The sequence below is a fragment of the Cariama cristata genome, unplaced genomic scaffold (assembly GCF_000690535.1).
Source record: "Cariama cristata isolate BGI_N322 unplaced genomic scaffold, ASM69053v1 scaffold17959, whole genome shotgun sequence".
NCBI lineage: Eukaryota > Metazoa > Chordata > Aves > Cariamiformes > Cariamidae > Cariama > Cariama cristata.
Genome location: NW_009635454.1, coordinates 7,402 through 64,515, shown reverse-complemented (window position 1 = coordinate 64,515; position 57,114 = coordinate 7,402). Strand labels below are relative to the sequence as shown.

General features: G+C 46.4%; 1 protein-coding gene across 1 annotated transcript; it reads right to left on the bottom strand.

Annotated features, from left to right (window-relative positions):
* Positions 1-6,752: 6,752 nt before the first annotated feature.
* NSD1 (nuclear receptor binding SET domain protein 1) lies at positions 6,753-48,418 on the bottom strand (the record flags this gene model as incomplete). Its single annotated transcript, XM_009707566.1, is given in 24 exon segments — positions 6,753-7,415; positions 7,418-9,102; positions 12,996-13,200; positions 16,422-16,528; positions 16,986-17,127; positions 18,565-18,628; positions 18,630-18,676; positions 20,004-20,273; positions 22,873-22,985; positions 23,538-23,743; positions 24,041-24,197; positions 24,503-24,682; positions 26,123-26,323; positions 26,889-27,012; positions 27,433-27,576; positions 32,337-32,455; positions 33,224-33,293; positions 34,381-34,490; positions 36,338-36,629; positions 36,777-36,898; positions 41,177-42,066; positions 42,068-43,098; positions 45,130-45,302; positions 48,283-48,418. Coding segments are annotated over 24 exon segments (7,251 nt in total), but the record flags the coding sequence as incomplete, so codon positions are not given.
* Positions 48,419-57,114: the final 8,696 nt, after the last annotated feature.

Below are 57,114 nucleotides of genomic sequence, written 5' to 3'. Positions count from 1 at the left end.
CGTTAACTTATTCTCTCGGAGATGCTGCCTGATTCTTTGCAGATTTATTTAAGCGTCTTCTCTCAAGGTGTACAATGTAAATAAAATGCATTGTGGTCTGAGCTGTCCCCCTGCCTGCGCCACTGCTACGCGAGGCTGTTGGGGCTCTCCCATCCCTGCCCCCAGTGTCTGGGCACAGCCGGGTTCCCCCCACGCCCCCACCCTGCTCAGCAAGACAAACCACAAGAGGACATCGAGAGTAAAGTTAAACTTTACTTTACAGTAATTTTTCTTCTATATACAAAGAATTACAGTACATGTTCTGGGAGCACCTGGGCAGGGCAACCCTCTTTTCATTGTAAGTTTCACATACACAGCCAACAGTCTAAGGGGAGCAAAATGAAAGTAATCAATGGTCCAAGACTCTCCCCTCTCCCTCTTCTAAAAATAATATACATGCTGGAAATATGTAGGTTTCTCTCACCCGCTTAGAACCGACAGATGAATCCCAGCCAGGGCCAAGCACCTACGTGTCTCCCCCCATATGCAGCGCTTGTCCCGGCCACTGCCCCGGCACCCGGCTCCAGCTGTGACTTCAGCTGGGCACCTCAACTCTGGTCGAGCCTGCAGGATGGGACCCTGCGGGGGACTCCCCCTCCACCGCCACCCCGATGGGCAGCACACCTCAGTGGGGGAGGAACACAGCATGGGGGGCTGCTCACACCAAGGCTTTCCCCCCCCATCTCCAAACAAGCCTCCTGCTGCCATGGGTGGCCCCCCATGTCCTTCCTCCCCATCCCTGGGCAGCAAGGAAGGGGAAGCGGGCAGCCAGGACCCCAGCCGAAAGCACATGGCACTGGAGGGTGGCAGGGGTCATTCAAAGCCAGGTGCTGTATCTGACACGTTTGGTGTCTCGGAGGTGAGCAGGCTGGCGGGGCAGTGAACTCGGCACCGTGGTTAAGCAGGGCCGGGAGCGCTGCTGCTGAAAAACTTCTCCTGCCTGTCGCAGGGAGAGCTGCTCCCTGCCTGTGCCAGCCGCTGCCGACACATCTGACCTCCTCCCACCCGTGTCGGCCGGGACCGCTCTCAGCTCCAGCCACTGCTCCACCTTGAGCCTCCCGGTGCTGCTGCTTTTCCTTTTAACAAGTTCCCAGTGTCTAAAAAAATACACAAAACCCAGTTCCTTGAAGTCAACAACTCAGAAACATCAGAAAAAAACAAAAACTGAAACCAGCTCAGTACCAAACGGACACAAAGAACATGCAGTTAGCGGACGCCTGCCTTGCTTCACGTGGCTCCACTCCCTCTCTACACCCACGGGGCCCACTGGCACACTGGTTTGAGTCTCAAAACCATCATAAATCAAAGGAACCAAGTCACGCCTCGTCCTGTTTCCATCACATGCGCCGAAGCCCAGCCCCAGCTATCAGGGGACGGGATTCAGCCGGCGAAGAAACCTCCAGCCCACGGGCTAGGAGCCGTGAGTTCAGCCCTACTGTGCTAAGCTGCCAAACGGTTTACAATAGCACCACAATAGCCCAAGTGCTTTGCCATGGGCAAACTGATTAAAACTTTACCTTGAAATAGGACGTAGCAACACCCATTTCTCAGATTTCCCTAGGAGGTAGATTCAGTGCTGTAGGGACTGTCCATCACCGCCACTTCTCCAGCCCAAGCTCACGCACGCTGTCCCCCTGCACTGGACTTTGTTTAATCACTTTTAGGGGACCCAGAGCAGAAATCCTGCCTTTTCCCACCTCCTGCTAAGCAAGGGCACTGCCACCCTGCAGGCAAGACTCCCACTGAAGCCAGGCAAGCGGCAGAGCTCCAGCATCCCATCTCCCAGGCCCTGGGAGCCCCAGGCACCCATTAGCTCGGCTGTGCTGCTGCAAGAGGCACAGCCTTGGCTGCAAACGCTGTCATCGGCATTATCACTATCACAGGGGAGTAATTAGCGCAGACAGAGCCTGGGCGATCAAACAACGGCACGAGCCCTCGCCGGACCCCTCTGTACTTTCAGAATAGCTGCACGGTTTGCCACTTTGCTTTAACACTCACTGGCTAGCAAAGGCTGAAAGCCTCATCAGTAATTCAGGGCAAAGCACATTACAAGCAGGTTACAATTATGGTTACTCCAAACATCAAGCAAAATCAGAAGTTAAGGCTGAAATTAAAAATAAACAGAAGGTGTTGAAGGTCTGAGGTTTCTCAAACAACCCCCCCTGCTCTGTCACAATACTAGCTGCAGCAATCAGGCAGGAGCACTGCACGTTCACAGCGTGCTCAGGTTAAACCACCGCCGAGATGCATCAGGGTTAGGGCTGCCTTTTCTTCCTTTTTTTTTTTTCCTGTGAAACTGAGCTGAAGCTCCTCTAGCACCCTCAATCTTCATCATCTCACTTTAGTATGTTAATGTCCTTTAGATTCAACCATAGCTCTCATCTCCTGAATTTCAACAACAGCCACACCTCCAAGCGAAGCCTCTGCCTGTAGGGGATTTAACCCTGAATTGTAACGTGTGCTCCCACAGTACCACCTGGATACTTTGTGCACTGAAGTGAATCCGGTTCTTGTGGGGTTTTTTGTTAAATAGGAAAAGTTTTAACTCGAGAACAGCAATAAAGCAAGCTACCATGAGCTAGTTAGTGACTGAAGATGTACAGCAGGGGACTATCCCTTGCAGTGGTCACTTTTCTGCTAGATTCACCGGAGCCCTGGCTGACAGCGGGCACCAGCCCAGCGAGCTGGTGCAGATAGGATGAGCCTGTGCCCACTCCCCTCCTGCCCACACATGCCACAGGCCCTGTGGTGGCTCCTCCTCTGCAACCCTCCTCCCCTGGCTGGGCAGGCAGGCTGTGCCCACCCGAGTCCCTGACCATGCCATTATCCCTCACCAGAGCTCCTCCATCACCAAAGGTCAACTAGGACTCTCCTGCCCACCACGGAAATCCACCACTGAAGTGGGTCTTGCCATGGGACAGAGGCCACAGCCCACTGGTCTGAGCAGTGACAGCCAGGCTATCCTGACAGCAAGGACATTGACCAGTGAAGCATTTGTATGGGAACAAATCCTTCACCTCCTTCAGAACTGGGAAGGAGGAGCCGTTCCTACAAGTGGGAATGGGCTCATGAGCCTGTGAGCCTCCCTGGGACAGCAGGGAAAGGGACACAACTTGAGCAGAAATAATTACACCCTTGATTCTGCTTCTACAACTCTCTGCAACAGTGAATCAACACAAGAGTCAGCTCTCATCCACCCTGGGTGCAATTACAGCCGATCCGAGACTGTCAGTGACCAGGTGATCGGATCCCTCCCACGTAGCAAAAAATTGCAAGAGCTCAGGCAGGCTGGAGCAGAGCTGCAGCAGCCTCTCTCCCACAGGAGCAGTCTGCCAGGGGTGTTATCTGCCACTTTCCTCTACCTTAAAAAACCCCAGCGATTCAAACTGGCTGAACTCTGAAGGCAGCAATCAACTGCAGAAAATGAACCCAACTACTTCGGCACAGACATCTTCCTTTTCTCCCCCAAGGCAGCACTACCAGCTGCTACCAACAGTGAGAGTCACCTCAAGTCCTGAAGAATCCTCCATTTCCTTCACGGGGGTTTTGTTGCCCAGTGCTCTTTCTCAGCTCATGCCTATGTTCCTTGCAGATGAAGGCAGGCTGGGCAGAGCTGCCCAGACCTATCTCCAACGCCTGTCAGGCCTTGCCCATCTTGTTGAGGTGACCCAGCACAGCCAGAAAACTCCTAAAAGCACCACTGCTCCCTCTGCAAGCCCCGCATATGTCTGAAGAGCCCTCCTGATCTGAAAGAGCATGGGCCAGGGGCTCAATGAGGATGAGGAGGGAAGAGCAGCTTACTGGCTTCCTCCTTCAATTGTTTCCAAACACCAGTTTTACTGAGCAGCCCCCCAGCTACGCTGAAGTCAACTTTCTGACAGTAGCTGCAAGGCAGCAAGCCAGAAACCTGGATCCTCATGGAAAAGGCGTGAAGGGAGACAAGAAGAGAGGTGGGGTACGGTCAGATGCAAGGAATAAGGCTGTGGGTTTGAAATGCCATGCAACGCTTCAATCCACATTCACTGTTCAAAACAAGCTTTTGAGTAAGAGCCTGCTGCGTGAAAGGCTGCTGTTGCCATGAACCTCACCCTACTACGTGAGCACATGATCCACAGAAGTGGTTTTTTCAAACCTGCGCTTATGAGAATTCATTGAGAACTTCTCCATTTTACAGATTTAAAAAAGCCTGCACCAAAAATATTCACAGTTTATTTTTCATGAAACAAGTAACTAGTTAACACGTGACAATGCGAAGCGGAGGTGGACAGAGCAGTGCAGATACCTTTCTGGTTACAGCTGTAGCTGGCTGGGCGGCTGGCACGGAGGTAACCCTACTTACACAATCTACATGACTAAGTCCAGCTCATGGGAAGGCCTATAAATGTAAATTCAAGATTTATTTTCCTTCTCACACATGATAAATACTTAATATACTGAACGTCATTACCATCTTTTTTTTAATTTTGTTTAAAAAAGTTAAATGAATGCCCTTAGATTATCTTCTCTCTCAATGGCTCTGAGGAGTTGTCCTGATTCCCTTTGTGCAGGAGTCATGCAGAAACACAAGCTGCTTGCATCTCCCCAGTTTCAGCAGCAAGCAGGAACTGACCTGCCAGTCTTCCCGGAAAAAAACAACATTAAACAGTAAGTTTCCACAAGCCATAAAGCTTTTTGAAGTCGCTAGCTATTCTACAAAGGATCTGAAATGATTTGGACTAGAGAAGAGATGCACCATAGCACTGGTAACGTCCCCTCGTGCCCAGCACACCCGGCCTTTAAAGCTGGACATTGCCTTGGGGGGCATACATCAGGAAAGGAGAATGGATTGGGATTTGTCTCAGTACAAGTGTCTGCCTCCCTTCATAGAAAACCACAAAGCTCATGACCATCTGCTCTGGGAGCAGCAGGCACTTGCAAGCCAGGAGGGAACAAGGACCTGCTCCCAACATCAGAGGGAGAGGACCAGCCTGGATGCTCCCTTTCCGGGGAGGAATCTGCAGATCTGCCTGGAAGAAGGATACACTGGAGCTGCACAAGGGTCTGGTGGCGGGCATGGAGATCCGAGGCTGCAGCACCCGGATCGGCGGAGCTCAGGCAAACCACAGAGGTAATGTGTTGTGAGTGGGAGAATGTGCTGGTCAGCAGCGCTTCCTTGGCAGGATATAGACCCCATCCAGCCCGAGCAGTGCTGCCCAGGGCGGCCCGTCCTCCTCCTGCGGGTGAGGGTGCCGGTGGTCACAAGATGCCACTCCGCAGGTCCCTGGGAGTCTACTGCTTGCCCCATGAGTACCACGGCCAAGCGAACTTCTGCCTCAACGCTTGAGTAAACGGCTTTCGGCACGCCTAGTCTGGACATCAACTTGATGACCACCAGGTACTAAACATCTCCTTAACTGGAAATGGAAGAGGAAAAAAGAAAGCCAGCCAGCTGCTGGAGCCCACCGCGTTCCAGTGTGAGAACTACTATTCAGTTGGAAGGACACACACACACGTGCGCACACACACACACACACCACCACAGTCCAGTTAATTCAAGTCTCCTTTGGTTGTAGAAGAGTTAAGCCAGAAGCTACCCAAGGGGAAGGTGTTGAGATGGGTCCTGATACAGCTATGGCACCCTTGCCTCCATGCTGCGTAGCAAACGGTACAGGCTTCACTTGCAGCTCGGCAGTGCGTCCTGCTGCTGGGAAGACCGGGTATGATGTGAACACGTCCTGAACATGTCTGAGGCAAGGGGAAGCTCACGGTGACGACAGAAGTCAAGAAAAGACTGGATGGAAATTTGAAAGGGAGCACCATCACCCTGCCAGCGCGGTGCTCAGCACCTTGGGGAAACCCATTCTGCCCTACTTTGTTATTGCTGCTTTATAGGTCATAATGTTTTCAAGTGCAGAAAACACTCCATGTGTCTTGTGCTGAAGGATTACGACACAAGAATGAAAAAACAGCCAGATGGCTTCTTCCAAGATCTCTCTTTTGCCTGACTTCCTTCAGATTCCCCGTTTCTCGGGCCTGGTCAGTCGCAGCTTTGTACAAAGGCGCCTGAATGGATATTGTCTATTGCTGGAGAAAACTGCGCTGAGTGAGTGCAGCGAGCTCCTCTCCCAGCTCAGCTGGAGACGATACCTGTCCTTCAGTGAACCACACACACACCACGTCCCAGTGAACGTACGGACAAACCTCGCAAAGCAACACCCTGCAGGGCCAGAGACCTGGGCAGACGACAGATAAACCCCTTCCCTGCTTCTACAGAGTCCGGCAAGGGCATACACCTGACTGCTCACCGCCTGATCCCTGAAACACCTCCAGTCCCAGGGCAGCCTGACTGATCTGCTTCCTCTAAATACAGTAACAAGAGCAAGGCCCCTAGCTGTACCTGGGAACCTGCCTGCAAATCAGACCTGGAGCTCAAACATGCTGGATCAGTAACGTGACCATTTCAATGGAATTGGAGATTTTTTTACCCAGAGTGGACTCTTTATTACAGCTTTACCATTTGTAAAAGGAAGAGGTAAAGGTCATGGATGCTCTCTCCCTTTGGCTGGGCCACACTCAGACTTAAGAGAATGTCCTTGCTCATGTCACGAGAGAATATGGATGGGATGTGCATGGGTTAGGGGCTGGGCTCAGGGAAGTGAATAAAAAAAACAAAACAAAGATTCCCCCTCCCTAAACATTAAAAGACTGAAACCTGCCTCCCATATTCACCAACCTCACTTTGGCTCTGAGTCAGCCAACTCACGACAGACAGAATCCTGGTTACGGGCTAGCGCTGTGTTTTGTTCAGGCAAAGGGTCCTGCCCCCGAGGAGTCTGTGCTTTTCCACTCAGCCAAGAAATCTGGTCAATTGTCTGAATGTTCGTGACAAGCCACTGCATCTGCTCCGGGGGCATCGGCGCTTCCCTGGCTGGCCGAGGGGTCTGCTCAAATGCACACAATCTCTCTGATGTCCAAGGGGTTTGCTCTGAGGGGGCTGAGGCCACTTCCCAGCTGGGTTGAAGGGTTGGCTCTGGTAGTTTCTCTGCTGACCGGGGAGGCTGCTCCGCAGGCGTCAGGGCTTTTGCAGTGGGCCAGTGGGTTTGCTCATGCGTCTGTAGTTTCTCCGTAGGCCAAGGTACCTGTCCAACATGCATCACTGCCTTCCCCGCAGACCAAGAGATTTGCTCGCCAGCTAACATGGTCCTCTCTTTCTGCTGGGGATTCAGCTCCATGGCTGGGGCTCCTCTCTCTTTCGGCTGAGCATTCTGGTCAACAGGCCGCAGCGCCTTCTCCGACAGCAACAGCCTCGGAGCAGATGCAGCCAGAGGCTTGTCCAAGGCTTGAGGCCGAGGAGCCACAGCAGCAGCCAGCTTGTCCGATGCCCCAGCTTGTCCGATGCCTGAGGCCACGGGGCTGTAAGAGTGAGAGGCCTCTCCAAGAGCTGAGGCCGAGCCACTCCAGAGCCAAGAGCCTTCTCCGGAGGCAGGACCCGCAGGGCCCCAGAGTCGGCAGCCTTCTCCGGAGGCAGGGGCCGCAGCACCCCAGGGGCGAGCGCCTTCTGCATGAGTGGGATCCGCAGGGCCCCCGAGCCCAGAGCTTTCTCCATGGGCAGGACATGCAGTGACCGGGAGCCAGGGGCCTTCTCCGGAGGCAGGGGCCACTGCATCCCTAAGCTGGGAGCCTTCTCTGTGGGTAGGATCCGTGGCATACTTGAGGCAGGAACCTTCTCTTGAGGCAGGGGACGAGGTGCCCCAGAGCTGGGAGCCTTCTCCGTGGCTGGAACCCGCACTGCCCCAGAAAAAGAAGCCTTCTCCGGAGGCAAAGGCCGTGGCACAGCTGATCCAGAAGCCTTCTCCATGGGCAGCATCCGTGAGACTGGGGAGCCGGGGACTTTTTCAATGGGCAGAGGCCACAGCACCCCAGGACCAGGAACCATCTCCAACGCTGGGACCTGTGACACCATGGAGCTGGAAGTCTTTTCCACAGACTGAGGCTGTGGACTCTGTGCAGAAGCTCTGACCAATGGTTGAAGCTGATCAGCCGCAGGAGGCTCATCCACCAGCTGAGACTGCAGGGTCCCCGCCGTGGCGAGAAGTCTGTCCGACAGTTGAGGATGCAGGCATTTTGTTGGGAACTCATCCAGCAGCTCAGGCTGCTGGGTCCTGGTGTCAATGAGAGACTTGTCCGACAACCCCAAAACCCCAGGGGCAGCAGGAAGCTCGTCCGACAGCTGGAGCTGCAGGGCACCAGCAGTAACAAGCGACTCATCCGATGACTGTGGAGTTCCCGGAGGAGATTTGCTCGGCAGATGAGGCTGCAAGGCATCACTGGAGGACTCATCCAGTGGCCACAGCACTGCATTGGTGGGAGGTTTGTCAGGCTGCTGAGGCCTCAGCGCTACGATGATGGGTTGCTTCTCTGACTGCAGCCTTAGGGATAGGGCAGCCTGGGGCCTGTCTGACGGCTGCAGGCGGAGTGACAGGGTAGTGGGAGGTTTGTCCGAAGGCTGCAGCCGGAGTGAGAGGGTGGTGGGGGGTTTGTTGGATGGCTTCAGCCTCAGTGACAAGGTGGTGGGGGGTTTATTTGATGGTGGCAGTCTCAGCGCCAGGGTGGCGGGTGGTTTGTCTGGTGAAGGCAGCCTGAGGGCCAGGGTGGTGGGGGGCTTGTTTGATGGCTGCAACCTCAGGGCTAGGGTGGTAGGAGGCTTGTCTGATGGCGGCAGCCTCAATGCTAGGGTAGCAGGGGGCTTTTCTGGTGACTGCACTCTGAGGGCCACAGACTGAGGTAGGCTGTCCAGAGGCTGAACGCTCAGGTCTGTGTCTGCAGGTGGCTGCTCTGGTGGCTGGGTGTCCTCGCCGTTAGCCAGGGCTCCTATGGGAGGCACATACTCACGAATTTCTCCCGGCTCTAGAGGGTTTGGTCCACAGGGATCATGCTCTGTGCAGCATAAACGTCCATCCAGCTTGGAGATGAAGAGCATGCCTTCACGGTGCTGCTTGCAGAAGGACCTGGGGCACATTTCGCAGAAGGAAGCTGCTTCCTTACCACACATATCACACTGATGCCACGGGCACTCCCATTTTCCTGCAGCACAGACACAGGAGAAAAGACATACCTTAAGAGCAGTACAAGGGCAAGAGACAAGGCCTGCTGCAAAGGGAGTTCAAGGGAGAGTGGGAACACCCCTGTAATACTCCTGTACAATTCTACATGTCCTCCTCAGTTTCTGCCATAGCTCCCAGGTTCAACGGGCAGTTAACAGGAACCCGCATGCTCGGAAGCAACAAGGGCAATGATAATCATGACAAACACAAGTCAGGCCAGGTCAGACCAAAAGCCCATCTGGCTCCAGCACAATACTAACCAGTATGGGCACTTAGAGAAGAGCAGACAACCCCAGCTTGCATATCTCTCTGGCTCTGACTTCCAGACAACAGTGGTATCTGTGTATAAAACACCCAGTGGATTTTTTAAGTAGATGTGTCAGGTTCATCTAAGTCTTTGTTAATTCTGGGCCAACTACCTCCCTTCTTGTTTATCAGAAAGAAGAAGTGAGAGGGCAGTGATCACAAGGGAGTCAGTTTCTATTGTCCCTGTACCCAAAGGCATCTTCCTTAACCTGTGTGTATGGCCATGATAAAAATACTGCTTAACGCAAAGCCAAGCTGCTCCCTGAGGAGCTCCATGTCCACACTGAATCTATTCACCATCAATACCAACACCACCACAGAGGAAAAAAAACAACGTTACACTTCAGAGATTGCTGCTTTTGTCACTTGTACATGACTTCACTGGTTCAGCTCCCTACTCCCCCAGCCAAGGCTGCCGCCCTCTCTACCAAATGCTTCTCACCAGTTCATAGACACAAGGAACAACGAGAACATTTGCACCCAGGGTACATGATGCTGAATTCCTGACCTCTCACTATAGGACCTGCACGGTTGCCTTTCCAAATATGCCTCCTGCTTCCATGCTGCCCCAACACCCCATACCCCCACAGCCTCCCTGGCTCCCTGCAGAGCAGCCCTCGCACAGGCCGGCCTGTGCTCAGGACATGATCAGTGACAGAGGGCAGCCGTGGATGGCAGCTGGGCCACAGCACTTCCCAGCCTCTCTGAACCAAGCCCACACATCTGTGGCTTTGGCTACCAGCTCTTTTCCAGGGAGGGTGGAAGAGAGCATGACTGCAGCACAGCACTCGGCAGCTGTGGGCATTTCTCGATGCACTTGTGCAACATCAGCTTTCCACTCCCTTCTCTCACACCACTTTTCCCCTGGGGTTGATGACAACACGTAGCATGTTTTTCCCCTCCTTTGAAGCCAGTCCAAGGTTTCTGTTCCAGTCTCAAAATATGCAGACCACTTTTCTGTGTCTCTTCCAATTTTTCAGCATCCTTTTCAGAGCAGGGCTCTTTAACACTACATGTGGTTTTCCCCCCTTCCAGGCTCATGGTGCTGCAGCACAGGCTGTCGCTGCTCCCCCTACACCATCAGCAACCCAGAGAGCCACGCTCAGCACTCACTTCGGTCACTGGAAAGACTCTGGGACTATTACTACAGAGGTCATTTGTACGAGTGGAAAATAAAGTAAGTCAAAACCTGCCAGTATGTTGCAGGAAGGATAAATCCTATCAAACCATTCTAATGGTCTTTGACAGGACAGAATGCCTAATGAATAAGCAGCCTTTCCAGAGACAGCCCAGAGCTCTCAGAAGTAAGATCACAGAATTAGTAACTTGCAAACAAGCAGGAAATTCCAATTACTCGACAGCAATGCCCATGGCAGATGAAACACTTGAAGTAAAAGGTGTTGAACCTTTCATATCCTGCATGATACTCTAAGGAGCAGGGTATGAAAGTACCAGCCTACATGTAAAAAGAGTAAAATGGCTACAACTGACTGAAAATCATTCTCAAAAAACAGCTGTTAATGGTCTTCCAGCAAACTGAGGAGATGTTTCCAACAACATCCTTCAGGAGTCTGTTTTAGTCTGTATTTTAATTTAAATTTCTGGAAGCAAAACAGCAAATATTCTTACAGAAAGAGGTAAATAACAACAAGGCTGTGACTGACTGCAAAAATCTGGTTAAACAGGTTCAGAATTTAAACTGGACAGATGTGCTTGCACCAACAAGGTGCAATTAAATAAAGACCACTGCAAAGCAGGACTGCAGGAGGAAGAAATACAGTAAGTATGTGAAAAGGATCAAGACGAGGACTCAAGGACGATAGGGCAAATCACAAACATCACATAAATAGAAAAGTTGTTTTTGCAAAACAAGTCAAATCTCATTTCCCAAGAAATTTTATGTAAAACACAAAACACAATTATTCTCTTCCGTTGGTGTCAGCAAGGCCTCAGCTGCAATACTGTTAAAATACTCGTTACCACATTTTTAAAAATATGTAGGCAAGTGGGATAGAGTCTGGAGCAGATCAAGAATAGTAATTTTAGAAAATAAGAGCTGCAAGGAGAGGCTGTGTTTAAGTGGTAAAGGACTAAGGTGACAACAGTCTCCCAATATGTAAAAAAAGGCGTATCGGAGAGAGGACAATCCTTTTGTTTTTTCAAGTCAGGCTGTTAGGACAAACTCTTCAAACGGAAAGCAGGGGAACAGGCGAAGGGCTGGATTCTCCTTTATTGGAGACTTTAAAGCATGGGAAAACCTGCCAGGATGTTACAGACAAAAATGGATAGAAAAGCAATATTCAGGAGTCTCTCACCCTAAATGATGTTCCATAAGAACGACCTGTACTCCCACTGGCTTTCACACTGCTCTGTTACAAACTTCGTTCAATGAGCAATCCAAGCTCTTCTGTATAAATGCCCTATTCTCCCCAAAATGTAACACACGCACACACATAATTTCTGTCATCTACAAAATATGCTACTAGCCCTTCTATACCTTCTGCCAAATTACAGCTAGAGGTGCTGAGTGCCCAGTCCTGGCTCCCTGTGGCATGCCGACAGAAACACTCTGTCGCAATGACTCTCTTGGCAGTTACTTTCAGAGACTGCTTGGTTCCATCTTTCTCAGCCTGCCTCTGATGTGTTCAGAAAATACTGTACTGAGTACAGTACTGCATAGAGAATTTCTATTGATGACAATGCTTTCAGTATTAAATCAAAAGATTTACAGTCCTCTGAACAAATTACTTCAATGCAGTTGCTTTTATCAACCAAATTTATTATCTTAGCAAAACCCCCTACATTAGGTTTGATGAATTATTCTACCTACAAACTTGTCATCTAGTATTGTTTATATTCTTACCATTTAATCCTTTAGGCACTTGATCCTGTATCAGCTTTTCCATCCTCCTGGCCTGGCAGACATGGGGCTAACCGGCCTACCAAGGCTGAGGTCAGACTTTACACCTCCTGAGCTACTAACAAACTCAAAGCTGGTTTATTGCTCATACAGGGAGCCTATTTCTTTCTCTGCATCCCAACTAGAAATACTTTTTGAATACTTTTTCTTTTTATTGCAAATTTCTGCCCTCATTTCACCACAAACTAGGATATGCTTTGATACCATTCTCTTTCTTAACTATGAACTCATGGCTATTCAGACATGTAACACATTCTTCCCTAACTTCTATGTTCCATTAGTGCTTTTCCTCATCATTCAGCTCACTCAATTGTCTTCAACTTTGGCAAAACAGCCAATCTGAGGAGCCAATACCTCAACTATTGTTGGGACTGTCCTCTGCCAGGACCCAAGGATGGGGTCAGCTCACAAGCACCATTTCTTAGGCAAGGACCAGCTCCCCCTTCAGAAATTAATCCATCTTTTTGCAGTCACAGTGGGGTGCAAAACCAGGGTTGTGTCACATGGGCCTCAAGGTCTGTTAAAGTGAGAAAGATTTCTCTCAGTTTTAAGATGCTGTGAAGTGAGTGCAAGGTGATGAGCAGCACCTGGCTCACCTCATGCCAAGGCCATGGCCCAAGCCCAGCCCAGCCATGCAGAGCACTGACCTGCAGGTCTCTTGGTCAGGTTGAGGCAGTCCGCGTGGTACACTTTGGGGCAGCCTGGCTTCTTACAAGAAACTAGTTGCCCTCCATCCCCACAGCTGAAACACTCGTCCTCTCGCTCCTTCATCACCTCTGCCTGCGACCTGCGTTTCATCTGCGGCCGTCTCTTCAGCTTCTTGGACTTTTCCTCGGTGAGGTTGGGTTGGCTCTGCGGGTGAGACAATCTCAGTCAATGCAAGTCTCTGCCCCTTCCATCTGTTCCCTTCCTGTTACACTGGAGACAACTGCAAAACCTGCAAATAAAAATCCCACCACTGCCAGCCATACCTGAAATGTATGCAATATCTCTACAGTGCTTAATATTTGGCAATCCATTTACTACAGCAAATAGTTCTTTTTTTTTTTTTTTTTGGAAGAGCCTGGAAGCTCTGCACCAAAGCCTGGTTAAACATGGCATATATACAATTAGCAACAGCAGAATGAGGAGCTGGGGCTGGCTGGTGTCGCTGAGTTCATGCCACCTCTCACAGACTCTTCAGGTCCTCAGTCAGAGCAGTCAGGTCTCCTCGTACCCATGACTCATGCAGAGTCTGTCCCAGGTCATCCTGCACTTTTGGATATTCCTCACTCCTTTCTGCATTTTCAGTCTGAATTTGGCTGTGATCAGTTTAGATCTATTTGTTCTCGTGTCAACGCTGCTCTCTTCCGGCAGAAGTTTTTCTCTCTCCCTGAAGTAACTACCAGGACACACTCTCCTTCTCACAAGCCAAACACTTTCACAGTCTGCACTCTCAGTCTTCCTAATGGCTTTTCTCTGCTCCTATTGAGTTTATTTCTCCCAAACACAAGTTACAGAACTATACACACTACTTCATATGACGCCTCAGACGACTTCAGATGACAGAGGCCGTGTACGATGACAACGCTTCTCAAAAAGAATAGGAAATCCCTCCCAAAGCACCATCTGCATTTGCCTTTTTCACATCTGCATCACAACAGCAGCTCAGTCCTGCAGCAGCTGAACTGCACAATGGCTCCTTCTCCACCATGACTGCTCATCGATGACCTTCTCATGGCATAGTTGCTTCTGCTATTAACCTCCAGGTGTGTACTCTGGTGTACTGAATTTCTGAACTCCAGCCCATACCCAGTCCTCAGTTACTCCTTTGCAACTGCCCCATCCTTTCCCTCTCCCACACCTGACATCTTTGTGTCATCAGTACAGTTAAACTACTACCCTTCCAAAAGCTGTGCTACAGGCAGTAATGAAATAACCACAACTTGTCTCAAGATTAGCATCTAAATGATTTACATGCTCTCTTCTCTAGCCTAAGGCTTCCTCCAACGCTGTCCCCCCCGGCCCCTTCAAGCTAACTCCTCCGATCACTCCTATCTCCCTCTCCAGGTTAAGTCTCCCCTTGTACCAAACACTGAATTCCACAAAGACCATGCTACCTGTCCCCAGTCAGCGACCTTATCAAAGTACTATCAGTTTAGTTTATCTAAACAGACATAAGCTAAATTTTATGCCATTTTCCACATATCTTCATGTCCAAATATGCGTGCTTCATGCAGAACATCTCCATGTGTCGAGACAACGCCTACAAGGCGATTTTTGCATCCTTTATTCTGCAGGAGTATTGGGTACTATTTTCATTGCTCTCCTATCAAGATTAGAAACAGAAACACCAAAACATTTAAAAACCTTTGTCTCCAGACCTGCAATTTCAGAATTTGGCAGCAGTGGTCATCCAGCTGTCCTGCCACCAGGGAGTTACATCTCTTGATTGTTTCCTTCCCCTTCACATGTGGATATTTCTGTTTTCATACTGTCATTCCCATTGACAATGGGGACAAGTCAGGCCTTTCTTATCATTGAAAATGCAGGCAGTGAATACACTCCACCTAAACTATTGCACCTATTCTCAGCGCCTAGTACCGTGGCCATCTAATTACAAAGAGAACAAGAAAAACCTTTCACAGCTAATTTGAATGTCTAAGCAAGGCCTAACAGCTGGACTAAGCGATTCCCACTTGCTCACAGCAGTACAATGGACTCCCAAGCATTCTTCCACACTTCCAGCTAGAAAGGACACTTTTAAGACTGAACTTGAGTATAAATCAGTTTTGTCTTGCTGTATCTTCAGGAAGCTTAAAATGCATCTATTGTGGGATGAATTTGAAAAAAACCCCAACAAACCCCAAGGTACTGTTTTCTTGGGTATTATTTCTTAGCCCATCTCATCAAGATGGAATGAGTCGCCTCAGGCATCACAATGGAACATTAATGCCAACTAAAGGGCACCTTTCTCTGATTTCCATTATGCAACCTGCAATTTCAGGGCAAAAATGACAGTCAAGCCATGTATAACACAGGAGCAGCACAAAATCAATTGAACTTTAAATCGCAACGCAAAAAAGAACTAAATACATCAGATGTGTAATTCACCTCATCTGTCAACTTCTGAAGACATCAATTTTTTATCATAGGTTAATTTTTCTGCAGAACAAAGCTCTCTGGAGAATTCACAAAACCTTCCCTATATATTGACGAGGCTTAACAACTGTGCTGCCAGAGCTTTTAACCCTTAACTGTAGGTAAGTAAGCCACCCATATCCACATGCCAGAGCAGAGGGATTACAGACTGATTTGGTGAAGCTCTTGAAACAAACCAACAGTTGACACACAGATTTAGCTGGTGACAGTTAGGAACTCAGTCAACTGCTCCTGTTATTTCCTTTTCCCAGTGAGAAGCAGCTCACACAAGGAGGTAATTGATTGTTACTGCAACATTACAGTTACAAAACAAAGCTCTGAAAAGTCAGTGAGTTCCAAAAGCTAGTGATTTTTCTATTACAGATATGGCAAATTTCTTATTCCTGTCTAATGCATAAACTTCAGTCGCTTAACTAAAAGAAGGAAAAAAACAGGAACTTTCTTATTGCAGCAAAGATGTTGATGTAGAAGTGTAGAAGCCTTCTGGCTCTAAAGCAACTCCAGTCTGAAGGAATGCAAGTTTGCTGGCCTTCCATGCATGCTCACAATTTAGTCAGGCCTTTACTTTGGGAAATGGGCTGAGCTGTGGTTTCTTGGTTATCCAATGGAAGTCTTTCCCATGCCTGTCCTTTGTTCCTCTAGTGCAATGGAAATTGCAATGATAATGAGCAGAAAATTCTGAAAAAAAATATTTCATTTACTCTTTTGGTGTAAAATACAATTTCCTGTCATTATTTATAGCAACTCTAATAATTGAGGTCTAAAATCTGCTCTCTCAGAATGAAAACTTGAATATTCAACTCATTTCAAGCAGTGTTCTCATGGCCATACATTGAAACCGGATTACCCTTCCTGAGATCTCTACAACAAATGATACACATCTATGTAAAGAGGTGATTTGGAGGAACAAAAGCTTAAAGGAGGCATCGTACCTTTGGCCGTACTCCTAGGAAGCCACTGCAATTTGGGGCACCACATTTACAAACTGTCTTTCCATTTCCCAAGCACTCCAGATTGTAGTTGAAAGTCAGCTCAGTCCCTGGCACAAAAGCAGATCAAAACCAAGCAAGTTGTAATGAAATATGGGGCAGAACATCTTACTGCTGAAGTAAAAGCACACTTGAAATTTAATGCCACAAATGACTGTCACAACTACAAAAGGATACCAAGTATTAATCTCCCCATAGATCTGTGTGGATTGAAAACTGAGTGCAACCCCACACTCCTATCACATACTACAGCTAAAAAGGGCATTCAACCCCATCTTGTAGCATGCTTAGTTCCATTTCTTGGCCCTGTAAATCAGAACTACGAACCTCCATTGATACCATGGATGTATGCGTTTCATTATGTCAGTGCTGGTGTTAAGTCTCATGAAACCCTATGTGAAAACAAAAATTTAAGTATCTCTCCAGGGAGCTACAAATCCTCCCCTTTCCTTAGAGAAATACTCCCACACTTTTAATTGCAGGTCCTGACAAGAGTGAGTTCCTTACCAGCTTTGATATTTACAATTGCGAAGAGCCCGACCCGAGTATCACCATTCACACACCACTTCTGAGTCTCACAGTTTGGCTGGCAGCAATGGTTCATGAACCGAGCATAATTGCCCTTTGGCCCAGCATCAATGATTCGATCCTGGAATTGAACAAAAGCAAAAAAAAAACCCAAAACAAAACAACGAAACCAAAACAAAACAGAAAAATACATTTAATAAACTGTCATTTCCTGCTCAAGCCATTGCAGCTCAGGTACCAGTATATCAAGAAAGCTTTAATCAATAATGAAGAGTGTGACAGCAGAGGCATCTCATGATGTTTGCAAAGCACCTGAGTTCATACTTGTGTTTTACCAGAGTGTGACAGGTGTTGCTGTGTTGCCTGGACAATCAACAGACACCCAACCAGTTTCCACACACTGATGTCTCTGGTCAGAGCTTGCAGATCATATGGCAATACAGTCTCCTGCACAACATCATCTTCCTCTTCAAAGACACATGGGTTCCTGAATAGCCAAGAAAGTGCTACTGCTGCTTTCTGGGAAGTTAGCTCTCCCTGCGGTGTCGGTACTGCATAAAAACTACACCCAGCACACTTCCAAGGCAACACTTGTGGTTCCAGACCCCAACTTCTGCTTAAAAGCAAAATACCAGTTCCTATTTCTTGTACATCGGTTTATAGAAGGAAAACAGGAACAGTATGTAACGTGTGTGAGGTACACTTCTGTACATTCTACACTTCTGCCACTTATTGGAGAGGAGAGGGCAGCTGCAACTGAGGTTTGGGTTTGTAATAATGAGGGAGATATTAACACTTGGTTTTGCCCCTGCTCCCACTCACCAGCCAGACAAGGAGAACAAGATACAGTCAGTGTGAATTTCCAGCAAAAAGAGGGGAGAGCCAGAAAGCAGTCACATCATTACCCTGTCCCACACTCAACAGCTTCTTCCCATGCCTGCTTTCATGGTTTCCTTCTAATCTTTCCAAGGTTGAGCAACAAAGTGCAGAAAGCAGCTCACAAAACTACTTACCTGTGAAAGCCAGGAGCTCATACCAACAACGTGGCCTCCAGGACCCACTGAGGAGCCTGTGGGTGTAACAAACTCCATCTCTCTACTTAGATCAGCAAGACCTGAGATCTGAACTTAAATGAAGGTCTCATTGTGCCTGATACTTGTACATCTGAGGGCTGATGCCTTCTCTAGCACACACCATCCCAGTTCTGGACTCTACAGGGTTCAGCTGCTGGGAAGGATCCTGAGGTTAACAAATTCACCCTGTTATGGTGAAGCAGCATCTACAATCCTTAGACAACTGCCCTCAGACAACTGCCTCACCTCTTCTGAATAACTCCAGAGAATTCAGTTCAAACTTTCCTCCTAATCCCAATATCCAACCTGAAGCTTCTCTACTCCATGTTAAGTACATTCTTTTAGTCTTCTCTTCAGTGGAAATGCAGACCAGCTCATCAGCAACTCTTAGCATCTTTTTACTTGCTGGAGATCACTATCATGCCTTCCTTGCGATCATTTCATTTCTGTCTAGGATCCTGGCAAAAGAAATTCGTTCCACATACCTTATCCAGTGTCAACATGTAGAAATTGGTAATGTCATGCTCCTGAGCATAGCGGATTTTTTCATTCCTCTTCATCAATTAGCTCCCCAACATACTCATTAACAAATTCGCCCTGCCAGAGAGAAAACAAGCTGATAAGACAAGACAAATTCCCTCCAGGATGAAGGGACATCCACCTTTGTGCTAAAACTTAGTTCCCATTTCCTTTGTGGAAACCTTTTTTTATGAAAATCTTCCTCTGTGCTTTGCAGCCAGTTTGACCTATACTCTTGACTAAGAGCCCTGAATCATACATCTGTTTCACACGCTCAACAAGTAACTCGAAATAAATTAAATGAAGCAACAACGACCATCAAATTATTCTTTGTGCTATGGAAAGAATTAACATTCAGGGACAGCATAAAAGTAAATCACAAGAACAGCTCTTTGCTGCAAAGCTCAAAGCACTGCACAACTGTGTTCCGGCTGGAAACAATATCCCTTTGGGGACCAACTACACTGAGCAGCATGATGCACCTAGGGCACCTGCTCCTGCAGTGAAGTACTGCATAGACCATACTTCAACTGTCAAAGGGAACCCCAGCTCTGCTCCAGTGGAGTTAATAGGTGCCTCCATTAAATAACTGAGTTTTGCTGTTTCCAGACTGTCTGCTGAAAGTGAAACATAACAGGCAGGAATGGCAGAGAGATCCTTTAACCTATAACACAGCAGGCAGCAAAGCCTAACAGGATAGACTCACATTTTTCCTTCTGCTATCAAGCCCTACCCCATAGCATGTTGTCCCTACTCCTTTTTCAGATGTTCTTTTGCTACTATGCTAATTGTCCTCTGTCTCACTTCACCCTTTTTTAGCTTTGGGCTTCTCTTTGCTTTAACATTCTTCCTTCTTCATTCAGCACAGATGTGTGTCCACAGAACTACTGTTCTCTGCATTTAAAAAAAAAATACACAAGTGTTTCAGCTAGAGGTGTTAGTTTCAGCAATAATAATAGCCATCTCCAAGACATTACCCTTTTGTAAGAGCCAAGCTCTGGTTTCAGTTTCTGATACAAGATTCTCATGCTGGAAAAGCATGGCTATTCAAGAATTGGGGGGAGGTATAATCACTGTTCCCCATCTGGAAATCCTGAGCACCGTCTTCAAGCCACTGTTCTGGTGTACTCAAAGCCCATTGTCCATACAAGCAGACAGATCGAGTAATCATCTTTCCTACCCTATGGGACATCAACATGCAAATCATTTTCTCGGTTAGCTGAGCCAAAACATTCTTGACAGGACTGGAAAATTTAAATTAATCCATTTCTTTCCTAAATCGCATTCTATGGCAATAAGTCTTCTTCAAATTATGGAAGTTAGCAATTTTTCCAATCTATTGAAACTAACACTGAGCAAAAGAGAAGTGGCAAGAAAAAATTACACACAGAAACAGAGTACATACCTTTCTGATGTCTGTTTTGGCTTGCAAACCCCAGCCTCGTGCCAGCGTGCGGAAAATCTGTACCTCAGGATACTGCCGCTTGGAGAAGCACTGGTTCTGGCAGCGCTCCCCAGCAGGGCAGACCATGGGATGGCATTCATAGAGTAACATGCGATTGATGCATTCGGAGTCCAGGCCGCATGGGTTTTCATCTGTTGGTTTGCAGTTGCAACGTGGTATCTCGGACAGGTCTGCAGTGAAGATCTGCACCTTACCCACTGGCCGGTTCACCTTGAACACATGTGAAGGACGTCAGCTCTCAAGAACAACAGGTTATCCTGATAGTCACTTCTACATTCAATCCTTGCCTACAAGCTGAAAGGCTGCAGTGTGAGTTAGTTACAGTGAGGGGCAGAAGGACACAAGCACAGGCTCTTCTGTACTTAGGCACACACTATTTCAAGAGGTATACTGTTAGAGGGAAGAGCTAAGGAGGATGCAGGTCCACCATTAGCATTCATCTGGTACAATGTGTATTCTGTGACCCCAGAGTGGGGAGAGGCTGCCAAGTGTCCCCCTCCGATCACCACTGTGTCTGCATCCAGCCCAGGTGGCCCCAGGCTCTTGCTGGGCGCACACCGTAACTGTGTCCAACACCAAACTATTTTCTGTGTGAAACAGTGCCTTCTCCAGTATCTCAGTGTCAGGTCCTTTTCCTTAGCTTTTCCTTATAACCCTGGTTTTTGAATCTGTTACCTTCCAAGTGGTTTGTGCTCTCAGCTGTCACTATGAGAACCAGGCTGGCATGCCCACTGCAGATTACAGAGGGCCTACCTACACACCAGGCCACAAGCAGCTCCCTACCCAACTGTCCTGCAGATGTAAATGACACAAACCAGACAAGGCTGGGGTTGGAAGGCCCAAAGAGGAGCTCAGTTAAGCCATGGAGCTCTCTAAAAACCACTCCAGAAGGAAGCGGAGCGCAGCACCAGGTGGAAAAGCCACTGGCATGTCTGTGGCATTAGCAGGGTCCTTTGGTTTTGGTAAAAGGCAGCAAACGTTGAAAGGTAGGCAACAGAGTCAGGACTCTGGAGAGAGACACTGAAGAAAAGCTCCTTGCTGTTCTTTGCCTGGGTGAGCAATACCATCGTATCCCTTTCCTCTCCCAGAATACAAAAGCAGGGGATCATTCAGCAAAACTACTTCAGCTTCCACATAATTTATTTAGTCCTACCCACAGAGCAAAGTTTCTGTGCTGGCAGCCTGTCTGAGGCTGGCCCTAGCCTCGATCCTCCTCCTCTGTTTAAAAGAAAACCCTGCAGAAACCCCTGATAAATCTTTTCAACATAGTCTCCCCTTCCTCCTAGTACTACCTCCCACCTCCGACCTTCCTTGTCACTCCTGTGTTCTCCTCTGCTGCTTCCCATCTCTTACTCAAGCTGTTAGCTCATCACCTCGTTAAGAGTGATGAGACTGGATTAGGTCCATCCACCACCAGGCAGACAGAGGTGCCCTTGCCGGCTCTGGCACTACCACTCCAAGCAGCTGTGGTGTCCGAGCACGCAGATGTACCCAGCAGGCCTGCCCCACTTTCTGAGGCACTGCCAGTACAAAACCAGCTCCAAAACCGGGTGACGCTTGGGCCAGCCACAACCCTGATGTGATGAAGGATCCCAAGTGTATTTTGCATCGGATGGACCCCAATGTGCTGATCTCCTTAGGCCAGGACAGGAGCGGACACAGCCAGCTTCACCCATTCCATCCTGAAAGCCTTCTACAGTTCACAGTATGCCCCTGCAAGCTGCTGTGCTTTCACAGAGACAAACAGCCTTGTACCCAGACCTCAGAAGATCTGCCATGGCTAATGACCGTGACCATTATTATTTGTATTAAAAGGGTATTTCAAAGGCTCCAAACTGCTTCCAAAGTTCCTTCATGTTGCAGAGACAGGCTTAAAAATACCTATCATGAGAAACTGTATTTCCTCCACTGAAGGTGCCTGGCTCATACTGCTGCCACAGCATTTAGTTGTGTTCTTTACAATGTACAGTAACTCATGCAGGATATATCTGTCTGCCTAGAAATCCTAGCTAGAAACAAAAAGTGCCAGCCATCAGTTAAGCTTTCATAGCTTGCCACATAAAAAAGGGAAGGAGCAGACAGAGGCAATGAAAAAAGAACAGAGTCCCTGGGTTTCTGATGAGTCTGCACCCACATCTCAAGCACGTGCATGCACTTTGACTCAGCTTTCCTCTCAAGTCACCTCCATCCTGCAGGACTTCTATTGCTGCTCCAATTCTACCTCAAAATACAGCCTTAAAAACATGAAGAGTTCACCAAAACCCAGCAAAAGGGCTGGTATTCCAGCATATACATCTCCTTCATTATTTCTGTTCAGTCACCAACTGATACAGAAAGAGATATAAAACAGCAGAGATGAAACAAGATCCTGTGGGTTACCATCCTCCACGCAGCTCCGTTCCACTGCACCCTGACCATCTCCTACCTTGCACAACCTGGGATGCCCACCTTGCCATCAGTAGCACACAGTACTTGAGCATATTGTGCATTACTAGCACTCTCCCTTAAGTTCTCAAGGTAGAGGCACACTTTCTTCAGATCACACAACTGACATGGGACAGCACAGAGACATCCAGATTTGTTCCAGTAAATCAGAGTACCTCTATGACTGGTGTCCAGCTTCCATACAGCTCTGCACATACATGAATCCTTTCTGTGGAGGATGACTGAAGACGCCATGAGGACCAAAGTAACCTTCAAAGGCAGCCAGATGCCCAAACAGTAGAAATGTTTCTGTATACCTGTAAATCACCTGCACCGACAGCTCAAGACTTCTCTTCCGCACCCCTGTCCCCCTGCCCGCTCTCACCTTGATGTGTTTGTAGGGAGGAGGTTTCTTGTCATTCTTTTTGTCTTCCTGAAGCTGTCTCAGTTCTTTCTGTGCCTTCAACTCTTCAAATCTTACTGCAGCTTCCTGAAGAGCTAAGTGAGAGAACAGGCTGTGTTATGAGGAACTCCCTTTGTTCACATGGAGCTGGGCTGCCAGTGTCCACCCAGCGCTCACAGTTCCACAAGCAAACCTCCCTGGCCACGTACTTCAGAGGCAGAGGTTCACCAGAAGGGAGTGAACAAAAGGCCAATGCAGTAGGGCAGTTGCAGGAGTTACAGTAAGGGACCTGCCCATGGGTGACGAAGCGTCCAAACGGTCAGCTAGCTTTGCCTGCTTTTTTTATATACAGATAATGACTGTACTGGACACAGGGAAGCTGACAAAGCAGCAGCTCACTCGGCTTTAGAGCGTCTATGTCAGAGCTGGAGAAGCGTTCAAGATCTGCACACCCTTCTCCCTCTCCGGGAGTCAGATTACCGAACTTTCTGAGTGTGCTGGATTACAGATAAGCAGCAGTTCATTCTACAAATTTAATTTCACTTTAGCTCTAAAAAGACATTTTTCTCTGTTACAAGAATGCCACTTCCCCAAATGGGAATGAAGAGAAAAATGAACATGTACCTCCCTGGATGAAGACCAGTTACCTTTCTTGTATATGCCATCCACGCCCTTCCCCATCTTGTCTTTGCTGCTGACATCACCTTCCATGTAAGGGAACACACGGGCCTGGTGGGTCCACAGGTAATCCTTGGAGCCGAAGAACAGCACAGGAAACTCACCGATGTCATGTTTCATTTTCTGAATGTTAACAGGAATTGTCCTAGGATGGCAAATCTCAGCTGGCCACCACCTGCAACACAGGGAAGGGCAGATGAAACACCTCTGGCTTCTCCACTTCCAACCACCTCAGAAGTATCCTACTGCATGGAGATATTGGGTAAATGTGTGTGAGGGCTACCAGCAAGGCTGGTGGAGAGACAAGACGCTACTGGAGGAGGAAAGCATGAATTTTACCAGCGCTACATGCATGCAAAAAAGCCAGAGGCTGCTGCACTGTACCCTGCAAAGACGAGCAGCTTCTCACCTCAATCACCATGAGCATTGCATGAAAAAGGGATGGGGACAAGTCTGTTCTACCTTCACCTACCTGTAGCGCCCAACTTTCACCCAGACCACTTCCTTGTAGTGTGGCTTTTTGCCTGCCTTGCAATCATTACAATACCAGCTTCCCTCTGGCATCTCAATGTTTAGACACTCACGGTGAAACGCAGCTGGGCACGACTCACAGCATAAAAGGCTGCCCCCTGCAAAGAAAAGGAGTAGGAATTTATCAGAATCACTCTCCAGAAGCCCTGGATACTTCCAGATAGACACAGCTGAGAGAAGGGCACGATGCTCTTCTGCAAATGCTTTTCAAAAGTTATGCCCTACTCATACTGCGAAAAGAACTCTTCTAAGGATCCAGAAAAGGTCCTAGCCTGAAGTTGGACTTAAATAGGTATGGATAGGAAGGTAATTTGCACACTCTGGAGAGGCAAAGCTTCTGCCTGCTCTAATGACTTGTCAGGGCATTCCTTGGTGACAGGGGACCCAACACAGACCATCTCACCTTCCGAGCAGACAAAGCACCAGCTGACATTGACGTGCTCATGGTTGCGGCAGCCCCTCCGTGCAGTGAAGTGATTGGGGCAGATGATGCTGTTGGAGGCGAGGACCACAGACCCAGCAGCAAGGCAGAAGTCGTTGGAGTGGTACGCAACCGGACACCGCACACAGCGCATCAAGCGACCTAGCACCAGAACACATCGGAAACACAGTGAACCTCTAAAGGAGGACAATTTTTTGTTTCCTGCCAAAACTAGCCATTATTAATACCTAAGCTCAAAACAAGGAACTATAGGTGATCTTCGGAAAAGGAAACTGACCTTTAATTTTTATAGACCGACCATGACATGCTCAGTAGATTCCCATTAAATTATCTAATATAACAAAATATATATAAAATCATAAATACCTTTAATACATATTTATGTAACATATATAAAATTGTATTATTTAGAAGTGAAAAACCTGCTGCATGCTGTGCAGAAACAGTTCAAGAGTTCACAGACTGGGACTGCTTCCTATCATACACAAATAATTAGTAAATCAGCTCAGACAGTAATTACAGAGGGGGTGTTCCAAGTGCTTAGCTGCACATAATGAAACCAATCCGTGCAGCTTCTGAAAACATCAGCACTTGCCTCTCCACTTTATCAGATTTTACCCTGAAATTCCAGAACAGAGAATTCAGAATTGCCGGCAGGCTTAATTTATCCAAGGTTTTTGAAAGCCTGTTTTCAGTTCCTCACAGGAGACTATAGACAGGGAGAAGAGGTGGGAGGAAAGTGGTAAATCTGACCACCGAGAAGCAGCAGTCAGAGGAACACAACACAAATGTTCAGTGGGGAAGTGGTTAGCTGTGGGCTTTAGGCCTTACTGTTGTCTTCTACAGCAAATACTGATATCTGGGGGAAAAAAATACAACTTTAACACAGACCCTGAGGATAAAAATAGAGCTGGTCTTATTGTCACTCATCTTAAGATACCAAGGATTTAAAGGAACACAGCTTGAGAAACAAATATACAAGGCAATCACATGAAAGTTTTATGGTTAACTATGTGAGATAAAGGCCAAGGTATTGCTGCAAACAGCTCAAACAAATGTTTGCCTGAGAAGTTCAGCCCAAGGGTGTCACTACTACAAGATGAGAGGTCGCATTATAAAAGAAGAACTAGAACAACATCATAGTTTGTACCACGCTGCTCTCTATACTGTTGTCTCACCAGCTAGTGCTGCTAAACAGGCACCGTCTGCAGCACTGGCAGAGTGAAAAGCAGGTAGGAGAAACATGGGAGTGTCTGTACAGCCCCAGAGACTTATTCAAAAACTCCAAGAGGCATGTGGCATCGCTGGACGTGCAGGCATTCAAGCTTCTGCACAGACAAGAACATTTTAATTGCATGTCTGACCATCAGGAGTGCTGACGAGCAGCAACCTCGCATACTGACACCACCCCTCCCGCTCCCCCGAGAGAAGCTATTCCACAGCAAACACTACAGCAAGCACCGTGCCAAGGACAGAAAATCAACATAAAGAACTACTGGACCAGGTAACAGCACAGCAGACGTGAAACAAAGAAAAAGCTTCTAACTGCATCCTCTAGACCACCCTAGAAGATTTCGGTACCTTTAGATGCAGAGATGTTTGCTGGGTTAGCAGCATGACAAGTCATGCATATGTGCAGGGAGCATCGGAAGCCCTTGTTCTGCATGACCGTGGGCGGATACTTTTGTATGCACGCTTCATGGTAATACTTCCCACAGAGAGGCAGCAAGCACCGTTTCACATCTTCCCCACAGCTCTTGCACACAAAGCAGGTATGGACCCCTGGAGAAAGAGCAACAGACAAAACACGAGTCACATAGATAGGCTAAACGAAACGAAGATCTGACACTTCCACCAGGCAATGTGTTAGCACAGCGCAACTTCCCAAGCTGTTGTACCTACCCCAAAGCACAGGTCTCTGCAACAGGCTGGTTTTGCCTGCAGCTGCAATAAAACCCCAGATCAAAAAAAAATACTATTATAGCTGTGATTTCAGGCCAGGGAAAAATAAGAAGAAAAAATAAAAGTTGACAACCCTACTTAGACATTCCCCCTTTTTCAGCCTGCTTCAGGCTCATCCTCCCTACCAGCCCTCTATCCCTAGTCTCCGGTAAGAATTTCCCCTTCTCTTTCCCACCAGATCCTGGACATTCGCTTCTTCACACTCCAAACGCCTGAATAAACAGTAAGACCAGTTAATTAGAAAGGAATTATCAAACATCAACCCAATAATCAGAGGACTGAGAACTAGTTAGCGGCCCTACTGCAGGCACATCGCTCCAGCAAAGGAAGCACCAGGTAAGCACACAGCAAGCACCCTGTCCTGTGCTCACAAAAGCTGCCGTACCTGTGGAACACTCATTGCAGATGAATTTGCCCTTTGGCATCTCGGAGAGCCCAAGGCACTGCAGGTGGAAAGCACCACAGCACTGCGCCTCACACAGCAACAATTCCCCTGGCTTCTCGCAGATCTAAGGGGAACGAAGCACAATGTCAGCTCTGAGCAACCTCTTTCCCCAACTCTTCCCAGTCCCAGACAGCAACAATCCGCATGCTGGCCAGGACTGTCAGCAGAGACCCCTGCAGAAAAATGCTGTTTTCCTGTGTCAGTTAATTCAGGTAGTTTGTGCATCACCGCTGCCATTTGCCATCCAGTCCCTGCTACCGTGCATTAGCTAAAAGGAATCCTACGGTGGTCATGTCTCCCTAACATCTGTGACCTTTAGCAGGAGGAGAGGCAATCACAGAGGAAAGGCTAAATTCAGAGCACAAAAAGCTGGTTAATTCTACAATAAGCACCTTGAGGCTACCTGGGCTAGTTAGCGCAGGCTAGTGCCCCAGAACTTACACAAAAAGACTTTACAGTGGTAAAGTTTCAAAGAGATATCTACCTGACACACATTCTCCTTGAGAGCTGCTCCTCCTCCACGCTCCCCTTGCATCTTTTTGGACGAAGGCACTCCATGGTCGTTCTCTAACCCCTCTTCATTACCCTCTTTTGGGCTTGCAGCAGTCCCATGAACCGCTGTCTCCCCCTTTAAAAAGAAATCCAGAATCAGGGCTGCCAGTAGTTCGTCTCATGACTTGGAATCTACAAATTCAGCCATTGAGCATATAACAGGTTTCGCAGTTGGTCTGTGTGTGTTACCCACTCAGGAGAGAACATCCCCCATACAGTTCCACAAAAACACTTACAAGAAAGGAAAGAGCTCTTAGTTTTCTAGATCATTAAAAAAAAATAATACACCCTCAACACAATTATATTCCTGTGCGTAACACCTCTCTGAGGAACCAGTCACGGCTGAAGAAGAAAAGTACTGCCCTGCATAGAAACAAATCAGGTAGGTTGGAATAGTCTGAAGAATCCTGCATGCTGATGTCTGCTTGCACTGGAAACACAAATGAAAAACTTCAAATGATCTTTATTGCAGTTGTCACCCAGCAAATGAGCCAGACTTTTCCTCACACTTGTCTCAGCTTGTCCTAACCCATGTGAAATATAGGTACGTAGGTACTCAAGGTCTGTGTTAGTATGAACTAGGTGGCCAACACTAAAGTGAACAGTGCAGCAGGGCATTTACACCACCATCCTGCTTGGGGTAACGAGTCTTTCATAAGCATCAGTCCTGTACGAGTATCACAGCACTGACCATAACATCTACTGGTGAAAGAGCACCCTACTGAGAAGATGGGTTTCCAATTATAAAGGTCCAACCACGCCCTCACAGGCCAAGACAGGGATCCTGCCATAATGCTTCCCAAGGTGGAAGGACACCTTCTGATGTCTCCATGGGACGTGTCCCCACTGTTAGAGGGAAGGAGAGCAGCAGGTAACCTAGAGACACTTGTTTCTACCACAAGATACTGCTGTCCTGGACCTGTACATGGCAACACTGCCTTCACTTTTGCCAGGACAGGCAGCTAAGAGCTAGGAAATACCATCCTGCCAGCTCCCATGCCTCTTGGGCATAGTCCAGGCAACACTTCAGTGGTCTCACCAGCCCCAGCTGCCACTCTGGAGTGGGTACGCCTTACGGGCCATTAATGCTGCACCAAAGTGACACCTTTAGCTAAGTGCTTTGAGCAAGAACATTTTAAGGACTCTGCCATTTTTTAAAATCCCAGCTCACTGCAGCTAGCCGAGTGATCTCAGTGCATAGCTGCCAGTTCCTCCTTGGGTCACCAAGCCATACCTAGTGTATGACCAGACACAAACTGTACACCTGAAAGACTCTGAGGAATTCAAACTGCTGGCAGGAACAGCAGCTGTCACTCTCATACTTCCAATCTTACTTGGTGCCAGGCGTCCAGCTAATGACCATGAGAAGGAGTTTTGCACCACTTTCTGTATAGGAGAGCATCAGTCTGAGTTGTGGTGCTACTAAAGCTTGTAAGCTGAACTGAATGCCATCTGAACACATTATTAGTCTGGGCAAAACAAAGACATAAAGATCTCTCAAAGTCTAAAGCTGCAAGAACCTGGAGCTAGTATTCTGGTTGGATAATGATATTTCCTTTGCCTAGGTGGGGTTTTTTGTTCGTTTTTTTCTTTTTTTCATTCCCTGAATATAGCAGTATGCTTTTATCTGGGGACATTTTAAAGCCTGCGAGTTCTGTGGAGCAATGATGCACAGGCACACTCATGGTATATTAAAGCACACAATACAAAGATGAATGGTATAAATTGCCTTTATTGAGCACCAAAAAAAGCAAAGTCCCAGAAACAAACTACTGCCAGTCCAACATACCACACGGTGTACAGCCTTACAGACTATCATCACAATCTCACTGGAAGGCTAACAAGTGATGCAGCCTGCAGGAATACCGATAAGGAGCATGTAAGCTGCTGCCACCCTACCACACAGCCCTGGCAGAGGAAAGGGAAAGGTCTCTATGGCATTGTTAAAAAGACCATCTAAGGACACAACAGCCACCTTTGCCTCTATATGCAATAGCATCTTCTCAAGCTAAGTCCTATGATAATTCTGCTCCTGCAGCTGTATTTCTGCAAGGAATTCTGTAGTCTGCTGCAAGACAGCCCTCTGGCCCAAACACTCGCTTTGCCTCCTGGAATGCTCCAGGAGTAGCAACTAGTGCTCCAAGGACTGGTTACAGCTCAGGTCCTCCTATTCCTACATAGGTGCTCCCTCTTCTGCTCAGCCCAGCAGTGACCTCAGGGTTGCATGGGTCACTGTAAGGAAGAACAAGTGCAGGGTTAATCAGCTACTGGTATGAGTAAACAATGTCAGCTATAGCTTCTGCTTACCCTGGGGCCCCAGTGCTACAGACATAAGGCGAGCTCAGGGACCTCAGTGAGGGGCTGTCAGAAGGGACACGGTGGTGGTAAACAAGCACCTCCCATCCTGTGGTCAGTGGCATTAGCTTCCTGCTGCAGCTAAGGTTTCAAGATAGTGTTTTGGAAGTGGAGGGGGGGAACACACATACTCAGATCGGCTACAGACAGAGGTATGAGGGATTTAGAAATGGTTCATCTTTCTGTCCTTCTGGCCGCTTTCTACCATGGCTGCTAGGACTCCTTGGTTTGAAACCTGATGGCCATATTTCACTTGTCAATGGAATGGGAGACTAAAATGCATCTAGGACTCATATAAGATTAACCTGCAACTCCCTCTTCAGATCTGAAAGCATTTGCCAGTAGCAATGCTACCTTAACAACTGGGCGCATACTGCCCAGTGTGGCACAGCATGCTCAAGCCCTGCTCTCCCAGCCTAAACCCATCCTATTTGGTTCTGCAAACAGCGGGCCAATCTGCACATTTCACACACCCGGATCTTAGTCTTATTTTAATCAATGCTCCCAAAACCACATAGGGAAGGGAACGTCAGAGCTACGCAGGATGGGCAAGACCAGATACTTGTGCTTTGTGAACAGGGAGAAAGGGATCGCCATTCAAGGCTATCACTCAGAACAACCTGTCACACTGTTCCCCCTCCTTCCCCTACCCAGCATGACCACTGCAAAACTACATACCTCCTACAGAGGGCAGGTCTCTCATCTTGGGTCTTCTTCCAGAGCTATCTCTGCTGCTGTTATCTGGCACATCCTCAAAAGCCTGGCCTGTTCTTTGGCACAGCCTGACCTTGGCTCACAACCTTGACAACCATTTCAACAACATTTTCCATCCCCTTCTCTCAGTCTCTTGCTGCCCTGATGTTGTAAACTTGCACTCCTGGCTCCACAGACAGGCAAGGACAGAGAAGGCTGTTTAGTTCAGCCCAGGCAGAAAAGCTTTCCTCTGCTCTCTTTTCCTCTGAAGGCAGCCGGATCCAAGGCTTCACTGCGCTGTATCATCAGACTCTCTATTTCTTCTAGTACTGTTCAGCATAAAGTGGAGTTCCTTGCCTGGTGTGTGGAAAGTCACTTAGAGGCCAGCATGGTCTGAATTCCATGCAAAAGCACAGTTGCATCTCCACAGCACCCCAAAACTCACCAGTACCCATGCGCTCACCTAAGCCAAAGGGTGAACACTCTCACCACAGAGAAACGGATGCTGGCAAAGGTGCCACACATTGCCTTTTTTTTTGGGCATGGTTTATCATACCTAACTTCAGGTACTCAACACATATGTCTAAGGCTGGAGGCAGTTAAGACTCCCTGGGCTTCCTCTGCAGTGAATGGTGGGTACTGGATTCAGAGCCACGGCCTAGCTACTTTGCTGCTCTGAATTGCCCCCTTTTCTTGACTATAAAAGATTCACAGAGAATTCGCTGGCTTGCAGCTGAGCCAGACTCATAGTAGGTACCTAACAGTACAGTGTCAACTGTCCCCCCTCCCCAGCACTGGCAAAGATATTTGTACAGGCTCCTCTGAAACACAATTCCAGATGAGCACGCTTCAGAAAGAGCACTAACACCATCAGAGGAAGGCTTGCACAGCCAAGGGCTATTACCCCACTTTACCACCCCCATCAGATATGCTCTTTTCAAAAAGCAGTAACAGCAGAGTGCCTGGCACTGCTCAAAGTGGAAGCTGTATAACAACAACAAAATATAACAATATATGTCTATAATTGGCTCCTGAAATACATACTGACTATCCTGACAGAACAGCCTGCTGCTGAACTTGGGCCACTGGAAGTGAGAGGCGATGGTGAGAGGCCCAGAGGTGTCCCGCCTCTCCCAGGAAAAGTCTTGCTTCCCCTACACTTGGTGATACCTGGCTCATTCCTAAAAGGCAAAATGTGCTTGTCAGAGATATTTGTATGTCAACTCTGCTGGGATGCAGTAGAAGAGAGTTGCCCCAATTACCCCTTTCTGCTGGGTGGCAGAATCTATTCAGAGGCTCCTGAGAGCAGTCATGGACAGTCCCCCCAATCCCCTCCAACATGTTTCTTAGCTCACCCTGGCATGCAGGTGGCAAGTGGAAGAAGGGGTTGAAGTCCACAGTCTAGTGCTTGTGCTTCATATTGGTGCGTAAAAGAGCAAGACACCCGTCACCACCAGAGAAGATCTTTTATAGCAGTTAGACCTTCTGAGGTGCAAAGCAAGATGCTAGGCAACACCTGGATCAGATCAGAACAGCCTCTCTCCTAGAGAATTAGCTGAGTAGCAGCGTAAAAACTGAGCTCAAGTTAAGCAGTCATCACAAAATAGCTACTAAATCAAGGTGGTATCTTCAGCTTCAACCCCAGCTCATGCAACTACATCAGCAGGACAAACTCCCAACTGGTAACATCAGCCAGCCAAAGAGGACCTGGCCTAGGCTCTGCAGAGTGCCCTGGGAAGTAGCAGACTGGTTATAGAGATGACAGCAAGTAGGAAGACCCAACAGTACCTCAGAGTGCGGGGTCTCCCCCAGCCCCTCCTCATTTCTCTCCTTCTTGGAATGCATTGCAGTAGAGGGATGGCGCTGTCTCTTCCGCTTCCGCTGCTTCTCCAAGAGCTTTTCAGAAGCTGGGATGCAACAGAAAGACCACTCAAGGAAAATGCAGAAATAATTCCCTTGCTACAGGTGCCACCAGCAAGTTCCACACACTTTCTGAGACTTCAAGCTGGGTGCTATTGTCTTGGAGGGCATAAGGGCTGGGGCAATACCAGCCTCCAGGAAGCCTGCCCTCTGTCCTGCAGTCATCAGAGGACCACTGACTTGTACTGCTTTAAGCTTCTTTTGCTAGGCTGCTGAACAGTATCGCTGACTTCCCTGAGACAGACCCCCAGCAGCAAAGAAGAAATGCTACCAACACAAAGCTTACATTGCTAATTGGATGCTGATAACTACCTCCTCCTACTGCGCTGCAACAAAAAGTTCCTCATGTCAATACCAATGTAATACAAAGGCATATGGAGAGGGAGTACAATGCACTGTACAACTGTCCATGGGACAGGGCAGCCACTGTGAGTCTGGTCACAGCATGTCAGACAGTGTGTTGGTACAGGATCTGTGCTGACAAGTTTCCTTCAAGCACCCAGACTATAAATGAGAAGTGAACATCTCCTCATGGAAATATGAACCCACCATCTCAACCTTCCATAGGGAAATCAAAGACATAACAGCACTGTGGGTAAACCACCTCAGTACCTATTTCTTCTGCCATTGCCTCAGCTGAGGCAAGCATCCTCTGAGAGCCCAGGACACATAAGCCCTTACACACACACACAAACACACCAGCACTGATCCAAATGTCACCAACAACCTACCCGCACAGCCCTGCCTTCACTTACCTTCTCCCAGGTCCGGGAAGTGGGCTGGTGAGTAGAGCTCAGAACTGTCGCTCTCCGAAGGGCCAGTACCCTACAAACACATAACAGAGTCAAGTAACCAGATGCAAATCAGAGGTGCGGGTTCATCAGCCACTCAGAGCCTTTATGAGTGACCGCAACTTCTAACTTACGGTTCAAGTCATGAATTAATCGGTGATTAGAGACTTTACAAGAAAACATTTGTTTTGTGTGTGCGATAGATCCCACATGGAAAAGTCAGTCTCAGGGCAGGGAGGAATGCTGAGTTTGCTGTGTCTTGTGCTCACCAGCATCATCCGCTGTTTCCTGAGCTCTCCCAAAAGGGCTGCTAACACCCTGTAAGCTGCTGGGAAGAAAGACTTTCTTCTGGCTTTACACTTTTACGGAGCTTTAGACTGAAATACACTGGCCTCTGCGTTACTGCAACCATAACTGTATTAAGACTGTGCCACACAGAGAGAAAAAGGAAAGGAGGAAAACTGTTATTAATCAACCTAGAGACAGCAGCAACAAGTCTTGTGCACGTACACCACTTGAAATAATTACTTACAAGTTGCTTTTTTCCAAACCATGTAACTGAATATTTAGTGGAGAACAGCAGCATTTTCTTTAAAAATCTACACCAAGCACTCTATACTACATGCGATACAACTCAAGACTCCATCCTGCTACGAGTTCTGCGCTTACATACCATTCACCAGCTCACTTGGGAAGGTAACAAAGGAAACACTGCTCAGAGGAAATCTGATAGAAAAGGACAAAGCCTTAGGTTCAAGCTCCAAGCTACACTGCAACATAACAGTGACAGAAAAGCCTCTGTGCAGAACATTTCTGCTCACACCTTCCCAGCCAGCATCCAGATGACTCCTTTTCCATATAAATCAAAGAAGAGAGGAGATTTTACAGCCAAAACTACCCAATCCCCATTACAAGTGGGGCGGGGTGGGGAACACATCTGTATTCGGCAGATTTCTTCATCATAACACAGCAACCAGCACCTTTGGGAAGGGTGGACCTTTGCTCCTGGGCCACAGCCAACAAAAAAAAAACCACAGCCCATTGCACTGTGTCTCATTCATCAGGGTCTGTGTCTAGGCTCATTTTCTATCTGGATTTCAAAAGAGCTGGAAGGAAAGTACCTTCTTTGGGGGAGTCCACTCCTCCTTCTTTGGCATAAAGGCAGTGTCCAAATCATTGGATTCCAAGAGCTTTTTAGTGGGCTTCCTTTGACGCTTGCTTTCGAAGTTTCCTGCAATGAAACACTTCACATCAGATAAACAGGGGTTTTCTTCTCTTCAATCAGACTAAGACCATTAAGCAAATATCAGCCAACAGTTCAAAACTATCTGCTTCACCCTGTCTTTGAGATCATAAGCTCCTGGGACAGAGATGCCAATTACCTGTTTCTGTACAACTTCCACGAAAATGGACCTCAGTCTGCCATGATCTTCAGGCACACCTCAACATGCAATACAAAAATCCACCCACGGAAGAGTGACTATGAAGTTGATGCCAAGAGGTAATAGATCCTGGCAGTGCAACTGAGATCATAATTTCCCCATCACTTTGATCTGGCATAAGCCAGTCCTACCACTGACAAATACAGCCCTGCCTCTACTCCCACGCCACTTCCATTCATGCCGGATTCATGCCGTGCATAGTAAACAGGCTAAAGGACACACTCCTGGTTAAAACTACCTGGGAAAAGAACACCCCAAACAAACTAGCAGTGACCTGCACCGTTTCCTACTCAAGCATTTTGCTGGCACTCATGGGGTAACAAGCTGGTAGACCTGAGCTCATCCACACTAATTCTGGCAACAGTATAAACTTAAAACGACCAGGAAATTATGATGCTATGAGTGGAAGACACTCCACAGAAACAGCCTGCGATCCATCCTACCCCGTTCATCTGCTTGCTTTATCAGCGTCAGCTGTGTCCTTTCTGTGACACACACTTCTGTGTGCACTGCTTATGCAGCAGACACCTAATGGAGGGACAACACGGTATGGTTCAAGGCAAGCCTCTGTCCACAGCTTGTGGTCTGTGTGCTTCAGCAAGAGGTTAGTTTTCTCAGGAGGTAGAAGAGTTATGCAACCTCTGCATATTGGATGTTTGCTCCCACTGCTGCACCCTGAACTGTTCTCCTGCATCTCCAATCTCAGGTTCACACCTCCAGTTTTTCCTCCTTTAATCCCTCCAGCTTTCCATTTCCATCTGACACCCACAAGTCCCCAAAGGCAACCCCTCTGCCCTCAAACGTAACAGGTTAATTGACCTCCCAGTGACTGCACCTCTGTCTGCTTGCTTTAATTTTTTTGACCATCGGCCCTTTAGAACAGAAACAGCGTTACCTCCAAGTTAGCACAGCCAGAACACCAAGGCTTTAACCCTGGACATGTCTTTAGATGCTGCCAGAGAATGAACGTACTGCAAAGTAGACCCTGATATTGACTCTCTTGGAAAGGGAAAAAGCCTGTCAGACCACACTCGCTCTTTGCATACTGTGCCTTACTGAAAGCTAACGCCCTGGCTTGCTGCTACTACAAGTCTCTGACAATTTCTACAGATGTTTAGAACCTCTAAGAAAAAAAAAGTTTTTCCAGAGGGATTTCTGTGCTACAATTCCCCGAGCTCACTAGGAGAGCACAAGGTCATGCCATGAGCTATGCAGATTAGACTTTGCATATCAACCTCAGCACAGCAACATTCATCCAAAGGGTTTTAATAGCAGCAAGAGACCTTCAAGTTAAAGGAAGGCCACTGTTTGCAAGCACAGATGGCAAGGATTCAGAGAAAGAGTTGTGGCTTTCTTCATTTGGACAAAGGGGTGGTCTGTGCCAGGACTTAAGGAGGTCCATCACACACTACAGAAAACTAATAGCGTAAGTGTAGTCACCCAGCTGACTGGGTCACCCACTGCACCTACTTTGTCTGCCCTTCCAGCACCAGTAATGGTCACTGAATGAAGCAAAGCAAAAACAAACTAACAGATCAACAGCTACTAACCTTTTCATGCTGACCAAAGCAACAATTTCCACTGCACTTCTGACACATTCACCTACAGGAGCCGAATCACACAACCTCCCACTTACCTGATTTCAGGAATCTCTCTTCTGCATCTGGAGAAGCAGAAACTTCAGAAACATCTGAGGAAGACAGCACCAGCTCTGGAAAATCTGCAGGTCCTTCTAGAAGTTGATCAGTAGGATCAGTGGAATGCGATCCTAGTTCTGAGAAGGAGCACTCAGCTTCAAGGACGGGAGGGGACTCTTTGGTTGAAGATGGAGTTGAAACCAAAGAACTCGGCCCCCGCTGGGTATCTCTGTCAGGACTGCACTGTGCAGGGAGACTTCCTTCAAATTCAGACCTCACCACAGAATTCACCTAGCATAGCAAAACATGTTGGTGAAAACATTCAGCCTGAAGAGCACTCCACACAGCGAGAACACTCAGCCAGCAAGAACTCATCAAAGGCACGCAGACCAGAGCCCCACAGTAACAACCATGAAGAGCACATTAGCCTTCACCCACCTTTTGCAATTGCTCCTGGCCCTTCCTTGATTTTTTCTTGGGTGCAAATAAGTGATCATATTCTTCTGCATATTCCAGAAGCCGTTTACTTGGCTTTCTAAGGCGTTTCCTCTCTGAACGTACTAAGAAAAATGAAAGCAGCTTCAAGACTGTGTTTCTGAGATGATCACAAGACAAAATTCTCCTCCTGATCTGTAGATAACAGTTGTTCCTGCCTTCTCTTCCATAGGCTCCATGTGGGAAGAGCCCTGATACTTCTTTCTCTTTGATACAGCCTTATAATTTTTGAGCTTCCTAACTTCCACAATCCTGACATGGTAGGTGGGATTTTTAAGGACCTACGGTACTTCAAGCAGTTCAGATAAGAAATCAAAACACACTAGATATCTCACTGAGAGGCTCCTGGAATTTCACCCAACATCTCCACAGACAAACTACATCTAACCTTCTTGCAGTACTTTTACCAAAACCTAAGACCATTATCAACTCAGACTCATTATGCTACTTTTGCTGTTAACCCAAACTCCTTTGGTTTTAGTGCAGGGGCACGGGAAAACATTGTTTTCCCATAACACAGTTCATTCCCTAGTTTCACTATTAACACCTAAGCCTAATGCCTTCCTTTCCCCTCCTCCCTGCATATTTTTGTATATACTACAAGAGCCTTGTATTCCCCATCTGCTACTGCAAGCCCATTTATTGCCTTTGCTTCCTGACAATAGATTCCACAACGAGATCGGGGAGCGAACAGTCCTCGCCAGCGACTGCAAGCTCCTCAGGGCTCATATGTCTTTGTTTGCACAATGCTGCACCATCGCAAGGGAAACCCGGTAAGAGATATTTCCTCGATACAAACCTAACCACCCATGCTCTACCACCTTAACACCGCAATGCACGGCAAGCTCCAAAAAAAGAGCCCTGATGCTCTACATCATCTCTACTTAGCAAGCTGCAAAAGCAAGATGATGCAAGTTTATGGCTTTTTCTCACTTCCCGGAATACCTCTTACTCCCCGCTCCCCCTCTGCTTTTTTTTTTTTCCCACTTTTCAGAATAATTAAATAACACTGTCAAAAGATTTTCTCCTAGTCATGAAAACATTTGTAGTCTCCTGGAAGTTTAGGAACAAACTGTAAATACTCTTCTTTGCTTCTTTCCATGTGTAGGAGGTGTTTTTTTCTTCTTTAAAACGGAAACATTTTATAACAAAGTATTCCAGTGCAACACTTCAGAACAGGGCTGTTGGACAAGATTGCTACACTTTGTTGTGGCTTTGTGGTTAAACAAGCATGAAAATGTCAAACTCGGCCAAAAGAGAAGAAAGGAACAACTTTCTCAAACATAGCTATTTTCAGCCTCTATTAACACTCTGCGCAGGTGTCTGGGTGAAATACACATTTCAGCACACAACCAGTTACAGGATAAGCATCCTCACTGGGCAGCTATTTAGAGCCCCAAAGCCATGCAGTAGAGCACACAGAGTTGTGCCAGAAGGGCTGGCTTAACTGCATTTTTTTTCCCCAAAGCAAATCCTGGACAAGAATCCCAAATGCAGTCCTATTAGCACCAGCAAATCACTCACCTGACGAAACTATTACTTATGCAAGTTTTATGTCAGCTAATTCCAACAACCTTCACTTCTGCCTTATCTGCTCTAAATTGCACCACAAAGTTTGTAACAAAAATATGCCAAATGTTGCCATTCAACTATGATGAAGACTTCATGTAGTTGGAGTTCAGTGGAAATTACACACTTCTGAGGCAACCTGTTGTGATCTCTTATACTGATACTGCCTGCTGCGGATGAGGATTAGCCACATCTTCTCAAAGTGCATGCAAACAAAGGAAGCTCCTTCTCTTCTATAAGCTGCAGCTAGTCTAACTTCCAGCATCATTCTCTCTACTTTCTATGTAATTGGCCTTGCCTGATATAAAAGGAAGACTGGTTTTCATGAATGGGCTTTTCACAGCATTAGAGGTTTACTCACCACCCCAGCACACTGGGGATGTTACAGTAGTCCAAACAGCTCCTCATACATGGAGGCTCCGGTGCCTCCCTATGGCACAGCTGTACAGATAAGCTTTAGGTGTGCTTCAAGGTTCACACTCTATTTAGGGCAGGGGAATTAGATTACACTGCAGTTGCTGATCTGTCACTTTGGCAAGCAAACCCAGGCCCTCACTGTCGCTGCATCCCTGCATGCAGCATCAAGTCAGCTCTGTGCCCCTCTCCATCAACGCCACCTCGCCCAGGAGCCTGCTGCCTTCCTCTGCTGCTTCTCTCCTAACATTAGTACCTCTTAGCAGTGCTTCTTTTCTAGCTCTCTCTGTAGACGTGCATCTTCATCTCATGTAGCAACACTACAGGGCCACTTCAACTGCAAAACCACCATGAACCCATGAGAACCCGGCTGCATCTTAGTGCAAACGAGGAACTCGTTCCCTCCGGCAGGCTGCAACACTCCAGCAGAGCCTTGGCAGCCCCAGAACAACATGCATCTTGTCTGCTCTGCGAAGAGTCCTCAAAACCATGCAGCCATAGCCAGAGGAGTCAGTGAATTATTAAGCTTGTCATCATTTCAAATCAGAACTTTCACCCCATGTGTTACAGCCTACAGGCTCTTTTTCTGTGCCTGCTGTGACCCGCCTTGGGCAGGTCCTGTGACCAGTAAGCCAGGAGCTGCCTTTTCCAAACTGAGACAGAGGTGCAGGCAACCCTGCAACCACTAATAGCAAAATACACACCCCAAAATGTGCACTGAGGGAACACCTAAGTGACAAAATGCACACAGGGTCAAAATTCTGTCAAGTTATATTAGTTTATGATATTGCAAATTTAGTTTGCTGGGATTTTTATGTAAAAACATCATTTTGTTGTTTTCATTAAGGTTTTCTTCCCCAGATTCTTTGCAGAAGCCTGAGGATGGTATATCTTGAATGCATTGGACCTAGTCCCTCCATACATACGCTTGGGGGGGGTGGGATGGGCTTTAACCAAGTGTCCCCATCCCCGTAGAGGCAGGGCTGTCTGACCTTGTGGTCCTCAGAAGCCTCCTCCTCCTTCCTAGGTCATTTCCCTTCCAACGATGCTGCCATATTTCTGCCTGCCATCTTCCAGACCCACCTCCAAGCCCAGCCTCCCTGGCAGCTTCCCCCTCTTCTGTTCTCCACTTCAGCCCTCAGGTAGCCACACCAGAACCATAAATTAGGAAATCTGTGGGGTTCTCCAATTTATTATTATCAGTTAGTAAAATTCCACACTAAAATGCAAGAAAAAAAATCCCAACACATTGTCTAGATGAAATCCTACAGAACAAACCAAAGAGACTCTATGTCAAACAGTACTAGAAAAAAAAATAAGAGCAGCCATTGAGGCTCAGTTTCCCACAACTTTCTAGCACAGGTCTATCCAACTAACACCAAGCACATGGCTGTAAGGAACACATTATGAAGGTATAATTTAAAAAAAAAAAATCCCAAACTCAGAAGGATGCTTATTTCACCTTTCACTGTGGAAGAACTAATGATTTGTAATGTATTTAAACTTTCTGACCAAAAAGCTAAGCAAAATCCCATAATTGCTCTGCCTTCCTTGTTCTCCATGCTTACAGAGAACCAAAACCAATGTATCACACTTTCTTCAGCTCAGAGGTATACATCTTCATGTTATTAAACAGCCCCAAGATCCATAACTTATGCTTTAAATGAAAAAGTGTAAAATGTATACAAATACACACTCTGGCGCAAGTCCAGCTCCCTTACCTTGTGCAGAGAATTCAGACTGGGGAGCAAAGTTGCCAAGCTCTGTTTCTGAGTCCATCACACTGTTGTTTGGCTTACCACACACATTCAAACGTTTCTCAACTAAGTCTAAATGATTCTCATAGTCCTGATCTGTCAGGTCTCCCTCAAGCACCTTTGAATGAGGGGAATGCCTACGTCCCAAGCACTCATTTCCCTTCAGTGAAAAGCCACAAGAATTCAGGCCAAAGGCACTCTCCAAGTTTCCTTGTTCCCTAGATCTACTGAGGTGCTTATTAGATCTAGCACTGCTTTGGTTAAAACGCTGCCATCGCTTTTTGGGTGCTACATGATTTATATCATTAGACTCATCACCAAGAGAGCTCTCACTATTTGCCTCTGAATCCAAGTCTGGACTCGCCCCATTTTCAGCAGAAGGGCAGCTCTCAATATTTCTACCAGCTTCAGGTCTCCTTCCAATACGACCTAAATTGTCATCAGATAAACAGGCAGAGTCTTCATCAGTTGAATGTTCCGTTAAATCAACAGACTCTTTCCTCTCAGTATCTTCTGCTTCATTACCTAGAGGACTGGTAACCGAACCGTGAACGCGGAATGCATGTTCTCCTGAACCTCTGGATAACCGACTTAGCAACTTACTTGGCCCTCCTGGTTTTAAGTCCTTTCTGTTTGAAACTGTTTTATCTCCAAGCTTTGATGACTGCTTAGATTTTGAACAGTTGCGTTTGGACATACAATTTGTGCCATTTGTCCCAGAAACAGCAGCACTCGTGGGCTCCCTTTTACTAGTACCAATCCCCGTCAACTTGGTTGGAGGATTGCGTGAAAATGAGGAGTTGCTTATAGCAGAGTTTGGATTTACTGTTTCCTGGACACAATCTCCATTTTTTTCTATTTTATATGGGGGACCTACAATAGACAAGGACTTCAGACCACTTGTAGAATTGCTTCCAGAACCATCAGCTGTGCCAGGATTTCGAAATGGGACTATATTTTGACCAGTCATCAGTTGCTGTTCTTTTGTCTTACTGTCATGCATATCCTTCAACATCATTAACAAGGTGCTGAATTTGTAATCTGGCTCAATAGGCAAACGACCAGGACCAGAGGCGGAAGGGAAAAGTAAAGGTACTGCGGGCTTCGGAGTGCCAGAGTCACTAGCATCATCATTCATGGACCGATAAGACAGCTCCTTCAGCTCCGACAAGACGTGTTTCACCACAGCAGTCTCTATTTCAGCAGAATCCCTGGGTTTCTCATGCACGTTGTTTAACAGCTTCTGGCCATCAACTTTTCCACTTCTCTGAAGGCCAGAGAAACCTTTGGTATCAGAAGAGCAGCGATTCATACCACCCTCCTCTTCTGCAAGAGAAGGCTCCAACCCAGCAACTTTTTCTTTATGTTTGCATTTTATACTCCTGATTCCAGGCAATTTCATGCTTTTCGGTTTTAAGATTGCTTGATTTGCAACAGCAGGCCAGGAGCTGTCCTTGGAAACACTTTGGGGAGTAGCGTGCTTGTTTGCTAGTATTGTCATTTCTCACACCTGAAGAGCGCTCAAGAGCTGTCAATGACATCTCAGCATCAGAGAAGCCTATTTCAAGCTCTCCATCTGCAAATTCAGCACCAAGTCTACTGGTTACTGAACCTCCCAGAGGTTTGCGATCTCTGTATGACTTCTTCCTGGCCCTTCTGTTGCTCTTCTGAGAAAGATACATGGAAAGCTTAATGTTTCCACTTGATGTCATAGGAAATTCCTTCTCCACTTTATCTGAAGAATCACTAACTTCAAGAGCACTAGAAGCTCTCTCTGAACTTTGGTCCATGGTATCTACATCACTGTTCCCACCATCTGAGAGGGAAGAGGATGAATCTGATTCAGTTTGCTTTTTCTCAATACCAACATCAGACGCAGAATAGTGTATTTGTAATTTGGAACTGCACAAAATGCCCAGGGAGCTCTTCTCTCTCTCCAAAGATGTGCTGGAAAACAAACTCCCTTGGAGAGTGCTCTTCAGAGTATCACTTTTACGATTCTCATAGTCTGTTTTCAAAGATGTCTTTTCAAAACGTCTTTCTCCAAAGGAGGAAAGCAAATGTTTTTCCCTAGTGCCACTCGATGCTGTTAGGCTGCTGGCAATCCGGCGAAGTTCATGAGATGCATGTTTGTCTGGTAGGTCCCCAACAATCATGTTTCTAACTATGCTCTCTGGCATTTTTTCTTTGATTCCTCCCCTAGACGCTTCCCCTCTTGCGCCACTCTTTTTTACTCTAGTCCTTTTTCTGCTGTCAGAACTTTTTTTCACATGTGGCTTAATATGCAATTTTCCTTTTTCACTGGCCAGGTGTCTGGAGTCAAATGCCAAGGATTTAAAACAGCCATTCAGCTGCCTGTCCCTTTCTGCTCCAGGGCCATTGGCATAGTATTCTGACTGTACTTCCTTCTCGCTGTCCAGCTCGCTGGAGTTCTGGCTGCACTTTTGATCCTCTGGCCCCCCAAGAAGAATGTCTTCTGCCTGTCCAACACTGACTTCCCATTTAGCCATAAATCTTTGAGGAACCTTAAAGTTGGAGGAGACAAAAAAAAAAAAAAAGAGAGAAAGAAAAAATTTGAGCGGGTAACCAACAACATAAAAGCGAGATCTAGGTGCACAAGGCACAGAACAGAACGACAGTCCTGCATTTTGCATCTTTAAAGACAATCACACGGACTCCCACAGACTGTTCCCAGCAGACACAGAAAATACTGCTCCTGAATAAGTACTCTGCACTCCTGCTGAGCCCAATAAAAATCCCTGCGCATTCCAAAAACAGCAAAAAGGTCCCTGCAAGCACAAGTCCCCCAGGAACCAGATGTCCTGGCATCCCAGCACACCCTGAACACAACAGCCTGTAAAGGGGAATGCATATGGTATGGATCGCTGGCACAGAAATGCAAAGCAACAGCCAACAAGCCTCTCCAAGCAAATGCGGCATCGTTTTCCTCAAAATATTTGAGCAGACATGTTTGTTTTGCTCATTCTTGATTCTTCCTGCATCCGTTAAACTCTGAGCACGATACAATCTTCCCTCTCCATCAACTCGCCTTGGTACAAACATGAGATCCACACACACATCTAAAATGTACTCTATCGAAATCAAGATGCCTATTACTGAGAAGTCTCCCACCTTTAATTCTACCTTTGGTATATCAAAAGAAAACAAAACAAAACCCCAAAACACTCTGCATACTGGACAGGAACCTCTGCTACCATCTGAAACCATGAGAAACTTGTTTCTTATCTGTGTGCATAGTTTTTGGCTGCACAACAGCAAACCAAAGGCTTCACAACTGCTCCTAAAATCAAAACCGATTCCAAGGCAGGAGGAACAACTCAAATTTCTGACACTTTTCCTTTAAAAGAGAACCACACCAACAAAATCTCATCTCAGCAGATTAAAAAAAGTTTTATGGAGCCTGAGAGCAAACCAGCCAAATACTCTCAGCTTTGCATCAGATCTTGGCTTCCATGGATGCAAACCTGGACACTTACGCAAGCAACAAACATTTGATTCCCTTTACTGCAGCCACACTGGCACTGCCATTTACACACAGGATGAGATTCTAGCCATGCAGCACTCCTAGGACCAGAGAAGTTACTTGGGAGCATGTAAGTAGTTGTTAGGGGGCTGGGAACACAAGGAGAGAGGTCCTTAGAGAAGATACTGAATATGCCCTTGAAAAAGGAAAACCAAATGAAAGCACTACACCCGGGGACTCACCTGCAAGAGCACATTTAGTCTGACGGTTTTGCACTAACACAGGTTAAGTACATAACTGCTAACAAACCTCTTGGAAAAACAGAAAAAGCAACACCAGATACCGTTGCCTAGCATGACTATCTGCTCTCTTACAGTAATGCAGCAGCCTCTGTACTTCTTCACTTCAGCAATTCTAAAAAGTTAACTTTCTCCAGTCACCTTCCTAAAGACATAGACCAGACCCCTGTGCCATGTTACATTATACTGGCTACAACTGCTCCAAGCTGTTATGTTTGGAAACAGAGATGATGTGATGAGCCACAAAACTCACTCCCACAGGCTCACTGACAAAAGGTTTTTCCAAGTCAAATTATAAGTCCTAACAAGTTTCTATAAAGAGAATTACCGAAGCAGGGCTAAAAACCCCACTGCTTTATCTCAGTCAGTGATCTAGTGAAGCGTGCAACTCCACCTCTGCTGCAGATCAGCCAAAAGAGCCTGCCAGAGAGCACAGGAAGTTATTTAGAAGCGCACTGCAATAGACATCAGGAGAGGGCTGCGTCGCTGAGCAGATCTCACACCGACAAAGACCTGACTCCTCTGCCTCTCAGAGCTGTCTAGGGCAATAAAAGCAGCAGGCCACACCCCGGCATAAAAGAGAGCCTAGAAACTCCTGACAGCTTATAAACTATCCTCATTGTAAGGATGCAAAGAATCACTTCCCTGGTTGCGTTGCTGCAGTCACTGCCACAGAAGAGAGCTGTCAAAGTGCAATTCCAGGCACAAAGGAATACTTTGTACTGTGTAGATTCAAAGCAGCAAAAACATATTAGAGAAAACAGAACTTTCACCTTATGTTTGTAGCCTTTTTCCTTTTGCTTTCCTCTTCTCCGAAGAATAGGCAGCTCTTCAAACTGATGCCTTCCTTCAAAGAGGACAATAGCTTTCCCAGCAACCCAGGTTTTCTCTGAAGTTTCTCCTAAGGCATCCACATAGTACTCTCGGTACGGTCTCCGATTGGAAACTATTTTGAGAAATTTTACAGAATTAACCCCTTGCATATAACAATAAAGACACACAAAAAGAATCACAGGAAGCTGTAACAATTTGCCAGTTAATTTTCAACCAGTTTTTGCTTAATAACATTCCCACATGAATGCCACTTCTGGGGATTTCTACTCAGAACTAAGGGAGATCTTTTGTTGCTATTCTCTAAGTTGTTGTGGTTTTTTTCTTACAAGCAATTGATTAACAGGTCTAAGATTGGTCATCTCCCTAGAGCAAAGACTACAGTTTGGCTGCAAAAAAAATTCCAAAAATATCCAAATATCTTTTTCTTTGAGACACACAACATACTAGGCAGGACATTTCTTTTTTGCTACTCCCTGATTAATGATTAAACAGTCCAGTCCACTTGACCGTTGGGAAAAGGCAACAGTGTGCTGGTAGCAACACCCAGAAATTACATCCTTCTGGATAGGATTTACTCACACAGGTTGAATCTCCCCCACCATGATATATCCCATCTTGTTCAATACTTTGTTACCAAACAAACTCTTACTTAGGACACAAAACATTAACAGAAGTATTTAAGCAAGTACACATATGCACACACACTCTACAAGGACAAGGTGCAACACGACAAAATATTAGTTACAACGAGTATATCCATACTTTGGGCATGAAGATGCAGAGCAAGAGAAGAAGTTCAATCACAAGGGCACAAAGAGCTTTCAAAGGTGCTTTCTGTGTGAGAATGCTGAACAGACATGGTACAATTAAGAACTGAACCAGTACTGGGTATGCTGGTGAAAAAGGACAGGTTACAAGCACTAGAACAGAGCAAACAAGGCTTGAACAAGGGATGTAAACTTCTCCTTGCATTTCACTGCAATGTGTGCTTCACATTCTCCTGGGAACACCTTCAGCCTCTGAACACATAGCCTAGACTTCACAGTCCGTCTGGTCTGTGCTGCCAGCACAGTGCGGCAGCCTGGCCTTTAGCGATGCTGACACCGAGATTCTGACCAAGACCACCAAGAGGATGACAAACAATGACCAGGGCAACACCAAACCAAGGGCAAAGAAGACAGACTTCATCCATCTCATTCACAGCACTGGGACTCAAGCCACTGAGCCTCAACCTCCCAGCTCCAAAAATGTTTGATACGAGAGCTTGCTGAGAAAAGGCAAACTGCTTTAAACAAAATACCATGCCTCAAACCCAAGAGGAGAAGAGGTTTTTGCACAAGTGATGAGTTTGAAGCGACCTGCCTTGTTTTAAAGGGCTCGTTCCCTTGACAACAGGAGAGCCAAGGCAGGAGGACTGTGCTTCCTACAGTGCACACAAAGCCCTGGCAGCTTCCCCTGCCCAAAAGCACCAGAGTTCAGATCCACCCGCTCTGCCACCTCGGGATCGGGGAGGGGAGACAAGCAAATTACATACAGTCACAACTGGAAAATGCAATTTTCCCCAAGCTCTATTGGTTTGAATACGGATAAAACATGATGGAAGAGTCTATCCTGTAGCTGGAGAGCAGACCTTGCTGGAATTTGTTAATAGCATGCTTCCTCCCTGCAGAATTCCTGTATTAGAAATCCTCATACACAGGCTGAGAGGGGATTACTGGACAGCTATATACATGAAATCCTGTCCAAAACTTCATGGGGAGGGATGCGGGGGCAGAATATATGTCTGGCATATCTTCCAGCAACATCTTCAACAGGAATCTGAGAGCTCGAAAGGGACTATTTAAAACAGCACATCAAGCATTGTCTACAATCAGGAACAAATGCCTTCCAAAAGGATGAAGGAGAAGGTGGATAAACAGCAAGTAAGAAGACTACAACAACCAGACTTGGGGGCGACGTGAGCACAATGTTTTTTACTTCATGTCTCTAGAGAAATAGCAGAGGGCTCTGAGCTGATGGGCACTCAAAAAAAAGTCTACTTGCTCTCAGCACTTGGTTCTTAGGCTGGCAAGGGCCACAAAAACTGGAGAGAAATACACCGGTGAGTTGTAATCTCACCAGCCTACAGAGCTGTCAGTGGCAGACGGCGCCAGTTCAAGGGGTTTCCAGTTGCCCACAGAACAAAAAGCATCAAAAGGGGAAACCAGGAACACATAAATAAGCCTTTTCATTTGTGGCGGTCTCCCCCTGTCAGGTAGTATGATTCTAAAAGCAAACCAAACAATCACTTTCCTTCTGTTCTCTCCATCACTCACCTACACTTCTCTGCCTTGAGCTTGTAAAACTCTCTTTCTTCCTGGCTGTCCCCTGCGTTCATGCATGCACAGCTCTGTCTTATTTCCCCCCATCTCCTCCCCTCACACTCAGCTTGCTCTTAGTTTCTCTGACACACTATGGCCTAAACTTTCACATATGTGGCTCCATCTCCAGGTTTCTCGGATATTTCCCCATAAACAGCCCCTTGCTTCCTTCTGCCAAACAAGACCAAAAAAGTTTCACTTCCTTGCACACATTGCCATCACACCTTCACACATTCAGCAACTACACTGCACGACCCCACACCCCGCTTCTCAGCCTCTCCAGCCCCCTGTTCTCCAAGTCTGGCCAACTCTCTGTGTCCTCACACACTCCAGGTTTCCCAGCTCTGCTGACTCACCCATTGCATGTCTCTGTCCGCACCTCTCTGATCCACCCGTTTCTTCTCTGCAGCCCTTTTTTGAGAAGCTGTTCTTTCTTCTGCACTGCCCTGAGCTCAGCCCAGTTGCTCATCCTTCCTATACTCTGGGAAGAAAAGCCTGCATGTCCAACAGCTATCTGTGCCGCTTCCATCAGCCTCAACCTCATCTTCCTCCTGTCACCTCCCTGACCTAGGTCTACTTTATAGATCCAGGTCTTCCACAGTAGAGTCTACGTCTTCATACCTTTCAAAGGCCAAAAATGTGTTTGGCTTTTTTTTTTTTTAAATTAATTAAAAAGTGCAGCACCCTGCCATACACAACACCTCCACTTTGTGGTCTGAGTAGATACAGTACCTTTCATTTTTGAGTGACAGTCCAGCACTGGGTCATGACAAATTGTGCATGGCCACCATGGGCGTCTGTTGAACTTGGCCCAAACAAGATCCCCAACTTCATACTTCACTGGAGTAGGTTTCTTCTTGGCTCGGATCTTTGGGGAAAAACCAGAACACAAGAAATCACTAAAGCTCCAGATGCTTTTAAAGAGATTTGCCTCCCCCCTGTGTGCAGATTACATCTGGCCACCAGAGACATTTACATTAAAAAGTAAATCCTGATTTTACTTAGTGGCTCCTACACCTTCAAAGAACATGATGGTTCCTTCCATCCTTCTGAAAGAACAAAACAATAAACCGGGGTTTGAGATGTTTTTTTGTTATTTTTTTTTAGTAAGGAACATGACCTCTGGTAAATGACTGCACTCAAACTTCACACATTCAAGCAGGTAAATACTTGGAGTCACTATTAGCCCCCATTACTTCTTCACTAACATCAATTTGTTCATTTCAAAGGTTGCAGTGTACAGAAAAAGTAGTAGTAAGAGACAATTAAATATTCCTGACTGCAAGAAGGTGATGAGAACAGCAAATAAAGTGTTTATCAATTAAAAAAAAAAGGTTGGTATGTACAAGCTAATAACTTCCCTGCTTCTCAGATGTGTTCAGGTAAAAGCTTCACCATAAAGTATTTCAAACCAAAGGCAGGTGCAATCAGAAAAAAAAACAAAACTTATGTCCTAATTTTTAGTTTATATGAGCAGAACTGCCATTGCTCTGCCTCAAAACTACAGAACAGAAGAAAAGGAGTACAATGGCAGTCAACCCCCCTCTGGGAGACAGACGGACACACGGACTTTGCCTGTCTCCAAAACTGGCTCACAAGTACCAGCTCTGTAGAAAGTCACCCAAACCCCCTCTGCTTCCCAGAGCTGCGCAGCGATCACAAGAATGTCAAAATTGTTCAACACACAAAAACCTAACGCTACTTAATGCCATTTCTGTCTCACTAGAAGAGCAGAGAGCAGATCCCGTGCTGTTTGGTAAGTAGGCACACTCCCTGGCTGGATGCTGCACTACTAGCAGGACCTCTATCAAGAAGAGGATTCAGGAGCTTACCGGTGTTGTGACTGAGTCAAGCCATGGTACAGTAGGTTTACACAGCATACAGGAGTCCCCATGCCCAGCTGTGGGGTATCCTGCCTGTTTACCAGCACCAGCCAACTACACATCACAGGCGGGTTCTGCATTTTAACAGCTCTAAGAAGTGTTGCAGGTATTATTCTTGCCGACAAGTATCAACAATATGCTCCTCATTAAAGCTGTCATAGCACAAATACACACCTTCTCACTTCCATTTCTCCATCCTGCTCACCACCCTTCCTGAGGAAAGTCTCTTGCAATTCATAGTTCAACATCCTAGCAACTAAAACACAACAGACCTCTCTAATAAAAGGTACATTCCGCTTCAGGTTGAATTTTATGGGTTTTCTTCATGTGGTTAAAGAAAATACAAAAGGATAAATTCTTCTGTTACATGAAAAAAAGCAGGTAATGATGTTACAGGCTACATCGCTGAAATTCTTCTGTGTCATCAAAAGCCACGCAATAACTTTTTGCTGAGCAGGAGCTCAGGAACGGGAAGATGAAGAAGCCGCGGGCAAGGGGCTGCAGACCCTCGCTCTGCCATTGCCCTGCTGCAGCCTCTGTGCCTCCACAGACACAGGTTTTCTGGAACAAAAGGACGCATCCCGGAGCATGGGAACCAGAGGTGCTGCCTTTGCTGGTGCTTTTAAAATGCGGATGCACTTTCAGATGCAAATTTTTGGTCCATTTCCAGTTTGTACTGTTCTTGTAAATGTGACTTTTGTCTCAAAAAAATTTTTTAACATATTTTTCAACCCTAGGCTTCAAGGGGCATATGTATATGATAACCGATTATCTCAAATGCAGTGCATAGTACACACACAATGTGTGTGCAGCTTACTGACAACTGTAACCTGAGCACAGTCAGCTGGACAGAGCAGTAAAACCATGCTGGAGATTTGCCAAAGCCATTCACACTGATCCACCTGAGGAACATCCACAACCCCTGCCCAGAGGCAAGTCTGCATTTAAATCGACTCTTTGTCACCCTCTAATAGCCCACACAGGCGCCTGATGGAAACGTGGCTTTCAAGAAACTATTCAGACAATGCTTAAACAGTTACACCTCTTTCTGAGCCATCCGCAGCTATTCTCATTCCTCCCCAGTTTGCTCTCTCCCTTCCCCGACACTAGCAGGCAGTTGTTGGCCTCATCAGCACCCACCACAAAAGCCCCACGAGGAGTCGAAGAAGCATATCCACGTTCTGATGTCCCGAGGAAGAGCTTTGCAACAAGACCTGCTGCACCAGGTCATCGTCTGGCACTATTTTCTTCTCTTCTCTCCCCAAATCCCACCACCTAGCCAGAGATCACTTTACATTTCCAGAGGAGAAAAAAAAAAAATTCTGCAAGGGAGTTTTAACATTTGTACCATTAAAAAAAACTAGCAGAGGAATGAAAGCAGTAGTTACTGTCATTTCAAGGTACATTAAGTCCCTTCCTTTAAACTCTGCTGTGTGATGCCAGAATTACAGCCCCCAAAGCAGGTATTTCTTGGGTTGGAATGAAAATTTGTTGTATTCTTACTACAATTAACATTTACTATGGCAGAGATCAAACTGCTAATATATCCTGATGGCTAAAAATGCAGCCCTGCAGTAGTGGTGACTTTTCTGTGAATTAGGGAAAGCCCAAGGTTTTTTTAAACACAACAAACTTCAGATGTAGTTTCTACATATGGCCAGAGTACTGTTTACCTACAGAACATGGAAATGTTCAAGTGTTTAAATAACAAGAAAACTTGTGAGCCACTGCACAGCAGGTAGGTACCATGTTGTGACTCCAGTGGAGATACACTGAAGAAATTCAAAGTAGGTAAGAGACTGGGTTAGTGAGGAAGGGAAGGGCAGTGTCGGTGAGCAGCATCACAGTTTTTGTATTGTTAGACATTCTCCTAAAGGGAGTCAGTACGGTCTACTCTTATCAACTGTGCGATATTAATTTGCTGTTCAGATGGGACACACTACAGCCTAAACTCTAGATGACAGGCAGTATTTCAGACCACTTTGCGCTATTTTTGGAGAGAACAAGAATGTATCTTGTGAATGTTTTTAATCAAGCCCTCTCCACAAATGCAAGACCCCAAACGACCACCGATTACTGAGGAAGGGGTCACAAGCCAAAGTTCAGCAGCAGGATCACATACACACTTCTACCTTGAAAGTAACCTCCTGAATTCGTACTACAAACACACCAGTCTGCGATTTACCAAGTGAAATACCAAAAGATGGTGCTCAGCTTCATGAGAAAGGAGGCTTCCTAATAGCAAGTACCTCTGCCCTCCGGAAATTCTCACCATAAGGCAAACATGAAACACATCAAGCAACGAAAGCTTACGTTTCTAAGTGATTTTATTGTTGTACATATACTGTCAGTCCCCAACCCTCTCTCACCAATTCTTCCCTTTAAAATAACTGCATCATTAAAAAGTGACAAAAATAATGCTTATCCAGTAACCACTCTTGGCTCTGTCACTTGAAGCTCCTGTCCAATTCACTACTCTTGCTGGAAGACGTGGCACAAAGCACAATTCCAAAACCACACACGGATACGTTGACAGCCACGGGCACACCATTCCTGCAGCACTGGTCACCTCTGTGTAACACCCAGAGCAGCACCATCACCTCCAGCGCAGCGTGGTACAGCTGCAGACAACCCACGAGCCCCAACAGCATCACTGGGGATGCAATCATCTTGGCAGAGCCACAGTAACACCAAACCGCATGCAAAGGAGCGGACATACATGTTGTTACAGGCCAACGTTTTCAATAACATGTACCCAAAATGCCTAGCCGTCCAGAGCCCAAGTACCGAGCTGCAGCCATCGTAGCCCTGCACACTTCAAATTCAGATCTGCTTTGGAAAGCCATCATGGAAATGCTTGGCCAAAATTGCCCTATTATAGTTTATTCCTGACAATTATAAATACATTATTCAATGAAGCAAGGGACAGAACACGCTTTTGGAAAAAGGCTGGGGCAGCAAAAGAGATTGCGTGTGAGGATGGAGAAAGCAAGAAGGAAGTCACTGACCCCCAAGAATGATGGAGGAATATCCCACCAAGCCGGTTTCAGGCACAAAATGGACAGAAGTAAAGGTAAGGAAGAAAATAAAAGGAGGCAGCCACATCTAAACAATAATTAAATAATACAATACAAACAATGACACTAATAGCCTTTTCTGCTGAGCATGCGGCAGATATCTGCCCAGGGCCCTGCAGCAGGAGCAGGGGATATCTGGTGAGCAAATCTCACCACATCGGGAGCTGCCAGGTTAAGTCACACCCCGCACATCAGTGCTGGGGGCAGAAGGCGGTAACAATTCTGCCCCATAAACTTCCAGTGCTCTCTACAAACCTTCTCATTCCTGGGGCAGCAACCCTCATGCTTCTCCCTGCAGCCCATCGACCCCCAGGGTTACAAACAAGCTGTTCCCAATACGTACTACTTATTAGTTAGAACTGGAAGCCTGGTGAGGGTCAGTCCACTGTCTTCCCCACCACCACCTTTCTTTCCTTAAAGTTCAATGATCATCAGTTTTTTCCTGAACAGATGAGATGACAAGGAGTTCACCTAATTCCTACAAGCCACCAACCCACCCCCAGATAAGGCTGAACTGGCTGAAGATCAACAGCTCTTCGTACCGGGAAAAAAAAAAAAGAAAAATTTTAACAAAGCAAACTTGAGGGAGAAATTACACTTGAAGGCACCTGGACTAGCCTGGGCCAAACAATCTGCTTAAAGCAGCATCTACTAACACAACCAACCGCACGGCCGGTGTCACAGGCACACCATGCCTAGGACACATTGCTCCCAACTCCTGCCCTTTCACCATCGCACAACAGGTTATTCACCCTCTGCCCTCGCAAAGCAGGGGAGCAACTGGTGCCAATTCTCTCTGTTTAAAAGCATTCCCAGAACTAGCCTGGAAGGGCCTCCCTAAAGCTATCCCAAAAGTTTTCACGAGACAGTGCTTCCCTCCAGCTAAAGTTCAAGCTCACTGAATTAACTTACAGTTTAAGATAAAGCAGAGCAGCTTCAACCTCGGCCCTCTGAGCTCAGGCTTATCCTTCTGTCCCGAGTTCATACAGCTCCCATCACGGGGAGGTCCAGATCCTTTAATTCCAGTCACAGAAACGAAGCAGCGATGGCTGCAAATCAGATACAGCGACCGCTGCTGACAGTCAGACAGTTGAAAGTACAACTCCTACCACCATCCTGTTCTTAAGGATGGGAGGGTGGAAAGAATAAGTGATCCACCATTCATTATTTTATTCAGCTCCAACACTCTTGCAGCGAGAAATGAAGGAATACAGATAGAAGGAAAGAAGACAGGAATTGGGAAATAATCTTTGCCTGTGAATGCTGCGTAGAAAGATAAAAAGGAGATGAGACCAAGAACAACACTGAAGTAAAGTCAAGAACTGAAATTAATAACTGCTTCTGATGAAAGCCAAAAAATACATTCTCATTAGCAAAGATTTGTGTTTTAAAGAAGCTTTTCTGAAACCAAAAACAAATCAGTTGAAAAAACATAAAACAGAAAGAAAATTAAATTACATCTACTTCATAGCTTAAGAAGTACTCAAAGGGAAGCAAAAAGAGGTCATCAATCAAAGTTTCCTCCGTACACAGTACCATTACCAAGCATATGAGCTTTAAGCCCTTAGAGAGATGCTGCGGTGCTGAACCTGCACTCATGCAGGCAGAGCAGCAGCCCTCACTATGAGAAAACTTACAGGAATAAATCCCTGCACAGGGAAAGGGTTAAGCCCAACTGGAGTAAGTATAAAACAAACAAACAAAAAACCCCAACTCGCAAACCACAACACCTGCATGGCGTATCTGCTGAAACCATCACCACCCTCACCAGAATAATCATCACACCTAACTTTATGGCAAGGTTCAATTCAAGGACAGAAGTCAGAGACAGAACACACAGGCAGCCCGTGCTGCTGGGGACCAGGGGACATGCTCTTTGTCCCCCCCATCGCTCCAGTCTTCCTTCGGCTTCAGCACTGCACCAAAAAGCAAACAGGTGTCTGACCTACATTCATGTCTGAAAAAGTATACTACCTCTTATCTGGGACCATTATCACACAGAAGTGTTAAATACTCACTAATTAAATATTCACTAGCAAAAAATATAGCAGAGATTATGATACAAGCCAAACTTCTGTTATCTACATGCTTGTGGATATTTGTTGTCTTTGGCTAGTTTTTAGTACCCTTTTCCAGGTTGTGGCAGCCTACAAACACAAAGGGTGCTGCTACGTACATATGAACTACCTTGAAAGGTTAAAATAAAGAGAGCCGATTGCACTACACTGGGTAATTCATACATCCTGAAGCGTTTCTATCAAGTTCAGGAGTTATAAACATACAGGTTTTAAATAAAGAATGTACTGATGGGAAAACACCAAGCCTCAGACACACCAAGATAACTGGTTAACCGCATCCCTGTTTCACTTACTTAATGGAGATCATCTTCCTTATGGATGGGATAGAACAGTAGTGCAATAGAAAGCTTTGGCACCTCAGCATCCTAATGACCAGAAATGCACATCACAGCAAGGTTTAAGGAAGGCAGGAGGAGGAAGCCAGAGCGAAAGGGTACAATCTTACCCAGATTCCTGGTGGAGAGAAATCCACAGACATACAAATATACAGAAGATTTCAAACCAACCACTGCCAGTAGCCTGAAGCAGAGAAAAGACTCTCACACTTGCTTATCTGCACACATTTTAAATGATAAACTAAGTTCTCTTTAAATCTGGCTCTTTTAATCAGCACTAATTGTTTCAAGCAAGAGAGGAACAGCAGGCACTACTGGAACTTTCCTAGGTCTCACAAAGAACAAATACAAACAAATATCTTCTTATGTCAGAGAACTAGCAAAAAAACCCAAACTGAAACCTGCCCCCTTTTCAGCCTTACTTTTGTGATCCTCTATACATTAGCAAACAAATTGTTCACAAGCAAGATATCTGATAAACACAACGTTCATTTTCAGAAATAAAGTTTCTAAATTCATAAAATGAAAAACAGATTCAAACTGCGCAAAATGAAACTTGGCTATTTTAATTTATATATGTAGACTGCATCCATTACAGCTTAAGCTGTAACCAGAATGATGCACTACTAGAGAACAACGTGTACATGCAGTGCAAAGAGTGAATACCGTATTTGAACCTTAACAGCTAAAAATTGGGTGTTTGGGTTGAATAAAACATGTAACTACTAACACTTGCTTGTCAATTGTTTTGGTTTGATTGTTGGGGTTTTTTTTGTATTGTTTTGTTTGTTTATTTTTTAATTCCAGGGGCTTCTTTAAAAGCAACAAACATTTAACCAGGACTTGCAAATTTCATCTGCAGAAATTATGATTTGCCCATAGGAGAAGGCACAAACCCACTTTGTTAGTCCAAATGCAGATGCCACTTATGCAAGACCATTACCTCCTCAAAACAAGGTGGTATTCAGCATGCAAGTCCCCTCTGTCCAACTGAACCACTTTTCCAAAACAAACAAAAAAATTATAAATGTTCTGTTCACATAAAATTAAGTTTTAGTTTGCATTTAAAATTTCAACTGCTTTTGCTGAATCCCCACTAGAAATGAAATCAGAATTTTTGAACACTAGCAGTTCAATAGACTTATCTTGTGCTTATTTATTTCTTGAGATCCACACTTAGAGCCATGTCCTGAGGAAGGTTCATGCTTCAAACATCAGGTCTTGCAAACTTACGCTTCAGAGAGGCTTCCTAACCTTTATGTTGTGAATCCAGCTTCCTAAACATACTTGTGCGCATACTGTGAGAGGACAGCCAACTAAAATTAAGATGAATCTGACTTGTTTCACTGCTGCTATTTAGAAATCCGTGGGCAGTTGCCACATTAGCCAGAACAGTAGGAAGTCTGAACAGGTGCTCGGGAAAAATCAAGGAGCAAAGTAACACCAGGGCAAGCGGAGGAACTATTAAAAGGGAGATAACCACCCTGCTCCTTGTCCTTCTCTCATTAGGTGAGAGGCAGATTTCTATCTTTCCACCAACAGTGTGAGGGAAGGTCATGAATAGGCTCCTCCAAAACAAGAGGAACATGGAAGCATCAAGCAGGGCTTGGGGCGAGAGCCTCGCTGCATGCTCAGCACAGGAGGCACTACAGGAGCTGAAAAAAGAAGCTGCAGGTTTCCAGTGTGCTGAGATACTACTGAGCAAGGCACTGTCTTTTTGTTTTTTCCTAAAAAATACCAAACTGAAAGGCAGCTTGTCCTTTGGCTAGTATGCAACACACTTGCTCTATCTGTGGACTGCTCTATCCAACTCAACACTTCTGGTTTCTCATGCACAAATGCCAAATTCTGCATGTCTGAAAATGAAAAATAAGTTCCCAGTGCATTAGTTCTGATCAGTGTCTGAAAGGCAATACAAGTTACACTGCTATTTTATTATCTATAACACTGTTTTTGTTCTGAAGACCACAGCAATGCAGACCTGCTATCTCCAGCAGCACTCGCAGCTGTCCCATAACCCACAGAACAAGTTCCCTATCAAGAATTCACACAAACAAAGCTTTGCTTGGCAACCCTACCTGCTGCTCCCTACCCCAGCACTCCACCCACCTGCACCCCACGAGGAAGAGGATGGAGAGGGACACAAGGAAGCCTCCAGGCCTGGAGACATGCTGCCCTTTCCCTGCGGTTC